The sequence below is a fragment of the Hipposideros armiger genome, unplaced genomic scaffold (assembly GCF_001890085.2).
Source record: "Hipposideros armiger isolate ML-2016 unplaced genomic scaffold, ASM189008v1 scaffold_142, whole genome shotgun sequence".
NCBI lineage: Eukaryota > Metazoa > Chordata > Mammalia > Chiroptera > Hipposideridae > Hipposideros > Hipposideros armiger.
This window is the reverse complement of record NW_017731492.1, coordinates 3,392,478-3,460,523: the sequence shown is the minus strand read 5'-3', so window position 1 is coordinate 3,460,523 and position 68,046 is coordinate 3,392,478. Positions and strand designations below refer to the sequence as shown.

Sequence of the window (68,046 nt, the reverse complement as noted above, 5' to 3'; positions counted from 1 at the left end):
TTTTTTTTTAATTAGCGTCTTGGGTTTCTCTGGATAGATACCTAAGAGTATATATACAAATATATTTTGTATATTCCTGAAAGAGGAATATACAAAATAAAGCATTGAATGTCTGGAATTTCATAGGCAGTCTCCTAAAAATGCAGCAACTATAAAATCAATATCAGATTCTAGAGGAACTGAATTGAAAAAACTCAAATAAACTCAAATAATCACAGTGATATTTTCTAGTGAATGACTATTTCAGTCTCAGACCATGAAAAACAGGTGGAGAATTATGAATAGATTAATGAAGAGACTCGTCTTTTTAAAAAAAACTGTACTTATTAAGAATTCAATTTTCATTAAAACTTCAGCCAAGATGGTGCCCAGATTACTATTCACATGTCCCATAATATTTAGGCTCCTAAAAATGCCATGCCTTCTGGTGGTGTTAGGACTAGACCCAAAAATAATTTGTTTGTTATCACTCAAGAGAAACAGTAGAATGTTTGAATGTGCTGTGTTATCTTCAGGTATAAATTTATTTTGAGTTTACTGTTTAATAGCATTCCCTCAATACATTTTACTTATATCATCACTGACCTTAATATTTTAAATTGAATTGTTTTGGCTATAAATACCACCCATGCCTTTTACTCTATTAAACTGTACACTTAGCCACTTAGGAGTAGGGTGACTTAAGTGAATTCTATTGAGATCCACACTTCCTAAATTTCTTTCACATCTTTTCCTAACATTTTGTTCCTTTATACTTACAAAGAATTCCTCTAGGTTTTCATTTTTAGAACTAATAAACCCAACTCACAAACATGGGAAATACTTGGGTGATTGATGGATTTAATTATACCAGTGGAACAACAACAGCAGCAAAACCCTGAAGCAATAGTAGCTGGTGGCTGGCCTGGAACAGCTAGTCTGAGCACACAGCATCCTGGGACCTGCTGACTTAGTAGTGCAGGAAACAGCAGGTGCTCTAGGCAGGGATCAGGGCGCAGCTGCAAAAAGCGGTGACACTCGGAAAAGATGGCTTCTTCAGAGCCTGTACTGGGAGGAGGAAATGTCACTGGCTGTCCAGGAGACTTGTATTCCCACATGGCGGCAATTTCAATTAGCACTGTTATTGCTACATTAAAACAAACAAACAAATAAAAAAACAAAAACAGTGAATGGGATACATTTCTTACACATTAATGTGCATTGACTGCCTACTCAATAATTTTTTTTTTCCTGAGAAAATCAAAGCTGAGTTGTTGTTTTTCTGTTTCTTTGTTTTTTAAGGAAGTGAGAAAGTGAGCAATGTGTAATTTAGGTGGATTGTTGACTAGAACCACGACCAATCCTTAACACTTTTAGATTCACACTTCATATTTATTGATTTAATCTCGTCATAACCTCTGCTACTCTGTGGAAAGGTATAAATAGAACAATTAATTGGCTTTGCAAATATCGCAGGCCATTCTAAGGCAATTTATCCTACAAATCAATTTCTAGCATTTAACAAAATTAGGAAAAAATATAACCCCCAAAATAAAGTTTCTAAATTTTGACTGCTCCCCTTTTCTATCTGTTCATGTTTTCATATACCTATTCAAATACTCAACTCAAATGGTTCTTCCTCTTGGTAGCCTTTCCTAATTTCCCAAGTCAGTATCATATCTTTCTCGTCAGTGTTCCTGCAACACTTAGTTTACATTTCTATTTTGATATTTATTTAATTCTGTCTTAACTCTACCATATTATGAAAAATCTATTCTTATAAAAGTAACCATGACTTAGCTATGATAACAGCCAAGGCCTTCTTCATGCTCACCTAACTCAAGAATGTTTTCTCAGGGTTTGATCTTATTTATCCCATTTGCTCTATATTTTCATTGTCGTTTTTATGTTCTCCATCTACTTTACCTGATTATATTGGATTGTTGAAACAGTCATGATGCATTTTTGCAATGAAAAAAAGAAAAAATACGTCATGACTTTTCTGACAACCCAATAGTATACAAGAAATAAATGTTTGTAATAAATGGTGCTGGGGACCATTATGTGGTAATCTTATGCATATATATCACATTTGAAATTCAAAATTAGGTGTCTGGAGGTATAAAATTACCCTTGGCTAAAAGAGGAATATACAAAATAAAGCATTGAATGTCTACTGGAATTTCATAGGTAGTCTCCTAAAAATGCAGCAACAATAAAATCAATATCAGATTCTAGAGGAACTGAATTGAAAAAAACTCAAATAATACTGGTCAGCAAACAATTATCTGGTCTGTAAGAGCAAAATACAGAAAAGAAAATGAAGGCTTTATGGGAAGTCAACACTTCCAAATCCTCTCCCCTGTGTGTAATGTTGGTGAAACCATAGAAGACTCTTTTTCATATTACAAGCAAGAGTCTCTAACCCTGAGAGCTGAGAGGCAGCACTGACCAAAAAAGACAAAGGAAGGAAGGGAGAGAAAGAGGGAGGGGTAGGGAGATGGGGAGGGGGAGAGGGAAGAAGGGAGAAAAGAAAGCCCTCTGATATTTGCATAGATATTGACTAAAAGGAATTTTGAAATATGCTTTTATTCTACCTATCACCATGAATGTCATAGGTAATGGTTATATATTTTGACACCAGTAGTATTATCTGGAAATGATGGCACTCTGAACAGTTTATATGTGATACAAGTCAAGTGATTTGCAGAAGTATTATAGTGACAGCTAACATATCCTGTGCATTTTGTTATTCTTTCATCAAATATTTATTACTTCCTTTAGATTTAGGAACTGAGGGCACCAGGTTGCACAAGAAGCAAACAACTACTACACAGGCTCTTAGAAGGAGTAGTAGAAGTGACTGATTTTTGCTTCTTAGGGAAAGACTTGGAAAAATAGGAGCAGTCTGACCTAGATTCAGGAATGATTAGTGTGTCAAGCAGATGGAGATGGGTGAGGAAAGAGATTCTCCAGACAGGTACAAAGGCCCAGAGGTGTGAAAGGATAGGGATGGCCCGAGAGCTCTGAGTAGAAAGATTTTGCTGGAGCACCAAGTTCAATGGAGAGAATTGCAATTAAGGGAAGTTTAAAGTATAAAGTAGTCAGGAGCCAAACATGGAGGGCACTGTGTTTGAAACTAAGAAATTGGACTTCATTTTACTGTCCAGTGCTTCTCTTTAGTGTATATAAAAATCACTTGGAGAGCTTGTAAAATGTCCCAGTCCTAGAAATTCTTATTCGTTAGGTCTAGGGTAAGGCCCAGAAAACCATTTTTAGCAAAAATCCTTAGTGACATTTTTTAACATAGTTTTTGTTGATACCTTGAGAAAACAGTTCTAGTAACTGGGGGATACTGAGGCATTCTAACCAGAAGCACAACATTCTGCAGGATAAATTGGCATGGGGAAAAGAAGGCAATGGACACTTGGTTTGATCTGACAGCCCAATTTTTGGTAAAACTTTTGGTCTGTCATCATAGTCTGGCTCCATCACCGACTAGCTCTATTTCTTCAGAGTAGTAATCGAATTTATCTGACTCTCATTTGCATCTTTTGTTAGAGTGCAATATCATGAAACTTCCTTCTAAATAGATAAATAATAAAGCTAAAAATGCTTTAAAATATTTATGCTTTATGCAACTCAAATGGAAGTTTTATGATTGTAAACTACACAGATGTTATAGACTGGCTAAATCAAGGATGTGACCCAAATTAGAGAATACGCAGTATTAATGGATACCAGCTAACACTTAAGTTTATGTTTTTGAAAAAGTTGTCATTCATTTTTATTCTTAAATATCAGGGTAGCCTTTAAGAAAGAGTACATAATTGCTTGTTCTAGTTAAAAATCAATAGAAGCATTTTTCTCGTTTACTGCATTATTTATGTTTCATTTATAAATATAAACAATATTGATTTTAATTATTTGTAATAATTTTTTAAATGCTTCTGTAGTTTTGGTGCAAAACTACTTAATGATTTGTCAATAATGCATTGGCATACAAAGAATAGCTTCTCACCATAATCAATATTGTTTATTCTTCCTAAACCTTTAGTTCATTTATAGATTGCCTAGTGGTCTGCAGAACAATTTTTGAGTTCAGGCTTTATAAATGCATATTTTTCATATCAGGAGACTGCTGCTTTCTTGCTTGAATAAAAACCTGAAAATTCAGACTTTTCATTTAACACCCCTTTTAACACCCTGGAGTGGCAAAATTGATGACTATATATCTTTTATTTGTTTTTGTTTTTTAAATTTGAAAAAAGTGTTTTAACTCCCAGGGACTCCGTTTCTTTTTTTACCTTTTTTTAAATTTAATAAACTCCTTTAATTTTTTAAGGGGGTTTATTTAGGTTTTTGAATAATTAAATAAATGGGGTTAAAATAATGATTTCTAAATCCATATGAAGGATTTTTTGGTTTTTTTTTTTCATTTTTGTTTCAAGGCCACAAATTGCAACCTGGGTAGCCATCTTGCAAATACATCGATTGTTTTTCAGAAGAATTTACATATATATATGAAAACCCTTTGCCGTTATTTTTGGAACGGCCACTGAGAGTATCCTTAGTAATAAAGCTCGATGCTTAGAATTTGAATATAGGTTCTCAGACCAAAAGAAGAAAGATGTGGTCAGAACTTACTCTTAATATCTGCCTAATAATTTCCTCGCCATTACAAATTCAAATTGCTATTTGCCAGGGACTGTTATAAGCATTTTGAATTTTTTCAGTTGGGGACGCCAATGCATGGAGGCATCAGGCAACTTTGCTAAGGTAAAATAAGTGGTTAGAAAGTAGAACTGGGATTCATCCTGAGGGAGTTGGACTCTAGAGTCAGCACTTGTAACATCTCACTAAACTGGATAAGTCTCGCTTAGTTCAGACATGCACAAACAGACATATTCTATCATTGATCACAAGCACTTACATTTTTACTAACATATTAAGTTCTCAATTTCAATGAGCTCAGTTTCAATTTCAATAATAGTGGGCTGCGAATGATGTAAAATGAAATGATCATCTTTTTATTTTTTGCACAAATAATGAAAACATCTTCAAACCTACATTCATACAGATTGAAACAATTCATTCAGAAGCCCATTTTAAAAGTGGGAGTTTAAGTGGACCCATGTGGAATAAAGACCTGACCACTGTTCTCAGAAAAGTTAATGGGGTTACTGAACTAAAAGTCAGGAATCCTGATTTCTCACCCCAGCTCTGCTGGTAACCACGTGTGTGCTCTGAAGAAAGCAAGTTTTCTTTCTTTTCCTTTGTTTTTTTTTTTTGTTTGTTTGTTTGTTTGTTTTTTTCTCTTCCATTATAATATTAAAGGACTGGACTAGGCAGCCTCTGCTCTGTCTTTCAGCTCTAAAATTTTATGCTTCTGTCATTAAGAATAAAATGTGTTGCCTATCCCTTGAGTTAAGCATGAATAATGGATCACCTCAGATCTGAAAAATATGCCTTTAATCTCATGTAACACCTCAGGCTCACAGTATCACAGGAGACCTATACCTATCACATTTAGCTGCTTTGCTTATATAGTTTATGGCCAGAATTGGTTTGCTTTAGATAACACACTCTTATACTGTGCCACTGTTGCTAAGATACAGTTTTGTAAATAAAAGCTATTTTAAATATACATCCTGGTGTAAGGAGGGGGAAAAAACCATGGAAAGCAGTTGGCCAAAGATTTACACCTTGTTGAGAGGTCTGAGGCAATGCTTTAGATAAATCTTTAAATGGACCACTTTTAAGCACATCCTAAAATTATTTTGCTTCACACTGAAACTGAGGTTAGGGACCCAGAAGGAGCGTGAGCGAGTCTAGGGTTAGTAATGATGATGAGTTGTTTTGCAGCTCAGTGACTTGGCCAGTTGGAAAAGACGCTGATACTGTTGCCACAGGGCTCTGTAAGGATGCTTTGTCTTTGACATTTCAGTCTCAGTCTTTTCACTTAAAAGAAGGGACAGAGTTTGATTGTCATCATCCATAATTGATCAAAAAGTGCCTTTTCTAAGAAACCCCTATTGAAGACTCAAGGGATTCCAACTGGACAGCCCTGTCCCCAAGAGCAGGTGGCATGCGGGTGACCAGCAGAGTTGATTTAGTGGGTCATTCCCCCTGTGCTGGGCATTAACAGGAGGAAAATCCGGTGGCCTCCAGGTGACTCCTTCCTCACACCCTGACACCCCACTGCTGGAAAGCCCTGGTGACTTGCACTCTTCAGAAGCCCCTTGGAAATGGGAAGGAGTGAGGCTGAAGGAGCCTGTGCTTCCGAGGGGCATTTCCAGGCAGCTAGCTGTCAACAGGACAAAAGGGTGGGGACAGAAAAGGAGTCTGGAGGGTACATTGGTTGCCAGGCAAGGGAGGAAAGGAAATGGAAGTGTACTACAGGGTTTCCAAGTCAGATTTTTGCCTGCTTCAGTCATTTCACCAAGGGCCAGCCCAGCTGTCCTAGCTTATGGTTGGCTTCATGAATGAGGACTATTCCATTAGCCTATTGCATTGATATTTATGATTCTAGGCAATATTCTTATTAGTCACATTCAAATTCTCAGGCTTTGCATAATATACCTCCTCCTTCCTTCTTTCCTGGTCTAAGCAGACTTGTCCTGTCTCCCAGCCTGTGTGTATTCAAGAAATGTAACTCGATTTTGTGCTTATTAATCAAAAGGCCTTTAGCCTCTGATAGACTTCTGAGAAGGGATTTAAAGCTTCCCCCCTGCTGTTAAGCACTGTTAGGTCTTTATAACATTGACAAATTCAGAAGTGCCACGCTGAGAAGATGCTGTCACCACGCACTCCCTCACAGCAGTGTACCAGTTAGGATCCCTTCCCCAATCCGGCCACAACAAGCAGCTCTCTTCTTCCACCCTTTTCTTCTACTGCCTTTTATTATCATTATCATTATTACTATTACAATTATTACATGTCCAACTTCTTCACCAGACTCTGAGGTGTCTCTGCTCATAGCCTGGACATCGTAGCCGCAGCTCACTGCCATTCCCACGGCGTGCTTTCTCCCACCCCACCCCCACCACCAGTGTCAGATTCAGTGCTTAGCACAGGGTTAGCTTTCAGTCAGTCTTTCTTAAACAAAGGAAAACGACAAGAGCAGGAGAACATTTCACCATTATTGGAAATACTATCTGAAGGCAATAGACATTCTTAGCATTTCTCTCGGTTTCTTAGAGAGGAAAATAGGGCTGAACACTTCGGCCATGGCTGGGTTGATTTTGTACGTGCTGCTGTGAGTGATGAGCATAGATCCCACTCACAGAGTCGGAGCTCAGAAACGGTAGGTGATGAAAATTATTCAAACCCCTAGGGTTTTACTAACCTTTGCTTCCTGGGTTTTGCCCTATTCTGTCTTTTTTCTTCTTTCCCTTTCATCTGACTCAGAATCACTTACCCTCTTGTCTTCCTGTGCATCTCCCATGTCCAGGCCATAAAAATAAATGAATAAAATAGAACAGTAAACAAGTTACCCTATTAGTACATAAAAGGTTAACTTGGAAATTGCTTATGCTCAGACTGCTTGGCTAATATAAGGACACAAATCATATACTTCTCCAGCATGTACCCCTGGGAAACTCCTGGAAGAAAGTGTTGAACTATGTGCTTCAGACTGTTTCACAGAAATGGAACGAAAGACACAACAGGAGGCTCTCACTGCCAAAGGAAAATGAGAAATATAAATCTTACAAAAAAGGGACACAAAAAAATAGGAGAACATAATAATCACAAACCCAGGAGTTCAAACTTACTGTCTTCAAATAATTCTATGATTCTGAAGATTTGGATATGTTATATATATATATATATATATATATATATATATATATATAGCCATACCTAGAATTTCCACACTTTATGGGTGTGCATATTTAAAATACACGGTATTTGTAGCCAGCCATACCATGGTTGAGATGTTCCACAACTGATTAGTCTTGTGGCCTTGCGTTTCTGAGCTCTCTAACATTTGGTGAACATACAATAAAGGGTAGTCATTTTATGTACAATAGGATTAAATGCTAATTGAGCTTCGTACATTCCAGGCACTGCCCTATTCACCATCCACATATTGCCTCATCTAATCCTCACATAACCTTATGAGGTGAGGACCATCACGGGCACATTTTTCAGAGGAGATAGTTAAGACATACAAGTTGTCATTCGCCCAAGGTGGCACCGATGGTAAGTGGGAAAGCTGGGATTTAAGCCCAGGGTAAAGGCTGAAGAAACCACACTCTTAACTACTATTCTTTAAATCAATATATTCGCAAAATCTTAGACATGGAAGAATTTAGTAGAAGCCATTGTTTCCATGTGAGGAACCTGGGCCTCAGAGTTGGGTCAGAGCCGCCAGAGAGTGACAGACCCAGGAGGAGGAGCCAGCTCCCCTCTCTGTGCATCCACACCTCGAACTTCACTGCAATGAGAGGGCTCTCTCCACGCACACACGAGAGATGCTCATTGGGTTTTCTGAACGCTTTCAGGAGATCAAACAGAAGAACATGTCTTTTGAGAAAAGGTTTTTTGTATGATTTAGATCATTTATATAAACGAATGAAATAAACTAGCCCGCAGGAATTTTATTTCACCTGCAGCATCAAACTAAGAGTCGATAAAGCAGAGGGAACAGAGAAGAGTGGAAATGAACAAAATTAAATGTGATTTTGATTATTTGTGGTATCTCCAAATATGAGACCTATGGGTGGCCATGGGATTTTTTCATCCTCAGTCCATCATTCACTAGGACTTCATCTATATTAAAAATCAAAAGAGAGGCTACAGAAATTTTTAAAAATTTTTCATCCTTTTTGTCTGTGTGCAGGTTGGGGGATTGTATTCATTTTGCCGTGGTTGCCACTGGTTTCCTACTGGATATGTCATGACACTACTAGGGCCTCTTCCTAGAAGAGCTCAGAATCATTTCCACGGTGTAAGTTCTTCCTCACAACCCTCCTGGGAAAGATGCAGTGGATAATGAATCTCATCCTTTTGTTAAAGAGGACAGTGAGGCTCAGAGAAGGTCAATGATACACGCGCCAGGTTCCTGCATCGATCTTTTGATTTTCATGGTCTCTCAGAGGATAGTTTCATTGACCGCAACCTCTTTTTCTTTCTCCCAAGTGTGATGGCTGATGGCTCAGGAATGTCTTGTAATTGACATCTAGGTCTGTCTCATTGTATCATTTCATAGCGTTTTTATTCTTTCTGTTGATAATAAAGATAGAAAAATGATAGAGATGAGAGTCACTCCCTCTAAAAAGGGACTTTGGAAGTGATGGAGTTGGGAATGCATAGTTACTGTGGACCTTGTCACAAGGACTTGTCACAACAAGATCAATGTCTGTATATACCCACAGACTCAAAGGCAAACTCAGAAGCAAGTGGTTAATTACTTAATGACTGTAGAAATATGCATCAGCCCAGAGATAAAGGTTAACAGGAAAGGTTTCAATCCCAAGTTTATTGGGTAGGTGTACATCATAAACTAGACTTAACTCAAACCTAATCTACCCTCAGACCTCTGAGCAGCAAGTTATAAGTTATAAAGGAAAGAAAAGAAAACATAGGTATGAGTGACATCTGTGCAGTCAATCAGACAAATTCCCACATTATCATATCAGAGGGTTGAATTTCAACACAGTCTTCATTTTCCTGACCAGTTTTTGACAGACTTGCCCTAAGCTGCTAGTTACTTCAGCTCAGGTAAATGATTGCTCTCTGACATAGATGTTTAATATTCAGGATCGTGTTGGGCCCTGAAAACGGTCTCATTTTGTTTTGACATAGTAACTATTTTAATAATTTTTGATCTGGCATTTGCACTATTTAGGGTACAGACTAAGTTGCTTTAATAAGGATACCCAGGAATACTTAGAGCACTTTAGTATGCTCACATGTACTATCGGTGAAGAATTGAGATAGGACAGAGCAGAGAGGCCTTGCTTTGTTCCACGATGTCTGATGCCCTAGCTGGGAAGACGTAAAGGCCTGGGTGTGATTCAGATGATGAGAGGCAGGAATGATCTGGAGGCTTCTTTACTGACATGTCTGTACCTGAGCTGGGAGAACGTGAAGGCTGCCCTCAGCTGGGGCCATCAGCCTATGCATGGTCTGTCCTTGGGGCTCGTGCCTGACACAGCAGGGCAGCTGGGTTGCCACAGGCATTCTGAGACTGAGCATTCTCAGAGAACCAGATAAAAAGCAGGTGGCCTCTCTGGCCAAACCTTGGAAGTCACATAGTGTCACCTTTGCCATGTTTCATTGGTCGAAGAAGTTACAAGTCTTTCAAAGGGAGTGACATGGACTTCACTTCTTTCTGCCTTGTTTTAAAACTGTAACAAGATGCTTACGTAAATTCACATTCCAAAGCTGAGCATTCCAGAGCTGAGGATGGCTCTGCTGTCTTCAACCTATGGTTTCCAAGGTTTCTCCAATTTTCACCATTTTCTAGGCAACAGAGAGTAGAACAAGCATCTGTAAAGAGAAGACATGGAAATAGCACACTTCAGACACTCATACTTTAGTCAAATGGCCCCCACACTGACTGTAAGAGAGCCCGCGAGAACAGTGTGTAGATTACAGGTATAAGAGGATACGAGTGCCCAGGTAAAATTTGGGGGTCTCTACTACTACTAAATATAAGAAAAGAGTAGGGTTATTGGGAAACAAAGTACACTCTGCCCTCTGTACTTCCCTCCTCCCCCCAATTCTAACATACACTTTTCTTTCTATTAATACAATTCTTCCTCTTCCCCCCAAAAAGACAACTCAAAATCTTATCCTATGTCTTCAGGCAGCCCAAAGTCAGGATTTCTGGGTGACATTCTGTCTACTCCATCATATCTGGCTGTGGCTTCTCCTGATCTGGCAGACATCAAGCAAGAACCAGCATGTTAATAGCATGAGCCTCACAACTGGCTCTGGACACCTCACCTCTGGCTGTTACATGATAGAGAAATGAACTGTCTTTTTTTTTTTTTTAACTCGCTATTTTTTTGTTTGTTTGTTTCTGTCACATCAGCTTAGCGTTTACCCAAACCAGTACAGCATTTATCACAAAATCACATGAATTTTCTACGTTTATTTCAGTTTTATAATTAAAGAGGACTTCTCAAACAACAAGACTGTGTATTTTACCAATTTAGGATTCAGCAAAGTAGAGTCTATTTTGCTTATTCTCAGTTACCTTGTTCGATGATCTCAACAAACGCTGCAATACAGAGAGAGCACAAAGAGAAGAGCAGATGGTCTGGAAAAAGAATCAAAGCAAATCTGGCACTCGTTGTTACAGTCATTGCCACTTCTTTTGCTTTTAAATGAGAAAAATCATTATAGTTAGTTTTTGGAAATTTCCCCACAGACTCAGTGAAACCCAGGATGCTGAAATAAGGATTAAAAGGAAACCCTCTCACCCTTGCCCACTCCTTGCCACAGTAACTGATGAGGCCACCTGAACATCCTCATGTGGAATAATTAGGTGAGAATTATGTACTCATCAATTGACTTCTAAAGCTCCTACTCAACCCCTGGCTACCTAGGGACAATTCAGACATGGGCTAAATGTGACAAGTGTTAAATAGATTTCTAGGTCAACATGGAGCCTCTCCTGCCCGGGGTGTCATATCAGCAGACTGAATCTTAGAAAACTTTCATGTCCCTGTAAATGCCCCATTTGACCAGGCAGCCAATCCCCAAACACCAAGCCAACTCTGGGCTCTGTACGTAGTTCTTTATCCCTTGTTCATTTTCTATTCCTTATTCTTTTTGCTATAAAAGTGTCCTGCCTTCCACCCTATATTGCAATTCTCTGGACCCCTGGGAACAGAGACTGCCCACTTCACGAAGTATTAAAGTTTGTATCACCTAAACTGTCTTCTTTATCTTTAACACAAGTTATCTTAATTTTTAGTAGTATGTGTGTCTCTTGATTATTTTTAAAATCCTCAAATGTGTATTTTAGAATTCTGAGATCCAAATGATGCAGTAACACCGCAGTTCATCAGATTATTTGGGTAAGAGATAGTCCTATTAAGTAGAGTTTGGTAAAATGAAACATAATTTTCATTTCAAAAAGTGTCACTGAAAGCTATTTAGAAAGGTATTAGTGAATCAGGGTTCCACACAGACCCAGTTCCAGTGACCCTCCCTCTAAACCTTCCTGGAGAGGTAGAGTTTATCCAGAGCCTAGTTATAGAAAGCACTAAGCTTTCCCAGGAGGAAAAGACCAGCAAGATGCAAAGACCAAAGTCTGAAAAGAATGTTTCTGAATACAGTTCTCAGATTGTCCTTTATTATAGTTCAGTCTCCGTGAACTCACATCTGAGTCCTAGAGCAAGGGAGTAAAAATAGAAAAAAAAGAGATAAAGTTCTGGAAAATGTCAAGCAAACAGGGTATAACAATTAAGCTCATGAATTCATCCTAGAAAAAAGTGCTACATACCTCATTGCTGAATATCACTATGATCTCCTTCAAAGTACTCCCCTGCATGTCATCAAAATGCCTTCCTTTCAATATTTCCTTTATTTTTGGGTAAAGAAAGAAGTAATTGGAAGCCAGATCAGGTGAGTAAGGAGGGTATTCCAAAACAGTTATTTATTTACTGGCTAAAAACTCCCTCACAGTCAGTGCCGTGTGAGCTGGTGCATTGTCATGATGCAAGAGCCATGAATTGTTGGTGAAAAGTTCAGGTCATTTTTGTCTTTTTCACACAGCCTTTTCAGCACTTTCAAATAGTAAACTTAGTTAACTCTTGGCCCAATTGGTACAAATTCATAATGAATAATCCCTCTGATATCAAAAAAGTTTAGCAATATCGTTGCAACAAAATTCATGAACTTAATCGTCAAACCTCGTATGTTTGGGCTTCAAACATGGTGCCATCAGCATGGATATTAGAACACCACACACTGGGCACCTCCAGGTGCTATCTGGACGTCAGTGGACATGTTAACGAAGACTGCCTGAAGACTTCTAGATGCCCTGCGACTGAAAAGATAATGATTCTCCCATGTGGATAATCAAATAGTTAAATATAAGAATTATTTTTAATAATGATTTTTCTCTAAAACCTAAATCAATGAATTTTCTTGAATAACAAATTATTTACCAAAGCATTTTGACACCATATTTTGTTAGTGCCGCAAACATCAGCTTGCCCTGCCCTAGGTTATCTAGGCTGGCTTTAATAATGGTTTCTTTAGAGCAGAGAGGGCCGGGCACTAGTCATCTTGACACAGATGCCATCTTGCCCAACTCAAAGCCCCTTATGACACAGGAGGCATCGACAGAGACATAAAGCACAGCCAGGGCAAGCGCAAACAGGAGAGAAGCAAGGCGGGTACCACAGGTAGTCAGGCGCACTGGGAACCTGCCTGGCTTCTGAGACAATTTGGGAAGAATCTGTGAGCAGTCTAGTTTCTGCAGATCAGCTTAGAGAAGAGAGGAAAATGAAATAATAATAATTGTGATTCAGCTTTAATTTTCAGGTGTATGTAATCTGTGTGTGTGTGTGTGTGTGTGTGTGTGTACAATGTGCATGTGATAGAAGATAAAATATATTGCAAATAATTGAATCTTGGTGATTGACAGTCTTGAGGCACCATAATCAGAAATCTTTGACCATTGCTTGTATTATAAATTAACAAAATATATAAAAAATATGGAGGCGAATAAATTTAGTGTGCAAAGTGCTGTAACATGCCCTGAAAATGATTTTCTGTTATATTCAATATTCTTTCATTTTGCTTTTGTTCTTATTGTTCAGGACAGACAACAATAGTTTTGTTTGATTGTTAATCACAATGTTAGGGCATGTATTAAAATTTCAGTCCAATTCAATAAATATGTCAGGCATAACTCAAGATATTGGGATACAGAGATGATGAACACATAACATAGTCTCTGTCTTCATAAGCCTCATACTGAGAAGATACACCAGAAATATGTAACTAAAAACAATGATTAGAGACAGTATGATTAAATTTCATCATATATAAACAGAGTAAATAGAAGTGCAACAGCAAAGGAGCAGCACATAGGAAGATTACTTAATTTAGTTGGGGCATATGGGGTTTCAAAGCGAAAACATTTCTAAACGGAGGTAGTGACTGATCTGTATGGAGGGAGAATGGAAGTAGGCCAGGCAATGAAGTCAAGGTTGGGAGCCATGGGATTATAACAAAGTCATAGAACATTTGGCCTTGTGAGAGGCTGAGTGTGCATTGGTGTGACCGAAGTGAAAGGTGTATGGGCATCTGGGGAGGTAAGTCTGGAAGGGTAGCGGGAGTTTGAACTTAATCTTGAAGGTATGAGGAGCTGTTAAGAAATAAAGCAAATGAGCAGCGTGATAGGATTTGCATGTTAGGAGATTCTCCTGGCAGCTGTTTGGAAGGTAGGCTGGAAATGATAGCTAAGTATTACTAGAAAAGACTAATTGAGAAATGACAAGTACGTTTCCAGTAAGGCTTGGACCCTGAGGTAGAAGGAGAGGAAAGAAAGTGTTTCAGAGGGAATGTTGGGGTAAAAGGGAGAAGGAAATTAAGACAATTCTCATTCTTTCTGGTAATTGGTGGCTCCACTAATAGGGTCAAGGAAAACTAAAGGAAAAAGCATATTTGGATTTGTGTGCAAGGTCATAGCCATCAAGGAAGGTAGATTTGCAATGTTTGTGTGAGATCCGTGTGGAGATGCCAAAGAGGACTTTGAGGTTGAAAGACAAGAAATCTAGGAGGGCGAGAGATATATTGTCATTGATCTTGTTGCATCTCATGCAGATAATCTTGACTCTATATTTAACCATCTGTTATCAAAATATAACATTTCCTTACTCCTTGTTTTATTGAATATGAAATACCTCATCGTGCTTTTCTAATGTGAATAAGAACCCTGTAAATGGGATCATAATGAAAGAGTCAGCTTTAGAAGTCAAAAGTGCAAAGGCAGCGGCTGAGAATGAATCCCTTAATAGCCATATTTAAACACAATATTAAAAGAAATATTTTCAACTATTTATGCATTGCAGTGTGGGATTGAGGTTAAAAGCACATTTTCTGGAATGGGCTGTAGGTTTAACTCCTAGTTCTGCCCCCCTGAGCTGTGTGAGCTTGAACAACTCGCTTATGCTCTCTGTGCTTCAGTGATCTCATGAGTAAAATGAGAAGGGTAACTTGAGGATAACATGCCACACAGGATTTTTGTAAGAATTAAATGAGCTATTACACGTTAAGCCTTTAAAAGAGAGCCGGCATATAGAAAGTATTCCATAAGCATTATCTAATGTAATCTTAAATGAACAGTAGTTTTTATTATTGTTCTGACATAAGTTTACCCAAGATGGTGAAGGTCTCCAATGTATTTTTATATCCATTAATATATCAAGTGAACCCAAAGTACATGACCTAAGTAGAAATTATGTTCATTTCAAAAGGGGTTTGATACCAGGTGAATATGTAGATTTTTTTCTTCTAGGGAAATAGAAATTTTTTTCAGCACTAAGGAAAATGAAAGCACATTCAATATTTAAAATATGTACATTCAGTTGGGGGACAATTGAACTGTTTGGCATTGTCTGCAATAATCAACCAGCTAATAGTTTCAATTTTTCCTAATAAAGCAGATGCAACCCCAGTCTTAGAAAAGCAGCTGTGTGATGGGCAAAAGAGAGAGATTATAAAAGTTGGAAATTAAAACAAATGCAATTAGTAAGCTTTAATTGTGTAAAACTGAGGGCCATATTTGTTCTTGGGCTTTCTTGTGGTGCATTCTAAAGCAGAGCAAATTAGCTTGAAGGGTCAGCTCCCCATGTAGAGAAGAGGGTGTGGGCAGCAACCTGTGGCATCAGAGGGAGGGAAGGGCAATTTCAGAAAATGAGAGGATTAAAAATAAAGGATACCAAATCAAAAGTATCAAATCAAAAGCAGAGAAAGCGTACCCTGGCTTCTCCGCCCCAGCCCCCGCAAAAAAAAAAAAATTCCTATCCATGTATCTTGTGTTACAGGAAAGAAGAAATGAGGGCTGTGAGATCATTTGGAATCAGCATCACCCCCTGCTGTGTGACGCTCAGTTCAGCTTCTGAACTATCAAAGGAACTAATTCTTTCTCTTGACGTCCTTGATTATATGCCTTCCTCTGAATAGTCAGCAATTCTTTTTCAAAGTTTGATTTATGCCTTAGATTATAGTTTTCTTGAAATAAGCACTGTTGAATATTATGTTTATTAAAAGGCAATGAGGCAGCTTCTCACACCATTTTCTTTTCTGCATACTTAGGTAGTAGGCATTTGATAGATCTATTCCTAAATGAAGCTTTACTAAATAAAATATGAAAACTAAAAGTGACAGGGTACAATGAGCCTCCTTCCATATGTTTTTATGGAAGGATAAAAACATAACAGGACACTAAAAGTGTATTTCAACTTATTTAATATAGTTTCCTATGCAATACACAACAGTTAGATACATCTTTTGGAGAAAACAGCATAAAAACAAAGAAAACCCCACCACGTAGTACATTTTGCTCCCAGGAAACCACCCACACTTCTCAATTTGGAAATATATCCTTAGAGTATTTTTGCCAGAAATAATGTATCCTTCTCCAAGTCCACATGTTCAAAGAAATCTTTCTCACTAACCCCTCCCCCCACTTTAGGGACAAATTTATGCTTATGAGACAGACCCCTGGCTTAGCCTATGTCTTCATGCATGTTTCCATTGGAAAGTAAAAACTCAGGATTCATTATCTTTGGTCTCCCAGAAAACTGGTCTAAGTGGATTCCGGGAGTGTTGACTAAAGATGACTTCCACAGAGTGACAGCCGTGGCTGCCAGCTTGCTGTGTCCTCAGGGTGACTACCGTGTTCTAATTCAGATTCCAAAATCCTGGGAGAGGTAATAGATTAGGAAGAGCTAAAGTCAAGCATCCATAGCTAGTCCATCCACCTATGGCCAATCTTGGGGTTGGGAGTAGGAAGAATAGGGCTGCATGTTAGAAACATGGCAGCTTTCAGGGAAATGTGACAATGGGCTGAGAGGAAACCTCCAAAATTATCTACTACAGGCCTAGTCAGGGTTTATTCACCAACAGGATTAAAAAGAATCGGGGAGATATACTGTTTAGAAGAGCTATACTTGGGATATGATTAAAAAAAAAAGGGTTGTCAAATTGCTCTCCAGGGTTGAACACAGTATTGTGGCAATGACAAACAGAAAACCTAGAGGTATCTTATCTCAGCAACAGGCTAGAGATCTTAATTTTTATCCAAGGTCAAGGAAAGTCAGGATAGCTTAGATAGCATCCTTCCTTTCACAAAATAGAAAATAGAAATAGAAAAATGACAGTTTCAGACAGCTATGATATTCTCCTGAGTTTTGCTTTGCTTTTCTAAGTATAATACATGCAAATGTGGCCACAACAAAATACCATAGTTGTTAGCCTTTTCTGCAATCTTTCTAAGACAAGTGACACTGTATATGAGATGCTACTAAAATTTTACATATTTCCAAATGCTTTATTCTTAATGTCAGTTTTATAGAAATAATAGCACAAATTTTGTATTTTTGTTTTTTTTAAAGACTTTTATTGGGGAATTGGGGGGGATGGGAACAGCACTGGGGAATTGGGGGGAAGGGGAACAGACAAGTTGCTGTCATTTTGTTCTTCAGTCTAGTTGTGGAGGACGTTGTTTCACTGGCCCAAGTTGGCACCATCATTGCGCTCTTCGCGGGCGAGGCAGATTAGTTGCCGGCTTCTGGACGGCCGCTCACAGCAGCTACTGGCCGCTCACGCTGGCTGCTGGCCACACACAGTAGCCCATGGCAACCCACTGCCACAGAGGCTGCAGCCTACGCCAACACCGGCGACTCACGGCAGCCCAGCTCCAGGTCGAGCTGTTGTTCAGCATCTTAGCTGTAGAGGGCAGTGTCACTGGCCCTCATATGTGGGATCCGAACCGGGGCCCTCTGGCGTCCCAAGCCAGTTCTTAACCATCGTACCACTTGGCCGGCCCACAAATTTTGTTTTTAATAAAGTCATGTGCTATATTCTTAGTTGAAATATGATCTATTTAGTAAGAGTAACTATAAAAAATAAGAAAGGGAATATTTTGTGCTTAACCATTAACTTTTAAATAAAAATTCTCAGTATGTAAAAATTTATAATATAAACAAGCTTATTCTAAAATTTGTATTGAAAGGTACAGGCCTAGCATTGCTAATTCAATATTGAAAAACAAGAATAAAATAGGAGGAATCTCTCTACCTTATATTAAGGCTTACTATATAGCTACAGTAATCAAGACAGTCTGGTACTGGTAAAGGGATAGACATCTAGATCAACGAAACAGAATAGAGAACCCATAAATGGGCCCACACCAATATGTCCAACTTGTCTTTGAAAAGGTACAAAAGCAATTCAGTGAAGGAAGGATGGTTTTTCTTTAAACAAACAAACAAACAAACAAAAAACAAATATCTACTGAAACCTCACACTTTATGCAAAAACTAACTCAAAATAGATCACAAACATAAATGTAAAACATAAAACTATGAATCTTTTAGAAAAAATAGGAAAAAAATCTTCATATTTTAGGCAAAGTATTCTTAGGGTTGACATCAGAAGCACAATACGTAAAGGGGAAAATTGATATACTGGACCTCATCAGAATTGAAAACTTCTACTCTGCCGAAGACCTTTTTAAGAGGATGAACAAACTACAGACTGAGAAAAAATATTTACAGACCACATATCTGACATAAGACTAATATTCAGAAGAGTATAAAAAGAACTCTCAAAAATCAATAGTAAAAAAACTCCAAATAATCCATTTATAAAATCTGCAAAAGACATAAACAGACATTTCACTGAAGAGGATATACAGATGGCAAATAAGCATGTAACAAGATGCTCAACTTCGTTAGCCAACAGGGACATGCAAATTAAAACCACCATGAGATAATCACTGCACTCTATCAGGATCGCTAAAATAAAAATGGTGACACCACCAAATGCTGGTGAGGATGTAGAGAAACCGGATCTCTCATACAATGCTGCTGTAAATGTAATATGGCACAGCCAATCTGGAAACAATGTATCTATTTCTTAAAAACTAAACATGTAATTACCATGCGATCCGCCAGTTGCACTTTTGTGCGTTTACTCCAGAAAAATGGAAATTTATGTGCACATGAAAAACTTATACTCAAATGTTCATAGCAGCTTTATTTATAATAACCCAAAACAGGAGACAATTAACATCCTAAAACAAATGAGTGATTAAACAAACTGTGATACATCAGACTAGAAACTACTATGTAATAAAAAGAAATGAAGCACTGATACTTAGAACTTTCTGGATGAATCTCTGGGAAATTACACAGAGTCACAAAAACCTCTTCTATAAGATGTACAGAAATTTATGGAAGTGGTATAGGAAGAGGGGCATGGACTCCATGTGGGCATGTCCTATGGCCTGTGGACTTCTTGCTCTAGGGATGGAGAATGGCTGGAAGACTCTGATTATCAAGGGCAAGACCTGCAATCAACCAGTTACCGTCAGCTGAATGGAATGAGTACTTGAGTTCTTCGGGATAGATGGTCTGACTGGCGTACAGGAGCAGGCACTACAAGAACAGATCAATATCAACATTTCTAAATTCCATTTTCAGTGACTGAGAAAACAGGCTTCATGGCTAATATTCACACCTAGGAAAACCATGGCAAGATATCACTATTAACCCAAATCCCCTTAGTGGCAAATAAACAATTCCTGAAAATATACAAGAGTTAGATAGACTTAAGAACAGGAATCTGAGGCACTTTGCTTGTTTGTTTATGAACCTGCTATTTGGACCCATTGATCTAGGTATTAGAAAAATAATCTGGATAAATGGCTTGAGTATTTTTATAGGTCCTTTAGAGGTAATTTGTATTACAGGTATAGAACAAAATATATAAATGTCATAATAAGGTCAAGTGGAGATTAGTTTAAAAAGGTTAGTAGATATATTCAATCCACTGAATATGAACACTTAGCCTTAGATTCAGAAGCTAAGATCAGTGAGAAGAAGAAAAATACACCTTTCTGAATGGAAATGAACAAATATAAATTCTGTAAATTTTCTATGTTATGACTTTGTTTGATGAGTGTTCCTTGTAACCGTAACTAACTTGGACAGAGTGTCTTACTCTACCAAATGATTCAGACAAAGCAGGAAAGAGTTAACACCATGAATAAACATTAAGGAGCCCCAGAAGAGAAAACTAAAGTCAAGTAAGCTAGTCCCTTCACATTTTGAGATTAGAGACTCCATTGACATTTCTGATAAAAGCTGTGGACACTCTCTCAGGAAATGTGCCTGCACTAAAATATTTACATATATGTTCAGAGGGCTTCTGCATCCCTGGAAATATTTCCTTGTCCTCTATTATTCCAAGAAGGCCAAATTGGAACCTCTGATCATCCATTGTTTTCCATTCCCAGTGTCACCATCCTAATTCAAGCCAATCTTATAACACTCCTTGTCTATGTTATTCTCTCCCAATCTTTCTTGTTGAGTTTACATTTGTGTTATGTAGGTCACTATCCAGCTTAAAATTTTAGTTTTTTTTCTCTACTACTGAACAAAGTGCAAAACCCTCAACCCATTATTCGGGTCTATGATTTGATCACAGTTTATTTATCTTTCTACCTGCTTTATTTCTTGGATATACCTAATAGAACTTTTCCATCTCTGCACTTCACTTGTAAAATTGTTTTTGCTTGTAATGTCTTTTTTCCCCCATCTCTGTCTATCGAGTTTAAGGCTCAATTTAAACATTAAATACTCTTTAAAGTTGCCCTCATATCTTTCCACACTCTCTCTATATTCCCATAGCGTTTAGTTTATGTATTTTATATAGCATTTGGTATATATTTATTTATATTGCAATAATTTATACACACGAACTACCTCCTTTTAAGATAGTCAATGTTTTAGGTTTGGAAAGTGCAATATATATATATATATTTTTTTTAATATATATATATATATATTTTTAATATGTATATATTTTTTTACCCACATTTATTTATTTAATAAAATTTTATTGATAACAGTCATGTGCTTGGTACCCAATACAAAGTTGTTAGCAAAACGTATATGGTCTTTTTATCATAGGAAATACAGGTAAGCAAAATGCAGACAATAACTTAACAAAGAAATAAATAATTACAAAATATAAAATTCTACGAAAGAAATAAACAGAGAACTTAGTCAAAATGTAGCAGAAAGTCCTACTTAGAATGCTCAGGAAAGGCCTCCCCATGTAAGAGACAGTGAACTGACACCTCCAGGAGGAGAAGGAAGCTGTTATAAGGAAAGCCTAGGAAAGAACATTTTGGATCAAAGGAACAGCATGAGCAAAACACCTAAGATGAGAAAAAGAAACCCTTAGAATGTCCTTGAAACTGCATTAGGGTCCACGTGACTGAAGCATCATGAATGAGAGAAGGAATTGCATTCAATGTGGTTGTACACAGAAGCAGGGCCAGATTATTTAGGGCTTTACAGTCCATAATAAGCGTTTTGGATTGTATGCTACCTGTGGGGAGCAAAGGGGACACGTAATTTAATTTGTATGTAAAAACTCCTATAAACTCTTCTGTGGAGAATAAACTGAAGGCACAGGAACAACAGAGAATCAGCAAAGCTAGTTAGAAGGCTCACAGTGTTAATAGAGGTGGTAGCAGTGATGGAGAAGTGCATTGTTTTGAGATGCTTTATGAAAGTAAAATGAATGGATCTTAGGGACAGATCTGAAATGTGAAAGAGAAAAAGAGAATAACTGAGGCTGATTTCTAAGCCACTGAATGATTAATGACTAATTCCCATCTTCTGGAGGAGAAATGGGTTTGAGAAATTAGTAATTTGGTTTCTGGATTCTTCAAAAGTCACTAGAAGATTCTAGGGAGATTATGGCTTGGAGGTGCCCCTGCTGACTTTCCCCTCTGCTCCAGAGCAGCTGCTGGGGCCTGCCTACAGGTTTGGCTGGAGCGTGAGAGCCAGGTCCAGGCCCTGGCGGGTCCTGATGGAAAGTGCTGGCACTGACTTCTTTTCTCTGGGCTCATCAAGAACCTTGAGATCGCAAGTTCTTGGAGAAGACCAACATGCTGAAAAAAAGCTACGAACTGCCTCCAAAGCAAGGGCAAGATTGTTTCTGAAAGGACTTGTGTGTCTACCTGACCTCAGCAGAGAGGAGCAAAGTGTTGGCCAGGATCCTCCTTACTTCCAAGACTGGATGAAGAAGAGTGGATGTTAGATATAGAAACAGCTGTGTCTGCTATAGCCATGAATCTTGCAATGCACACTTTCAGCTTTCAAATAATGTGTCATATGATAAATGATGGATCTTAAAATAGAAAAGACACATAAGGAGAATACTAATGAAATGAAGAACATCTAGAATTACAAGTATAAAAATCACCTCAGCTAAAACCTAGCATATCTAGAATTAAAACTGTCAAACCACCTCAGCAAGACCTCAACAACTACACTATCAGTATGCCCTTGTTACAGATATAGAAACTGAGGCACCGAGAAAGTAAATCACTTGCCCAAAGTCACATAGCTACAAAATGGTGGAGGTGATTTTTGAACTCAGGCCAACAAAATCTGGCTACAAATTGTTTATAGTGATCAAGATGCCCCAGGTTTTTCAGTTTTAACTGGCAACCTTAGCAAGCAACTCATTGAGTGAGAACTAAACCTGAGGTCCATCATCTATAAAGCCTGGTGTGTGGATGAGATGACTTTTTGATAGTCTTTTCCAACTCCACCATTCTGTGAGAAGCACATATCAATGTCCTTAAATAACTGAACCTTATGGATGTGACACAGGAATCGTGATCCATTTAGGCTAGACTTAATAAAATTAAAGTTTTCATCAGTCAGGTTTTTGGCCTTCTTAATTAAGAACAAAGTTTTGCTCACAATATGTAGCATTGAAAAGGATCCTGTCAACATTGACAATATAAATGAACCAATACAGAGGCCCTTTTTTCTGTGACTTGAGATTAATATACTTTTTTTGAATGAATAATATCACGCAAAGTGAACTATGAACCAATGTGAAGGTTTAGGTACCTAAAAAATGGTACAAATAACGGCCTTAATTAATAGAAAAATGTGTTCAGCTTTTAGTGAATTGCTTGTGATGCTGATATTGGAAATGAGCCTACTTTGGATTCATGATAGTGCTTCACTTAGACTAAAAAATAGGCATGTAACAGCAGAAGCAAGAGACCAACTGCACACTAACATAGTAACAAGTGATCATGAAAGGGCCGGCCGAGTGGTGCATTGGTTAAGAGCTGGCTTGGGACACCAGAGGGCCCCGGTTTGGATCCCACATAGGAGGGCCAGTGACACTGCCCTCCACAGCTAAGATGCTGAACAACAGCTCAACCTGGAGCTGGGTTGCCGTAAGTCCCCGGTGACGGCATAGGCTGCAGCCCCTGCTACAGTGGGTTGCCATGGACTACTGTGTGTAGCCAGCAGCCACCGTGAGCAGCCATCCAGAAGCCGGTGACTGATCTGCCTCACCTGGGAAGAGCACAATGATGGTGCCAAGTTGGGCTAGTGAAGCGACGTCCTCCACAACTAGACTGAAGAACAAAAGGACAGCAACTTGTCTGTTCCCCTTTCCCCAATTCACCAGCGCTGTTCCCATCCCCAATTCCCCAATAAAAATTAAAAAAAAAATGATAGTAACAGATCACGAACTGATGTGCATTGAGTGTGCATTATTTTTTATTAGTTAACTTCCTCATGAGTTAGTGTTTTGTTTTGTTTTTAACTTTTTATTTGGAAATAATTACAGATTGATAGGAAGTTGCCTTTCACCAAGTTTTCTCCAACAGTTATACTTTATATAACTATCATACTATATCAAAATTGGGAATTTGACATTGGTTCAATGCGTGTATAATTTTAGTCATAAGTGGGTTACAGTGTAAGGAAGTAGTAGAGAGAGGTGGTAGCAGCAATGGAGAAAGTGCATTGTCTTCTCTTTGTAATTAAGACACCTTTCCACCTATGCTGCTGGCTCAAATTGCCACTTTGGGCTGAAATCTTAACAGAACAAAGACAGTTCCTAAATAATGGGCTTACTTCATGCTCTTGTTACTATACTTAGCACTGCTTAAAATATTTTCAGCATTAGCTAAACTATATCCTCATTTGTTCAACAACCGGATTTTATCCTATTTTTATAGGTAAATTTGTTGCAAAGAAGAGAGTATTTGAGAAGTCCCTTAAAGCATTTTTTAAAATAGTACAATTAGTACTTAAGAATGTTCTCACTGAAGTTAGAACAGGCGTTTCAAATTCTATATACAGTTGACCCTTAAACAACACAGGTGTTAGAGGTTCCACCCCCCACCCTGCAGTCAAAAATCATTGTATGATTTTTGACTCCCCCAAAACTTAACTGCTAATAGCCTAATGTTAACCGAAGCCTTACCAGTAACATAAACAATTGATTAACCCATTTTTGTATGTTATGTGTATTATATACAGTATTCTTACACTACAGTAAGCTGCAGAAAAGGAAGTATTATTAAGAAAATTATAAAGAAGAGAAAAATACATTTAGAGTACTACACGTATTTATTGAAATGTTTCTGCATATAAGTAGATCTGCACAGTTCAAACCCAAGTTGTTTAAGGGTCAACTGTACTTTAAGTTTATAACTGTCTTTTCCTCTAGCCACTCTTGATCTTATCTGTTTTAACATTGCGTGGAGCACTTTTCTCAGTACACCTGATCTTGTGACAAGTCAATTATAAGCTTATTTTATTGGTATCATTGGTCTTTGACTTGGGTGGAAAAGGCAGTTCCTGAGTTCCCTTCAGCACACACAGGGGGTTACTCACCCTCGGTTCTCTCCCTGGTGAGTGTGGAAGGACTGTTTTGTACAAAGGACAGGGTGCAGCCCTAAACCCAGCTGTAGCATCAGCTAGATCTGGTGACTTAGACTGTGCTGAGCCTCTGTTTCCCCACCTCTAACAAATAAATTATTAATGGAAGGACTTCCTAGATACTTTCTACATTTAATTCAATAATTCTGTGATTTCCCCAACTTAGCTGGGACACACAAATTCAATCCCATAGCCAGCGTTTCCTAGTGTGGGATGTTATCAGTGGGAACACGGTTTCCTTTCTTAGAAAAGACACCATTGGTACAATTGAAACATTAGTGACAGCCTGGATCATGAGCCGGAGAATCCTTTCAGCCATTACAGTCTAACTGGGCCATGGCCCTGACCTTTGCACACTCTGGGCTAGGCAGCCTTTGCATGCTCTGAGCCAGGCCAGTACACAAGCAGCAGCAGATTGCAATTCCACCGCTCAGCTGCCAAAAATTTAGGATGATGGATGATGGGTGGAGCATTAGGAACATGGGATTTGGAGTCAGACCTTGGTTTGAACCCCAACCCACCTCTCACTAGCTGTGTTTATAGGTAGATAGATGGATCAGGAATGAACGAAGACCAGGTTGGGTAAACTCTGGACAGAGTTCTAACAAGCACAGAGATAGTCTTACTGTCTGCCCCATTTTAAACTGCCTTCTGGATAGAGATGCTCCCGGACATAGAGATGTGGTTTCTAGCCAGGCACAAGTCCAAAGCTCAAGAGTGAACCCTGCCCTTAGAAAGTGAAGTGAAGAGAGGGTGGAATGACCTCACAGCAGGTAAATATAAACCGTGAGCAAAAATGAGCATTAGAATCATTCATCTTCAGATTTGGAAAAAGACTGCAATTAGGACCTAGCCATTCTACTATATCCTGACCAGTGGTTGTTGACTCTCTGCTTCAATACCCCCAATCATGGGTAATTCACTATCTTCCAGAACAAATGGTTTAATAGTATGCCTTCCTAATTCTGTCTTTCCTAATTAAGGACCGTCCGTAATGTTCTTATATTTTCTTGTGTAATGATTTGAGCAGGAAGTAAAAGGAAGAAAGAAAGAAAAAAAAAAAAAAGAAACAAGAGCAGCTCTTGCTGAATCTTAGTTGGACAGTATCACAATTTCATTGGCTTTAGTTACAGGAATAATTTAATCTCAGAATCCATGAATTGGTATGGATAAGCAATTCTTGGTGAGCATTTCCTTTGAACTTTTTTTGAATTTTATCATCTTAGAAGTGTTTTAGAGTTCTCAAAAGTTCACATTATTGTAACCAAGTTTTGGAAAAATTCCAGAACAAGTAGTTTCCTTTTTTTTATATCTATTTCAAATACATGGTTTGATGTTTTCCCCAAGCTCTTGCTTAAAGTGTGAAATTGTTCCCAGGGCTCTGGTAATGCTCCTTAAATTTCTCATCAAAAACAAAGCACAGAAGCATACTGTATGGAAAAAACGTACTTTAATAAAAATGGCTAATCCTAAATGGAACCAAACCTATTATATAATGTCTGTAACCATATTTGCAGCTTTGCAAATGGTTCAAAGGTTTAATTTTCTCTTTCCTTAAACTAAGTGTTCTTTTGCATCATCCACTATTTCTTTAGATAGGGATTATATAGGAGGACAATGAGAACTATTAAAAATGAAGTGACTATATTTCAGAAGAATAATTGGTGTTTTGCATAACTCCATTGCCATTATATTTTAATATCTAATACACTATCAGCAGGAACTTGTTTTCACTACTCAGCTCTTCAGTTTTTGCCATCCAGAAAGAACAAGTATTATTGATTTCTCCACATGGGCAGCTATGGACGAGTGTGACAGTGAGGTTGAAGGCTCTAACTCGTAAGGAATCATCCATCTAGGAAATTAACGATATTTCAAAAGAACTATTTTTATATGTATGCTAGCCTAAATAGTGAAGGCTTGTAAAGTTACATAAAAAGAGAGCCTACTAGTTAAACAGGACTGACTTTTTTCTAGTAAAAGTTAGTAATTTTAAGACAAGAGAACAGGGCAGTGCAGAGTTTATGAGGGGAGGTTCCAGAATCAGACAGTCCCGAATTTGGATCCTGGCTTCATCATTAACACCTGTATGACCCTGAACAAGTTATTTGTGGTTAAACTTGAGCCTATAATTACATCCTTAACGATAAGGCTAATACAGGCATTTTACCACATCAAATTCTTGTGGGGAATAAATGAAATACACAAAAATTATCTCCTATAGCACCTAACACATCGTAGTCATTAATAAATGTAAGCAGTATTACATTATTGCTTAATCCTGGACTCTAGAAATATTTACCGTGTCTGCTATATTCCAGATTCTGTGAGAGGTACTGGAGATATAAGAATTTGAAATTCCTTGCTTTATTGGTTCTCAAAATTTAGGAGAGAGGAGAGAAACCTAAACAAATGGTGTCTAGTATGAAGAATGCAGTGACGAGGGACATGGGAACAGAGCCTCAGGGAGCAAGGGCAGAATCACAGATAAGACATTAAGCTTTTAAATGGCTTTATAATTGAAAGTCTTTTCATTGCTGCAGACTTCTAGAAATGCTTCTGATCCTTTCTCCCCTATGCTAGACTCCATGGATAAGACTTCTGGGAATAAATCATGTGCTTCTAAATTCTTCCAGTTGTTAAGAATGCTATCTAGGCACTATTTTAGTGATTATCATGAAAGCAGAACATTCAATACATTTCCAGAAGTGTCAAGAAGTTCTCTGGGGTCTTTTGGGACCCTTCACTGATAGGAGGGCATATGTCATCTCGTATGCAGTAGCGATTTAACTGCAGCCTCTGGAATCAGACTCGGGATGGACTCCTGATTCTTTCATGAGCACTGGTTTGCCGTGTGCAAAATCCACAGTTTCTCTAAGCCTCAAGTTTCTTCTCCTATAGAATGGGGAGCATAACATTGCTTATTTTATGAAATTTTATGAGGATTAAAGAAATAATATAGGTAAGACACTTGACAGATGTTAAAAAAACCAACAAATGTTGGCTGTTGCACTCGGTTGAAGACCTAAAACATGCTCTTATTTCAGATAAGTCGTCATTTTTTTATATGGTTTGTTAGGACCATGACCCAGTAATCAGAATAAAAAGGAAAAATCAAGAGGTGCTGGAAAGAACACCTCTATTAGTAATTTAGGTATTTTCTATTTCCCTGGATGATGAAGGGTGAAGGATCCTCTAAGTGTCAAATTAGATAAGGGCTGGTTTCCATTTACATTGTTGTGATAGCTCTGTTTTCTGTGTACTTGTTCATAATGCTCTCATTTAATGTGCAAATATGTTCTGACATAGTGTGTGCTCCTGGTTTTATGACCAAATCTGTTGCCATGCTGCCCATAGTTTTATTTTTTCTATTTATTATAATAAGAATCCATTGCTTTATCCTTTTGATCTGGTTTCTTCTTGCAAAAAGATTGATTTGAGATTCAGCCACAGCTAAATAACAACTCTTTCCTAAATGCCCAAGACAATAAAGACAGAAAAGAAGGAAGATAGTCACCCATAGAAATATGAATAATCGGCTCTGGACACAGGAAGTGGTGGGAGTATTATTCATTCTAAAATAAACATGCTGATTAATTAAAATCTCCCTCGCCCATGCCTTCCGTGGGCTCTTCATTGTGAGTTTCACCAGCAGCAAAGCTGTATTGCCTTCCTCTGATTTCTAATGATTATTGCCTGAAAGATTTTATTGTAACTGACAAGGCAGCTCCAGAATCACCAGCCACTCCTCACCCCATGAAAATTTAAAAAAAATCAAAAACGAAAAATCACACACTTGATAGTTTCTAATAATTATACAAATATATGCCATTTCATTTCTAAACCAAACTTATAAGATTGATTCTTTTCAATCCCTAACCCCAAATGCTTAAGTAACAGAGTTATTGAGGTTATCACTTTGTGAGGTATAGAAACCTCCAACCACTATGTTGGGTTGTACACGTGAAACTAAGAATAAATAAAAAAATAAATAAATAAATAAATAAATAAATAAATAAATAAATAAATAATCAAATTAGGTGAAGAGAAGACATATATTTAAAAAACTATTGGTATTTTTGGTAGGTTTTCTCCTTAAGCAGGCTTTTTAATCATTTTCAAAATTGTGAAATGTTACACACATACAGAAAAGTGTATACAGGCTAATTGAAGAGCGTAACGAATAATTATAAGAGGACATTCAGAAGGAGAACTACAATACGCTATACCCTGAGACTTCCTGTTCCTCGCTGTCTCGCCCAGATCCCGCCCCTTTTCTTTCCAGCTTGATGTAACCATTGCCCTGAATTTTAGAATAATCGCTCTCTGTAGTTTCCCTAACTATGTATGCTCTTCTAAAAAATGTAGCTTAATTTTGTGTTCTTTTGAAATTCACGTGAGTGGAATCATGCAAAATGTATTATTATTTTCATTTATTCAATGGAAGATGTGGAATCGAGTCAGAGGTTAGTTTTAGTGCTATAAAATATTCCAGTTTATGGATATACTATGATTATTTATCCAGTCTACCATCTTTGAACGTTCAGATTGTTTCTAGTTTCAGATAATTAAGAACAATGATGCTGTAGACATTCTTTTACATATAATGCATTCTGGTCCACTTGGGCAAGAGATTTTGTTGAGTTCTATTCCTATGGTTGGAATTGTAAAATAATCAGATACGCACATCTTCAACTTTACTAGCTAATTCCAAACTGTTTTCCAAAGTGGTTGTACCCATTTACAGTCTTACCAGCTGTGTATGCAACTCATACCATCCCCATTTAAGCCCGTCTTAAAGGTATGCAATGGTATTTTATTGTAGTTTTAATTGCCTGTTCCTTATTACTGCCAAAAAAATGTACACAAGTGGACACTTTGGACAACGTTGCTCAAGCAGTAGTTCGCCGTAATCAGAAGTGTCTGAACACTGATGGTAACCACTTTGAGCACCTCTTATAATTGCAGAAGTCAAACGTGACTTGTATTCATTTTTTGTTATTGGTATATATTAAGCATTAGAATTTTAATATAGTTTTACTTTCTTAAAATATGTATACATTTTTTGACCCCTCTGTATATGTATGTATCACATCTAATTTATCCATTCATCCACCGATGGACACTTAGGTTGTTTATATACCTCAGTTTTATGAGTAAAGCTGCAATGAACATTGGAGTAGAGGTATCTCTTTGAGATACTGATTTCATTTCCTTTGGATATATACCCAGAAATGGAATTGCTGGATCACATGTTAGTTCTATTTTTAATTTCTTGAGGAAAGAAATACTCCATACTATTTTCTATAGTGGCTATACCAATCAATTGACATTTCCACCAATAGTGTACATGCGTTCTCTTTCCTCCATCGCTTTGCAAGCACTTATCTCTTGCTTTTGAGACATCCTAGTGAGGTGATATGTCACTGTGTTTTTCATTTGCATTTACCTGATGATTAGCGATGTCAAGTACCTTTTCATGTACTGGTTGATAATTTGAATGTCTTCTTTGGAAAAAATGTCTATTTAAGTAAGTCCTTTGCCCATCTTTGAATTGGGTATTTTGTTACCATCCCTTTACTTCTAATCTATGTGGATCTTTATATTTAGAGTTGGTTTCTTTGATATTCTGTTAAAACTTGGTCAATAAACTGTGAAAATTTGGTCAAGCTCCAAAAAATACAGGGGCCTCCCTATAACTGGGTCCCCTTGGAGTTTTTAGCTCTGAAAGTCATCATGCTAAATCTCTACCAATTCATCAATTATAGTTCAAGTTCCCCTGCACCAGCACTGGTTCCTGTGGAGTTTTCAGCTTAGCAGTTTCTGTTACACTGAGCTGTGATTCTCTGTGTCTGCCTGCCTATCCAGTTTGTTCTGTGACCTCATTTTTCCGATAGATTTAAGAGTTTTTGGGTTTCCTTGTTAGGGCAGGTAACAACCTCCAAGCTCCTTACTTGCCAGACTGGAAACCAGAAGTTAGGTTTTCTTTTTGGAGTGATGAAAATACTCTAAAATTTTATAGAGTGATGATGATTGCACAACTCTGTGAATATATTAAAAGCCACTGGGAAACACTTTAAAAAATGAATTGTATGCCATGTCAATTATGTCTCAAAAAAAATACAAGAAAAAGATTGGCCAGAAATCCAAATGAGGTTCACAATTTTCATTCTTGATGCCAAAACAAACAGAACCTTAGGCAAGACTATTTTTGACAAAAGTTGTCTTGTAATAAAATATGGTGTTTTTTTTTAAATATGTCAAAAATCACAACCCATTAACATAACGCTGCTAAGTGAAGGGGCCGTGGTATAATTCCATCAAGAACTTTCCTTCGGTATGGTTTTTGGCTTGAATGAAATATCATTCACCTATAATGAAAATCAGCAATGTTAACTGAGAGTCCTTTGTGTTACCCTCCAAGCAGGATTCAAGATTTAGAAGTCAGGTAAGCAGCTGTCCTTCTTCTAAGACTGTCCAGGTTGGCAGTTCCCCAGCCTGTGGACTAGAGTAGGAGACCATGCAGGGTAATGCTTCACACTGCAAACAGGAAGGTTGACAAACTAGTCAGGTTTTGAAACCTACCCACTTATTGGGAGAATGATCCTAGAAGATGACTCAGGCATTGGCTGGGAAACTAGAAAGACTAGGAATTGTATAAACCAGGAAGGCAGAGGAGATAGAGACCCAGAGAAAAGGAAAAGAGATTTGCACTGATCAACCTCAGGTGGGGCAGATCTGTGTCTCAGCACTGCCACTGTGCCTAAATCACCATGATGAAGAATTGGTGTTAGCTGAAGAAAGAAATAAAAGAAGATGCAAACAAATGGGAAAACCTGTCATGCTCATGGATAGGAAGAACTAATATAATTAAAATGTCCATACTGCCTAAAGCAATATATAGATTCCTATCAAACTATGTAGGGTGTTTTTCACAGAAATAGAAAATATAATCCTAAAATTTATATGGAACCAAAAAAGATCCTGAATAGCCATGGCAATCCTGAGAAACAAAGTCAGGGGCATCACGCTACAAGACATTAAAACGTACTACAAGGGTACAGTAATCAAGACAGTATGGTACTGGCATAAAAACAGGCACATAGATCAATGGGACAGAATAGAGAGCCCAGAATTCAATCCAGGCATATACGGGCAGTTAGTCTATGACAAGGGAAGCAAGAATTTACATTGGGGTAAAGATAGTTTGTTTAATAAATGGTGCTGGGAAAATTAGACTGACACATGCAAAAAAATGAAACTGGACCACCTCCTTATGCCATATATAAGAACAAATTCAAAATGGATTAAAGACTTAAATGTAAGACCTGAAACCATAAAACTCCTAGAAGAAAACATAGGGTCTAAATTTGCAGACATTACCCTGAGCAATATTTTTACTGATACATCCCCGTGGGCAAGGGAAGTAAAAGAAAAATGAACATATGGGACTACATCAAACTTTAAATTTTTCCACAACAAAGGAAACCATCAACAAAACAAAAAGGAAGCCTACTGAATGGTAGAAGATATTTGTCAACAAGATATCTGATGAGGGGCTAATATTCAAAATTTATAAAACACTCATGCACTCAACACCAAAAAAACAAACAACCTAATTAAAAAATGGGCAGAGGATATGAAGAAACATTTTTCTAAAGAGGACATACAGATGGCCTAAAGGCATATGAGAAAATGCTCAACCTCACTAATCATTAGAGAGATGCAAATAAAAACCACAATGAGATGTCACTTCATTTTGGTCAGAATGGCTATCATCAATAAATCAACAAACAACAAATCCTGGCGAGGTTGTGGGGAAAAGGGAACCCTGGTGCACTCTTGGTGGGATTGCAGACTGGTGCAGCCAGTATGGAAATCAGTATGGAGGTATCTCAAAAAACTGGAAATGGAACTACCTTATGACCCAGCAATTCTACTCTTAGGCATTTATCCAGAAAAACCCAAGACATTAATTCAAAAAAACATGTACATCCCTATGTTCATTGCAGCACTATTTACAATAGCCAAGACTTGGAAACAACCAAATGCCCATCAGTAGATGACTGGATTAAGAAACTATGGTACATTTACACAATGGAGTATTACTCAGCTATAAAGAAGGAAATCGTACCATTTGCAACAATATGGATGGAACTAGAGAACATTATGTTAAGTGAAATAAGTCAGTCAGAGAAAGACAAATATCATATGATCTCATTTATACATGGAATCTAAAAAACTGAATAAATGAAAATGTAAACAGAAATAGTCTCAGAGACACAGAGGAAAAACTGAGGGTTGCTAGTTGGGAGGGGGTGGGGATGAAGGAGAAGGGGAAGGGACGAGACAATACAAATTGATAACTACAATATGGCCTCAGGGATAGACAAGACGGTGTGGGGAATATAATCAATAATGTTGTAAATATTTTTTAGGGGGCCAGTTGGACTCATGTCTTGTTAGGGAGACCACTTCATAGACGGTGTAGAGGCCTGACCACCGCACTGTACTTTTTTTTTTTTTAAGATTTTTTTTTTTTAATTAGAGAATTGGGGGATGGGAACAGTGCTGGGGAATTGCGGGAAGGGGAACAGACAAGTTGCTGTCTTTTTGTTCTTCAGTCTAGTTGTGGAGGATGTTGCTTCACTGGCCCAAGTTGGCACCATCATTGCGCTCTTCCCGGGCGAGGCAGATCAGTCGCCGGCTTCTGGACTGCTGCTCACTGCGGCTGCTGGCCACACACGGTAGCCCATGGCAACACACTACAGCAGGGGCTGCAGCCTACGCCATCGCTGCGACTCATGGCAGCCCAGCTCCAGGTTGAGCTGTTGTTCAGCATCTTAGCTGTAGAGGGCAGTGTCACTGGCCCTCATCTGTGGGATCCGAACCAGGGTCCTCTGGCATCCCAAGCTAGCTCTTAACCAATGCACCACTCTGCCATCCCACTGCACTGTATTTCTGAAGCTGATGTTTAGTAACATCGTATGTCCACTATAATTATATATACATATAGTCACAGGATGTGGAGCATAGTGTGGAATGGAGTCAATGGAATTGTAATAGATAAGTATGATATCGGGGGTGGGAGGGCAGTGGATGGGGGGAGGGAGGTTGTTACTTTGTGAGGGGTGAAAAGGATAACTATTGCATTGTTCTGTACACCTGAAACTAATAATAAAAAATAATAAAAAATAAATAAATAAGAAAATGAAATAATGACATCCTTTCTGTTCGAACAGCACTCACCGTTAAGACCTTGGTAACACCAGTAAAAATAAAAAATTGCAGAATATATGAAAAAAAAAAAAAGAATTGGTGTTAGACCTCAGAGGGTGGCTTTGAAAAATAATCTACTCTTTGTTTAGAGTTGGTGCAGGTCTGGACTGCCAATGGAGGTCATGAGTAGATCCAATAATGGAAAGATCAGAGAGGCAGAATTTGGGGGATTCAGGCAGAGCTCAAAATTTTCAACTTGAGCTTGAGTTTCCTCTTACATAAAGTGGCCATATTACACATCCTCACAGGTACTTAAGAGCTTGGCATAGTACTTGGCACATACTAAGTGTTTAAAAATTCTAGCTATTAGCATTTTATTCTAAATTTATATAAGCTACATTATAACTGTGCTCTTATACTAAGCCAATAATTAATTTTTATTCTAGGATTTAAGAAAACCTAGTTGTTCCATAGTTTGTATTTAACATGGACATTTATTTCTTCTTGAATTACAGTGGATGTGTGTTGGCCCTAAACTTTATTATTAGTTCATCAACATCTTTGGGTAAAAGAAAAGAATTCGATAGTCGGTTCATTATTTATGTGAAGCTAAGCAATCAGCAGCCTACATAGCTGAATGAAAATCCTAGAAATGGCCATCTTAGCAAATGTACTGACAAAGAAGCATTCTCAAGTAGCAATTTGTTTCCATAGCACCTAAGTAGGGAACACAAAATTTCCCATTAGTCCCCCTAAGCAGAGAAACATCAAGTAGTTTAAAATTCTAGGTTTTGGTGAGGAAAGATGATAGTAGTTTCCAATACACATTAAAAGTTGGTTTTAGAATTTAACTAAAAGTCATTCTTAGGCTATAATTTGAATTCATATTAGCATTCAATGTAAAATTTTTGACATTTGACTTACAAGACGAATCATGCAAGTTTATAAAATCGACAATGTCCTTTTTTGTTTAATTTAGTAGGGAAAATAACATAATAAAAGAGTGAACACCTTCTTGGTAAAGATGGACTTAAGAGGGGGAGTCCAAGAAGATTTCAGGATGTGACATCCATATGATCATAAATGAGAAGAAAGGAAATTTGGTCATTATGTATTCATTTGTTTGTTTTAGAAATATTTTTTTCAAAGATTTCTAAGTACCTGGCACTCTGCTAAATGCACTGGGGACATAGAGTTATGTAAAACAGTCCCTGCCTTTAAGAAGTTTCAAAAAGCAAAGGTTGGAGATTGGGCCACCAGTGGTTATACTACTGTAGAAAACGTTTCATTAGCAAGCAGATATAGGGTACTGTGAGAACGCCACAGGAGGGAAGACATGGAACCACAAAAGAAAATGAAGCTGACGAGAGACACAAAGGAGACGCCTCAGAAAAAGCAAAAAACAATTTTAATAAAGAAAATGTCTACCTTTCTAAAATCCAACACATTTAATACTTTGTGTGTGTAATACATCAAAGATATGCCTTGTTCTTCAAAATATCTTTTCTCCAAGTGATTCTGAGGCTCAATCATGATTTTGGATACATGAAATTAAAAATATTAACATGACAACTACTCAGTACTCTATACAGTGCATTATTTACAAGACTCCACAAGGCACATAAATTTATAAATATTAACATGTGCTATATGAAGAGTTCCCAGTTTTCAGGTATTGATCCCTGCTAGTCAGGGTGAACATTCTTTTAAAATTGTACCTTGGTGTCCTTTGACAGATGGACATTGAAAATTAAAAATGAGTTACTATGTAGGCACTGATGTATGGAAAATACACTTTGTGTTTTTTATACATTATAAGCTGGAAATGCCTTTTGAATTACATGTATATTTATTTTAGAAAGCTTGACAAACTCTGACAGCCTGTAAAAAATGGAAAATCTCTTGACCATCAATTCAGATATAATTCTATTTGCAGCATTATTAATTTAACGATTAAGCTAATTACTTTAAAACCTTTTGGTTGTTGGGTGCCAAAATAGTTTTGAAGTTATGGAACTGCTTTCCCACTTAATTCCCCATGCTATTCAAAGCTGAGACGTATTTTTTATGCATTTTTATTTTAAGTGATAATCCATTAGGAGCAAAATAAACCCTGTCTTAATTTTTTTTTTAAAAATGCAAATCACTCTTGAATAATGTTAGACTGTTGGAATGCAAGACACGGACTCTCTTTTACCTCCACATCCTGAATGCTGCCTTTTCATGCTGTCACCTCTCTGACAAACTGAAATGATGCTTATCGTTATATCAGGACTGCCCTACCCAGTGACAATTCAATCTAATCTAATCTAATCAGGATGGCCCAATCTAATGAGAGTGTCAGATGTAATGCTTCTAAAGTCAGTTAATAATAATACTTTAAAGAAATTTCATTGCAAGAAATACAGTATAAGAGGCTTTATATTATATGCATAAGTTTACAAAAAGCATTTCAAGGGTGTCTGGTCAAAACTATTGTCAGAAGATTCCAAAGCCCGTAGATTTTGTTCCAAATGTGATTATGACAGCTACCACAAGAGCAGTGAAAAGCAAGACAAGAACATCTTGGTCTTTCTTCAATGATTTCAACCCGCTCCCTCGGCTGAACAGGTAATGAAAGTATGTTGTAGGTTGTGATTGTTTTGAAACAGATGTCAGCTGAGACTATATGCTACAGCAGCTTCAGATTTTTTCAGTATCGTTGTTGTTGATTTTCTTAAATGCAACTGGGCTTGCTTGCTTCAAAGAAGTCTTAGAAACATCTGTGTGCATGGTCGACATGGCTATTGTCTCGTAGTCATCATCCCGAGACCGGAAATCACAAAAGTTAAAGAAGAACTGTAAGTCTCTCTGGAAATTTTTGTTCAGGAATCCATAAAATATGGGGTTGACACAGGTAGATATCATTGCCGTGAGGTGGCAGAGCAGGAATAAGAGATTGTGGTTGCACGTAGCAATGATCTGATGGTTCCAATCAAACACCGTGTTAAAGATGGTCAGAGGCAGCCAGCAGACGGCAAACGCTACCACAATGGACAGCAGCATGACGTTGATTCTTTTGGTTTCGCTGGACCTGTACTTACTGTCTCTCATCTTGTCCATCATGTTGTTTCTCCTTTTCAAGCGTATATATATCTATAGAGAAAAGAAAAAAAAATGAGTTCAACTAGAATCACTCATTTAATGAAGAATTCTGTGGAAAGAAGGTAAAAATGCAAATGGGGTGGGGTGGGGGGAGTTTCCTTACCTTGAAGTAGCAAATAAATATAAAACAGAGTGGGCCAAAATACTGCAGCGCCAGGAGGACAGTGGTGTAAGACAACCTATGAGAGTCCGATGGAAATTTGTCAAAGCATACGTACTTGTCCTTGTATGCATCGAGTGTGACATTTTGGAATGGTTCATCTGTCAAGACTTGGTAGATCAGGAAGGGTAGAGAAGAAGCAACAGCAAGGACCCAAATGACAGCAATACCCACGTAAGCGTGTCTATTATTTGGTCTCCACCCTCGTGGGTTGATTATCAGCTGATGTCGTTCCACAGCAATGAGAACCAGAGAGAAAATGGACACAGTGATTGAAACACATTGCACAAAGGGATTCAACTTGCACATCGCCTCACCAAAAACCCAGTGGTCCATTAATGTGTAGACAAATGTGAAGGGGAGACACATGATGGCAACAAGTAAGTCTGAGAAGGAAAGGTTCACAATCAGGATGTTGGTCACATTTCTCATCTCCTTTTGTTTCAAGATGATTATGATCAAGGCCAGGTTTCCAGTGACCCCAAGAATGATCACAGCTCCATAAGCTAGAGCTAATGTAAATATCATGGCCAAGGGCAGATGACAGTCATCATTTTCAAAAGCCAAAAACTGGGAATTCTTCTTTGAAAAATTATAGTAGATTGAATGATTTTCAACCTGGGAAAAGACTGTTGAATTCATTTTGATTGGTTTGGTGGTTATAGATTACACAAATGGACAGTATGTCTCTTCAAAGCAGGTCAAATGTTCAGCTTATTCTTATTCCCCATATTGGAATCCACTTATCAAAATTATTCTGAATTCTTCATTCCCTGGAACTGAAAAATCTGTAAAGAGAAAATGACCAATTGCATTACTAATTTTATGGAGGGCATTCAAAATGAATTCTGGCTGATAGTACTATTTAATGGGAAGACATGGAAATAAATAAAATGAAATCTGTATAAACATCTTTTTAAAATAGCAGAAACATTTTTAAAAATCTCACAATATTTTTCATTGGACTTGATTACACACTGAGTTTCAGCAAAACATGGTGGTCTGTAAATTAGTAAGGCATGTGTAAATCTCATGCCCAAAGTTGTATATAAACAGTACTATCAGCACATTCTTAAACACTGTAAGAATATGAATGTATAACATAAAATGTAATGCACAGCTTAAAACCTAAGAAATATATATGTGAAACAAGCAAAGCAGAACAACAAAAAATTACCTAATTCTTCCTCTTACTATAGAAATGAAATAATTCATGTGGAGGTCAAGTTGTAGTACTAGTTCCATCATACACTGAACTGCTCTTTAAGGCAGACATATTTAACACAAGTATATTCCAAAGGAGATGACTAATGCAGTGAAACATCAAAAACTTTGTAATCTGAAGGACTGTTGAAGGAACAGATGTTTAACCCAGAAAAGACTTAGTAGGAATGGTACAGACACCTCATATCTGTTTGAGTAGCATGTGGCATAGAGACCTGGGCTTAAAGTAATACATCTACGCAAGTTAGAAGTAGAACCAAAGGAAGTATATTTAAAAAAAAATATTTTCACATTGTTATGAGGAACAAAGGTTTAATCAAATGGAATGAATTGCCCTCAAATCTAGCAAGCATCCTTATACAAAAGTTTATCACTACTACATGTAAGATTTTGAGTATTGTATAAGAGAAATTCTGAAGCTCTAACTGTAAGATTCTATGATTTTATTAATATGTCAGAAGCTTTCAAAGAATTGCTAATTCTTTGTTCTGTTAGTTCTATTCATGTAAATATCCTCCTTCCCTCTAGATACAAGGCAGGGACCTAATTTTAGTCATCATGTTGATCTTTCATAGAATTTTTTGATATGAATACTCTTTTCTTACCAACAAGGCAAATTACAGAGGTAGTTTTATGAAGATTAAAAACTCTTTTAAAAAAATCTCCAATGTACCCTAGATTACTAAGTAAATATATGAGATGAGATTTCTTCTGTTAATTAGCAGGCCATTGTGCCTGTGTTAAGAAAGGAAATTGTGTTTAATTCTTAGGTGAGAACAATCAAGAAAACCATGAAGATTCACTTCCATTGAAAAGGAGGTAAGGCATTTAATGAATCACAATACGTTTGCCTTTTAAGTGGTGCCTCTAATGAACCTTTCCTTGAGTGTTTTTGCTTTCTAGAATATGGAGTATTTTTTATTATAAAACCACAACTTGGATTTATGAAACTGAAGAAGAATAAAAATACAGGTTGCTAATAGTAAGTGAGAATGAAAGTAGTAAGACTAGAAATGGTAGTGGAATAATTAAGTGTAAATGTTATGAGAAATATGGTTCTCCCCTCCTCTATGCAACAACCTATAATTATAATGACTCCTAAACTTATGTGGCAGTCCCACTTTTTTTCTCAAGAATATCAAAGGCAGGGCCGGCTGAGTGGCTCGGTTGGTTAAGAGCTCGCTCAAGAGTTTGAGCTCTGAGCAACAGCGGTTCGAGTCCTGGCCCGAGCTGAGCAGCCACTGAGCTGCCAACAGGTGGCANAAAAAAAAAAAAAAAAAAAAAAAAAAAAAAAAAAAAAAAAAAAAAGAATACCAAAGGCAGAGAGAATGCTATGTGTCTCCTAGTATCTGAGAATAAACCTTGGAGAAGTGAGTAATAATCTAAAAATTCTTTGGAAATTTCTCACTTAAGAATTCAAGAAAACTTTGTATCATACTTCATATTCAGGTTGTTATCCACATATTGAACATTACTATCAGTTCATTGTGAGTTTTCATTGTGTAAAGTAAAAATATCTTGATAGCAAAGTACATCTTCTTTATGCTATGACTTCTCATGGCTCCCTGTCACCAAGTACCACCAGGTAAGTAAGTACCCAGGTATGAGTGACATGAGGTATGGACTACTGAGTCCATCCTCAGCCTGATGCTTGAAGAGCTCTACATTATGCCTGTCTTCTGTCTTTCACTGCTTACTCTAATAATCCCATTGTGATGCTCTGTTCTAGGCAGGCCAGTCTCTTCACAGTCCAAGTGGGCCTGGCCTGTTAACATCTGCATCTTTTCCCCTGCTATTCCTTTTGCTGGGTGTCCGGTCTCATCACACTTCAAAGTCTACCCATTTTTCAAAGCACCATTTAGTCCCTTAAATCCTTAATTGTCTCCTCTCAATTATCATATAACCTCTTTAAGGTATGAACTGTATGTATTTCATAGCACCTTGCAAGTATTAGATTTAGAATAAAAATGTGCTGACATAGTGGATTCATGGTTGAAATAGTAGGTTCTCTCATGAGTTAATCTTAACATCAACAGCTGAATTCTATCCTAGTCCTTTTATATGCAAAATGGATGCTAATTACAATAGTAATTTTATTAGTTCAGGTATATAGAAAAACATGTTCTCCTTTGTGTTACAAAAAGAAACTGTTTCTGAAAGAAAATTCATTCACCCAATAAATATTTATTGAACACTTATTTTGTGTCAGGCATATTTTAGTGGAGACAGCAGTGACATTCTCATTGAGTTTCTCGTTTTGTGCAGAGAAAGACAAAATAATAATAATAATAATAATAATAATAATAATAATAATATAGTATGACAGGTTATAGTAAATGCTATGGAGAAAAATAAAGCAATGCAGAGAAACTGGGATTGTTGGTAGCTGCAGTTTATTACCAGGTGGTGAGGGAAGGCCTCTGCCTGCCTGGGAAGATGATATATGCAGTGCTGAGTGAGGAAGCCACGCAAGATCTCAGGGGCTGTATCCCATACAGAAAGAACATAGCATCCTTAAGGCTGGAGTGTACCTGGTGTGCTAAACAGCAATGCGAAATGGAATAAATAAGGGAGAGACTAGTAGAATATTAATTGGAAAGGGTAAACAGGAGGAACAGGCTGTGTAAGGCCGGATTCCACTGGACTGCCTAACTAACTTTTCCCCTGAGAAAGATGAGGAGTCACTGGAGAGTCTGTGGTAAAGGAGTGAAGTTACATGACTTGTTTTAGAATTATTATTCTAGCTGCTGTTTTCAACAGACTTAAGACAGAAAAGAAAAGAAGTAGGGAGGTTCATTAAGAGTCTAGTGCATTAATCCAGGTGAGAGAGAATGAAGGTGCAGACCAAGATGTTTGCAGTGGAAAGGAAGAAAAATAAAAATTTTACATCCACTGATTAACTTTGACAAAATTCAATGTGTATGAGAATTAATGCAGTCATTTATTAGATTATTACAATGTATGGGCTACAAAGAAAGCTTTCTTGCAGATGAGTTTAGGTAAATAAACCGAAACTCTACTCTGATCCTTTGAAATAATATTTGATAGACATTTTCTGTGAGGAATAGCAGTGTTCCTATTAAGTTAATTTACCTATGGAGAAAAAGTAAACTATATATTTTTTTAATTATTTGCAAGCCTCCTTTGCTCAGTGCATGTTGGGTAGTCAGTCCAGTTGGGTAAAACAGTTCCCTATTTGTATAAAATGTATATTTTCAGCCTACCTTAGTATAATTTCAAGGAAGAGTAATTGTCAGAAAATGATGATACTAACAGAATTTACAAACATTATCTTTGCAAAGGAAAATAATTTGATATTTAGTATTCTAACATATATTTCTAAAATACAGTGTGCAACTACAAATGCTACAAAATTTATTAAATCTCATGATGGCTGTCACGTGCATTTACAGACAAAACAGAGACACTGCATACATCACTAGTTGGCAAATTAGCCCCTTTCCAAACAAAAATTTCTTTGTCCTTTCCAATTAGAACACTGGCTTTCACAGCTCGCTGCTCACTGTTCTCCTGAAAATCCACCTTTCGTGCCATAGCCTGCTGCGGATCATTTTTTGCATGTGTTCAGAATTGGCTGTTCACCTCATTTGTTTTGGAAAAGAAATGCCATCCTTGTTAGATGCAACCTCCCAAAGTTACCGGGAGTTTATTTCCCATGAGTTACATAACTCCCTGTTCTTTCCTCCCCGAGGAGGTCTTGTTCAACAGACAGCTGCCTTAAAACAGTGAGGAAGACTAATAAAGCCACAGTCACCCACCGGAAGGCAAGTGGTCTTTAGTCATGGGTGGGGAGCTGGGCTGGAAAGCTTTCTGCTCCCTCTTGCTTCACCAGGAAAGCAGCCTGGTGTCTTGGGACTGACAGCAATGGTTTTTCTGTTCTGTCCAGGCAGAGAGAGACAGTATGCTCTTACCCTTGACTGTATGCTCCCTAGTGAATGATGCTTTCTCCTATGATCCAGGAGGGCATGGCAAACCTGAGTGCTCCTAATGGGGATGGGGGGGGGAAATCGAAGTACACTCCTCCCTCTCCCCTTTTTTCTGTGCGGCATGCATAGGTGCTTACCTTTATTGTTAACTAGGTGAATTGCCCCCAGCTTTCCTCATTCCTGACCCACCCAACACACACACACACACACACACACACACACACACACACTCACACATTTGCCATCCATCTATCAGGGAACGTGCCTATCTATGATGATGAGACTATCAAAACAGAAAACCCAAACCAACTAAAAACAAGCAAGCAGAGCCCAAACTCAGTTCTCTCTGGCCCAGCATCAGTGTTTAAACTGTGCGCCTTTCTCCAGTCTACCTGGGGACCAACGGAACACTCTTAAGCCACCTCTGCTTCCAGTCCATCCCCAATCTCCCAACCCAGCCGGGCTCCAACATCACTGTTCTAAAAGGAGCTAAAGAGTTCCATGATGAAAACTTGGAAACAGGAGGACGGTGCTCAGGGCGTCCACCAGGGAGTAGCTAGCGACAGACTGGGAGGGCCCAGTACAGCTGGATGGGGCTCGATGCCAGCCCAGTGGTGAGAACCCACCAGCGTCCCAGGTGCTACGTCTGCGCTGGGGTCGGCAGCCCCCGGGTGGAGCCGGGGCCTCCGCGGGCTCCCCGCCGGGCACGCGCCGCCGGAGAGGGACGAAGGCGGACGACCCGCCAAACCCACCCTCCCCAGACCGTCCTAGCTCTGGTTTCTCCGCGAAAACTCCGATGCAGCCGCCCGGGCAGAGGTTCCAGTTACAGAAAAATGCGAAAGATGGGCGAGGTGAGAGCACGACCAACTAGGGCATCCGCCCACCCCTCGGCCTTCTTACGAGAACCCGAGGAGAGAAGAGCTCGGGTCCCGTCCAGACATCCTCCCGGAGGGTGTGTGGGTGCCGCCAGTCCCCGTTACCCAGGTCCCCACGCCCGCAGGCAGGAGTCCTGGAGTTGTCCGATCTTTCGGAGCATCTTGCGACCTGCCCGCAAGGGGACCCGAACCGAAACGGCGGACCCCACGTCCCACCTCAGTTCCCCAGAGCCAATTTCGGGCTCTCGCATGCTTTTTCTTCCTCTCCCATCCTTCACTCCATCAATGAGAGATTTCTCAAAAGTCCCTTCAAAGGGTGTAAACTTGAAACTTACCCGTCAGTTAGATTCGTCCTTTCGCCCCTGTTTATTGAAGCGGGAAGGGTGGCAATGGAAGGGAGCAGAGAAAGGAGGAAAGATCTGCTGGTATTTCTCCTGCTCGCATCCTAAAGATCGATGAAGATAAGCAGGGACGCCCCCTGAAAGCCGGACTCCACCTCATCCCGGGATCACGTGACGCGCCCCACGAGGAGCGCCTAAAAGCTCCCCCCACAAACACCTCACCTTGGATGTGCACCTCGGGGGTGCGTTGCCTAGGAATTCTGGGAAGCCAAGCAATTAAACGAATCCGCACACATTGTTGGGCGCACACGCACGGTGCAGCGGAAAGTAATCGCTCAACCCCACACACTCCTCGACTCCGCGAATCAAGGCAATGATTTCACAAGGCTTTCAAAAGTCGGTGCCGCTGTGTTCTCCTTTGTTTGCAGGTCAGTGCCATCTTGTGGCCGAAGTGACACCCGGCGGGAAAAGCTGGACCGAAAGCCCAACTCAAGGATGAAGGGGGTTGTTATTTACGGGAAGAGGAAACAGGCCATTCGCGGCGGCACATTCCACTGTACGTTTCTTGCTTTGTTTGGTGACGTTCAAGCATCTCTTAACGCCAGTGCCGACTTTTTCCCCCCCTCCTTTTCAAACAGAAGAGAAGACTTTAAAAAAAAACAAAAGTAGCGATCGGGTGAGAGAGTATGACCTCTCAGTCCTCCTTTGCATTGAGTCAGATTTGTTCCCAGCCTCTGGCTGCTTTTTTAGGGGAGCACGACGATCAGAACATTTCCCTGGTGGTCAAAGAGTCAATGCCATTTCGTCGGTACTTCATCTACTACAGCACAGAACATTATGAAGAAAAGAATCGAATGTACAGAGTACACTGATGGTGGCCAAACCATCATGGTGCTTGATGATTCAGGCTAAATAACGACACCGCTCATCTCAGAGGGTTTACATAGTTCCATTCTACTTTGAAAAGTCCAAGTTGTGTAACACACACACACACCACACACACACACACACACACACACACATTATTTACTGATGTAGACGAATAAAACTTCCAAATCAAACTGTCAAAGAATAAAAAGTCTTTCGAATAAAGATATAGGTGACTGCTTAGGATATGCATAAAGGTTTTATTACATAACAGCTATGATTGCATTCTGTCTTCGAACTAAAAACAAAACAAAGCTCCAAAGACAGATGGAATTGCCTGAACTCTACACTGTTAAGAATTGTTTTGTTTTGTTTTTTCCTGATTGTTAGGCTGAATAAACACTGTTTAAAGCTCAATATAGGCCATCATTCATTTATTTATATAGACAGTGATATACACAATCTGTTCTATTTCCTAGGAATGCTTTGTAAAATATTCGTCATTAGACATTTTTATATAATTGGAAAGCAATATGATCAAGTATTAAAAGATCTGATTATGTAATCAATGTACTACAATAATAGATATGAGCATACATTTTAAAAAGTCCACTAATGGTTAATAAACAGAGTAAAATGACATATACATTTGCTTTTGCTTTTTTCTTCTTTGCCTTTCTTTTTTTTTTACCAAGGATGAAAATTAAGACATAATGTAGGAATTTCAGTTATTTGAAAGAGCAATAACTCATTTAGGTTTCTACTCACCCCCTGTCCACTCAATTCACTTAAGTCACATTCTGTTCTTAGAAGCAAGTTTACCCCAAGTTTTTGATCATCAAATTGGCTATTTTTAGCCTGCTGCAAGAATTACAAATGATGTAATTCTCTATGAAGAACACATTTTTATGTAACCATTTTTGCTATATCAACAAATATTTTGTTCTTGAAAATATAATTTGGACTCGTTAGATACTTTTCCTTCCTGTATTTTCCAAGAATGCTAATAAAGGCATATCTGCAAGAACGCCTGAACTGCTGCGGCTATTGTCTTTTGTCATCTTATTAACTTAATTTTTATAAAGCGTTCCCTCTAAGGCAAATGTATAAAGCTGCATTCTTGAGATAATCCTATCAAATACCAATCTTTGAAAGATCATTGGTCTCAAAGACTTTTTCTATGTCAAATTTTGTGGTAAAAAGAGAAGTTTTGCAATGCTCCTCAACAATAGCAAAATGATTTAATTCTCTAAGAGTACCATTTACTAAGTACTCTTTCCAAAGTGTAAAAGAGAAAAAGTAAGAATAGTATAATCACCAAATATAAGATCCTCATATAATATAATCTTGGAAAGTTGGAAATAAAGCACTCTGAGTTCCTCAGAAGATATGTTAAAGAGAAGATAGGTGTTAAATGAAGATCGCTGATTTTTCTACTCTTAAGTGAACAGTCAGTCACATACTTTCCTATTTGGGATTCAAACTAGATAAAACCTTTGCTAGGCAGAGATAATTTTTTGCATTTTGTGTATTTCTTTCAGAAATGTCATAACAGCCTAACCTATAAACCATGACCAGGAGAATTAAATTAATGACCTATTCTCATAATCTCTTGGGCAACAGTCTTGTTCTGAATGGAGGGCTAGGCTCTACTCACTAAATCTCTGCAGATTTTAGGTTTATCATATAAATTTTTAAAAATGGAACATCTTTATGGTCTGACCCTTTAAATTCCATGATTTAATAACCATCTAGATAAAAGTGTGTCAGTATACTTAGTACAGGAATTTATCCATTGCAATTACTTTATTGATCTCCTGATGAATTTCTGCTGCAAGGGTTAAAGCTTCTGAAATGCTACGAGGCCTTACACAGGAAAATTATAATAAATTATCATTCAGAAAAATCTTGATAGGCATTAACACTACATATAACTAGAAATGTAGGTAGAAAACTAGAATGTAGATGGTATTGAAAAGAATGAAATTCCACCGGAGTGCAACTTACTATGCAGCATGTTAGTGAATTAGTTCATAGTCTATAAATTAATTAGGTGCCAGATTTCCTTCTTTCTGTGACTTACCTACTGCATTTTTTTGAATCTATGATACCACAGAATGTAAGTTGCAATGTTATTTTATGGACCACCAAGAAAGAAAAAGATGCTTTCAGTAAAGCAATGACATGAGTAGAATCAATTGTAAATGAATCTCAAAGTTAGAGTATTAAAATGTTAAAGAAACAACCCTCACCTTAGAACCTATGATATATAGTAAGTAAAGAGTTTTAATTGAATTGGTTAGTTCCATCAAATAGTACAATCAGTTTATTCAGTTATCTTTTTGAGAAAATGAGCTAGCAGAAGGAAGTGACAATGAATTTAGTTAAAGTGTTAGTATACAAGTATACAGACAAACAATTAAATTATATTCCTAACGTGGAAGACACCACATATTTATGGATTTGTTCTTGGTTTGAAATAGGAATGCACTCAAGAAACTTCTCATTTGGTTACACAGACTACAAATTTAGAGCATTTGTTTTAAAACTCCATCAGAATAAGACTGTAAAGGACTAGGATCTTAAAATTATTTAGTATATATCTGAACATTTTTTTCTCCAGATCTCATCTTGTCAGATACACTTTCACTGGTCAACAAAAGTGTGGTGCTATTTTACAAAAGCCTAACATTTTGTATTTGTGGCCTGCCTAATGAAAAGAGAGTTGCCATTGTTACTATTGTTTATTATTATAATTATTACTATTCTCTTCATATTTCCTTTGAAAGAGATGGAGTAGGAATCCCTGGTGAGAAGGTCAAGTAAGAATGCTGCCATTGAACCTTCCATCATCTGTGACATACATCTCTGTCTGTTCGTGTTGCCCCACTCCCACCTCCACCTCTGAAATCTCAGGCTTGACATTAGAACTTTGCACAACCCAGCACTTCAGGTGGCCAAGCTAAGTAGATCAGACTTGGCCCCAGGATGTAAAAGTGTTTCACATCCCTGAGATAGGGCAGTTTTCTCCTAAAAACAGGAAAAAGATTCCTATATGCACCTAAATAACATCACAAATGGGCACAGAGGTGGTCTGGTATGAAGTGATTGCTTAGGAACGTATCCTTTCTTCATTCCTTTGTTTAAAGTCTAGCTGTTGCTCTTCTTTCCCCAGATACATACACATCTACAAAGAGGATAAATATCCCAGGATGGCTGTGGTACCATCTGACTCCTCTCAACCCAGAAAACTTCTTAGCTACCACTCTCTGCGAGTATACGATGTAGGTGAAAGTAACTCAACGGCACAGATTATTGTAACTGCAAATTCAAAACCTTAGTTGAGCCTTTAATATTGCCTAGAAATTATCGGGCTTGTGTGACTCCCAATTCCTCTCTTCTTGGAAGATATTTCATACTGTCACCCCTCTCCCCCAACCTCCTACTGCCTACCCTCAGTCTCAACGGATTCCTCCTTCCTTCTGAAGTGGGTGAAAGCCACAGGGTGTTTACTCCCTAACTCTAACACCCCTCATCTTAGCAGTAGATCCTCCAGCCCATCTCTTTCAGTCCCCAGGCTTTGAGTCACCTCAGCCCACTGAGTTTTCCCAGTTGATGCCCCAAACATCACGTAACAGAGATAAGTCATCACTATTGAGCTCTCTCACTGAACCCATGGGCATAAAATTCATGAGCGAGTTGTTGTTTTATTCCACTAAGTTTTGAGAGGTTTATTAAACAACAATAACACCTGTTTATTAATGAATTCAGTTTTATTAGCTTAACATTAAAGTAAAAACAGAAGCAAAATTGCTCACTCTTTCTCATTTTAACTCCCTCAGCCATGTCATATCTTCTCTGGCTTCTCATAGCTCCTCTGGCTGTCTTCTCTTACCTGGTAGCTTCAAGAATGAGGTAAATTTCTATCCTCTTATTTGCTCCTCAGATATGGCCACCTGAAACTGCTTCTGCCCAGAACACCAATGACCAAAGCCAGTGGACACAATTCAGACTTTATTGTACTTATTCTTTATGTTACATTTGACTCTCTTGACCATCCTGTCCTTCTGGAATTATATTTTCCTTTGGTTTCACTAACTCTACATTTCAGGCTTTTCTCTTTCCTTACTGGCAGCTCCTCAGTCCTCTCCCCCAGGATCTGCCATCTCTATCTAACTCTGAGGTGGTTTTCTTCTTAGGATCCTATTACATAAATGGGCCAGAGATGGCACCTGTATATTAGCCTAAAATGGTCTCATATTGTTTACTTCGTCACAGCAGGCTAGGCCTATTAGCCTAAAGCTAGACAGCACCAAACTCTCAAATTCTCACACATCTGATTGCTTTAAAAATAGTCCATATATATACATATATACATAGTCCATATATACATATATATATATATATATATATATATATATATATATATATATATATATATATATACTAGCCAGTTAGAGCTTATCAACTTCATATACCCTGAGAAATTGCACCCATCATCTGTTAGCCATAGATAATACAAACCTTGTAGCCATGAAATACACCAATCTGCAGCTGTCCTTTGGAACTCTCTGCCTCAAGTCTGCCCACCTTGCTGCTGAGTTATATCACCTCGATATGAAAGTTACCCTCCTATTTTTCCCTCCCCCTCTTAAGAGTCCCCTTGTCCTATCCTCCTTCTGGGTAGTTCCACATGTTGTCTCTGGGAGGTCTCTTGCTAGGAGAGACTTCCCCTGTCATGGAATCCTGCCCAAGACCACCCAGATAAAGCTTTTATGTTACCACCTTCTGTGGTTCTGTCTCTTCTGAATTGCCCAAATTTGCTGGAGATTTCATTCTTACTCTTCTTTTTTTCTCCCCCACTCTTAATGCATAACAATACCCTCTGCCATCAATTATATGCTTGTATGCTCCTAACCCTAAATGCCTACCTAAAGTACAGATCTTTCACATTTCCTTGGAAATGTGCTTCTGATAGTGGACTGAATGTCAATCAATGTCATCACTTCTGTCCTGCAAGCCAGAATCTAAGAGTTGTCCCCAGTATTTCCCTGTCTCACACCCTCAAATTCAACTGGGCACAGATCCCCATTCATTTTACTCCTTATGTACCATTCAAATGTGTTCTTTCACATCCATCAAGCTCTCTTATTTCTCTACTCAGTGGTCTGTCTGCCACTAGCTGCTTTCACAGCAATCCAGTTATATCGTTCCACAGTTCAAATTGTCTAGTTTCTCTCAAGAGCCTTTAAGTAAAGTGCAATGTCCCTTGAAACCAACATTTTCAGTGTCGTCCTCCACCACTTCCCACACACTTCAGTCATACTGAACTATTTGCACTTCTCTGAGTGTTATCCTCTCTCACATTCACACGATTTCCCCACTTGTATCTTGCCCACCCCCTCCATCTGCTGGTTTCTCTCTCACCAGTTCCTTCCATTCCAGCACAAGTGTCTTCTCAACTGTGAAGCCCTCTCTTATGTCTCCCCATCTCCCCAAATCCTCCATAAGCTGAGTTTGTCTTGTGTTTATTCCTACAGCTTTCTAAGTTTGTATCACAGAATTTGTCACACTATGTTGCATTTACTCTTTACTTCCACAGACCTACGATTACACTGAGATCACAGGAGGGCAGTGAATACTTTTTTCACCTCTTCAAACTTAGAGCCTAGAATAGCATCTGGCATACCATAAGATACTGAAAAAAGTCGTGTTGAAGGATTAAAGAACAAAAAGTAAGGTACGATTACATCAATTATGAGTATCACAAATCAAGCCCAGTCATTCATCTCAAACATTTAAAAAAATGTCTTTGGCATTTTAGCTATGGTGGATTATTCCTATTTTTCTACTTGCACATAATGCCGGTATCCATGTGTGCATTTTATACATAGATATACACATACTATTATACTAACTGCTTTTGATGATCCTTCTCATATTCTTGGATTTTTTATGTGTTGATTCTGCTTCCCCCATTAGATGTATGCTTGAATAAAGGACCATACTGTCTTTGAAAATGCATACAATGTCTAACAGAGGAAATGTCTCATATCTTTGTCTACCTGCTGAATAATATACTTTTAAAAGCTGAGTAACCTACTAGAACAAGAGGAAGACTATGGAAATAGATGCACTTTTGAAGAGAGTATTTTATTCAACCATCTCAATTTTTGATTCTGGACTTACGCTTTGAACACTTCTCTAAATATTATGTTTAAAGACTATTCAAAACAAAACAATATACCCAAAATAAATAGACTCTTTCATTTTCACTTGAATAGGGTAAAGCTATATTTAGACTTACAACTAGATTTAAAATAATAACCATGAAAAATTAGCTAAGAAATGAAAATTTTATTTTTAAGAAAACAATGTTGGGGAGATACTTATCAACAATATCACTTATTGTAAGGAGTTTTGATCCACAAAAGAGAAGAATATACAGCCTATATGTGGGTTTACATGATATAATGTTATGTCTCCAAAAGAATCCATGTTCTCTTTTTTTTTTTTTAAGAAATTTTATTGGGGAACAGTGTGTTTTTTCCAGGACCCATCAGCTCCAAGTCAAGTAGCCACCCTCAATCTAGTTGTGGAGGGCGCAGCTCCACAGCCCATGTGGGAATCAAACAAGCATCCCTGGTGCTATAAGCCTGCACTCTTAGCACCTGAGCTAACCAGCAGCCCCAATGTTCTCTTTATATATATATATTTTTGTGTGTGTGTGTGCTGAAATTTTAAAAATAATATAATTAAATAAAGAATTGATCTGTAAGACACCTACAACTTTTTAAAAGAATGAATCAAATGTCATTATGTAATTATTATAGCTGCAGGAAAGAGAATGTGCCAGTATTAATGGGAAATTCAATAGTTCTTTTTTTTCTAACATGGAGAGAAAACAAACAATTTCTATGACCATTAAATTTTTCTGAAGATCCAAAAAGGTTATTTTTCTACATGTATGTCTATAATGTGTGCTTGCTGATGGCATAAAGTCATAGGTATTCAGAGCTCAAAGAGGGCTTGAAATTTGCTTGTCAAAACATTTCATTTTTCAAACAAAGAAAGGGAAGACTAAAAAGATGAAGTGCCTTGTGTAAAGCCACACTTTTAATTTGGGATGAAACCTGGCCTGAACCCAGGTGTTCTGACAAGTGTCCCTTATACAAATACGTATGTGATTGTAAAACTATATACATGTGCATCACATATATGTGTGTACGTATTTTTAACATGGAAATTTTACTTTAAAAAAGAACTGCCCATTCTCTCTGGAAATCAGTCACTGCTTTATATTTAATGATTTCATCATTACCGAATCAAAAGGAAAGATATAAAGTTTTGCTTAAGTAGCACAGTACTTGTTAGAAAAAGGCAATGAAATGTTTATAGTACTTGAGGACCTCAAAATTATCATTGAATTGCCTGGGAAAATGACTCTATGCACACAAATACTTCACGCTTACTTTTAAAACCATAGCTTTAAAAAAACAAAAACAGCTTTTGTTCCATAAAAAATGGTATGTGTTTCACAATTATAAACAAATTCCTCGTTTTAAGTCCTAAATATTGATTATTTGACAAACTATCACTATTCCAAAGAAATCACTGATGCAATGGGCATTGTAAAATATTTTTGATAACACTCAGAAATGGCCATTTCCACATCTTTTAAGAATTAAGGATTTAATTTTACCATGATAGACACAGTGGTAAAGAAATGTTCCTCTTAGTAATAATAATAATAATAATAATAATAATAATAATAATAACCTCACAGGGAAAAAATGCGTCAAATAAAGTAATACTATTTTCTCTATTTTCTCTAATATGCCCACTATTCCTGTAACTAATACATCAAGATCACAGATCATTTGAGATTATACCAAAGCATTTTAGTAACTGTCCTCCACAAATGGTAGTTATTAAAATGCAGCAATAACTTTGACAGAAACAACAGACATGTTCCTCAGAGAAATGTTATCCCAGGCATTGTGTGGAGAGCTTTATTATTCAATCATTTGTCTTAGGCGTCCCAAGTGATTTTAACTTTCACCTTTATAAATAAGCTATCTTTCACAACTGATAAAGAACCATGAGCACTGGGAGACAGTCAGTTTAATTTTGTAACACACATAAAATCCTACTTAATTTCCCAAATGAGCATTTTATAAATAGTAGAAAAACTATTGCAGCAGAGGTGGACATTACTATTTCTGTTCCCAGAGGTAGGACTCTTCCTGCTTGACTGTTACTCCATAAAACAGAACAAAATGACTCCATTAGGTTCTACAAAGAGTGATGATGATGAGTCTTGAATCCTCCCTGGGAAATTTGAAGATAAAAATATATGCATCTTCATATCTTCCTCTTTACATAGCATAGTGTTGGGATTTTCAAAATGAAAGTTTCTTCCCCCAAAAAAGTATTCTTAATATATGTTTTTTCACTCTGTGTACATCAAGTATGTATATAAAGAAGAAATTCTGACTCCCTTTTTGAGATTTGCATGTTTTGTGTGTGGTGGGAAAGAACACGTTGAGTTCATCAAAATCTTCATCTCAATGACGTGTTGATGATTTTTAACACCCTAATAACGGTTACTTCAACCTAAAGATTCATGTCATCAAAAGAACAAGCAAATTTGTGGAAAAGAAAAAATAAAATTGATCTTGTATTTTTAATATACAACACTTATAGCATATGTTTTTGGAAGATTGTTACAATGGGATTCCTTTGAAAGTTGTTTTAAAGCCAATGTGTATTTGAAGTTGGTGTGTATTATAACTGTGCAAGAGATGGAAGAATGGGAAGTTATGTGGCAATATAATACACTAACTACACAGGCGTTGGAGTTAACAAAAGTTTAAGAACGAAGCCTTGTTTTCTCACTGATTATTCCTTCTCCACACTTTAATCCCTCCCCTCTCCCACTGCAGAATCCCATGGGCCTGCTCAGGTTACTTACTGTGTTCAAATTTGAGGGAGAATATACTAGTAGTACAGAAACAAAAAACAATGAAATAGGAACTGGATTCACTAGAGGTATTTAAAAGCTATCTCTCTGATATAATGACAATCTATGCAGATCATCTGAATATCAAATGCTAAAATTCAGCAGAAAAATAGCACAGGAATTTTTTCTGACTCCTGGGTTAACAGACATTAGATTTACAAGTCATATGGCTCCCAAAAAGGACAGGGTCCTCTCCAGTTTACAGAATTCCAGCCCCACAGAATTGCACTCATCACCAGAGACACGTGCTATGACTGTCAGTTAATCGTTTTTTCAGTTTTCAAGTATACAATAAATACACCCTTCATCATGCATGCTATGGTCAAAGACATCTCTCTCTCTCTTCCTCTCTCTCTCTCTCTCTCTCTCTCTCACACACACACACACACACACACACACACACACACACACACACACTGATTAAAAATAAGGCAAACCATCATTGGGGATGGAAATCACGTTGAGGAGAAACAGGAGGACAAGTTTTATAGTTTTTTCTTTGTCGTTTTAAATCTATGGCATCACTTTTTTACTCCCTCATCGTCTTTTTGTCATTGAGTATAGTCTTGAGAAGCGTTGATTCCATTTCATCTTCACTCCCCAGCTCTACGCTTGCCCACCCCCACAACTACTACTCCTAAGCAGTGGGAATAAACCCTTTCCCCATTGTGCGTGGCACATCCCCGCCTTTGTGTCCCCTACACATTCAGGTCAACCTTGGTGCCTAGATGTCACCTTTCCTCACTCCAAAAAGGTGTAAGATAGAGCAATGTTCTGTTTTGGTCTTTTTTTTTTTTTTTCCGAGCAAAGTGGAAACCTGGGCCTTACAGCTTTTTCTCGGGGAGCCTAAGCTCTTAGAGATACCCCCGCAACCCCACACCATTTCAATACTCCTCCGAGTTCACTTCACCCAGCTGGGGTCAGAATGGGCAGGTAGCTTCCTGTTCATCAAGTTAACTTGGCTTCGGCCAGGGTGACGGGGTGCCATCCTGGGGGTCTGCAGCTTCTCCCTGGGGCACCCACAGCAAGGTAGGAGCTGGGGTGCCCCGGCCCGGTGTTGGGGAGAGGCCGGCGCGGAGCAGGCGCCCTGGAGCAGGGTCTCGGGGGTCGCTGGAGCAGTCACGTGTTCCCGAGGCACCTCTAAAACCCCCGCGGCTCCCCACTCCCTCCTCCCCACTGCCACCTCCAGGTCTCCTCCTGCAGCCACCGCCGCCCGCGCGTAGGAGCGACCGCGCTCGGCCACGTTCCCGGGAGCCCAGGCGCAGGCAGCGGCCAGGGCACCCCGAGGTACGCGGTTCAGCCTCTCCCCGCTGCCCCTTTCTGCGCGGGGCTGGGCCTGCAGGGAAGGGCGAGTCCACACGGGGCCGCGGGCGTTTTCGGGGCTCCCGAGCAGGCGGGGTGGGGAAGCCGAAGGCAGCTCGGCTGGAAAAGTGGGGATTTGGGTGGCAGAACAGGCGATTATTAGGCGTAAAGGGAGAGCGGGAAGGGACCCGGCGGACTTCTTTGGTGCGGGGCAGGTACTCACCTGGGTGGAGCAGGCACGGGTCGGACCCGGGGGGAGAGCGTGCGGGATCCGCGCTGGAGCCTGGAAGGGAGGGGATGGGTGGGGGATCCGAGAGGACAAAGCGCTCCCTCTCGGCGGGACGAGCCCTGGGAGCAGCCACGCTGGCGTTCGAGGCTGGGGACGGCAGCCCGCGGGCTTTCCCGGGCCAGTGCTCAGCCCCAGCCCGACTCCGGCGAGGCTCAGGGGTTCAGTGCACTGGGCTCCACTCGGGGCGTCCAACTGCCGCGCGGTCCCGCAACTGGCGGGAGACCCGGAGGCAGCTGAGCCCCTGGGCTTGCGCTCCTATTTGCAAGGTGGCCTCATAACAAATGCGAGCAATAACATACATCCACACAGCGAATTCCAGCGATAGGGCAGTTCTGTCCCCAAGTTTACCGACCTTTAGTTTATCTGTTAAAGGAACTGAACCATCGTGTTGGATCGAAGCCCCAAGTCGTTGCCATATAGACCATGGAAATAGCCTCAAGCGCTCTCAGCAGAATTTTGCAGTCCGAATGCAATTTTAAATTTCTGATTTCTCAAGGGAAGACAAACTCGGCTGTTAGAATTGGAGAAGAGAGGGTGGCGCGTGCCTGTGTTTGTCAGTGGAACAGCAGAGCAGTATTTATCTTTCCCATTCAAATTTTGCCAGATTCTGGCTTTAAAAATAAATCATGGGAATATTTGAGAACCTGGAATCTCACCATTGTTCCAGGATCACTGCAAAAGAGGCAATAGTTGATATTTCATCATTGCTAGAGGGAAAAAAATAACATGTATTTTATTCTTTTGTGTGATTGTCATCCTTTGTGAAAAGAAAGATGTGCATTTCCATTAGGCAGGAAATTTTCCTAATAAAGAAACGTCATTTAAATGTATAAGCTCAGTCTCTTAGTATCCTTTGAGTTCCCTGCAGTTTCTCCTATTATCCTAAGAACTATCTACTTAATATACTCCAAGTCTACTCAGATTTCATTTGTCATTGTGTCAGATATAGATCAAGTTTTATTTAAAAATGACAATAAGCACAGTTTGATGAAGAATTTTTTTTTTCACTGTTTACTCAGGGGGTTAAATTTTGATGTTTCAGCCTGGTAATTCAGATGGTGGGAAATAAAACTAGATACAAAAGAGAACAAAACCTCATGTTCAAGCAAAACAAAGGTTTGACACAGTCACTATCAAATTTCTTCTCAAATAATATGTAATTTTAAAACATTCTCTCTTTGGTTATATTTCATAATGTGTCTAGTTATCTGAGATAAAGAAAAGTTCACATATAACATTACTTTTATTATGTATAAAATATGTTGTATAAAATTATACAGCATTCATTCTAACATTTGTTAAAAGACAATTATTAAACTTATTTCCATTTTCATTATAGGTTTGCTTATTGTGCTTTTCAGGAAAAAGGAAGTAAAGGGGTAAGTTTAAGGAAAGAAATCCTTTGGGCTTCTTTTGTCTTTCATTTTAAAGTGATTCCCCTATCTTCAATTTCAAATAAAAAAAAAACCAGAACACTTAAATCTGATTGGATAAAATTTTCCTAATGTGGATGGAAAAGGGGCCACATATTAAACCTGACAAGCTCAGGAGAGGCCAGCATGGCAGGCCCTACAAACTCGGAGACGAAAATTAACTACATAGGATGGTCTGAACATAAAAATTGCTAAAAGCAGTCCTGGTGGGTAGTCAGTCACATCCTTGGCCTGTAGCTTCCTTGACAAAGGTCAATCTTGACCTCAAGTTAGCCTGTCTATTTTCTGTTATCTCCATTGGTGCCTAATAGAGAGGACTGACAACCTACGTTAGAGGCAGTTTGAACTTCAGACTTAAAACCTTGTTGCTTCTATTACCACAAACTTTGCAGCATTTCCTCTTCAAGAAAATTGGATAGTAATATTTTATACGAAATGAGTGTCATCCTACAATTGCATGTCCCCAAACTGCACAAAGTCATTGTAGAATTAACTATATGATGTTTCTCCTCCCTTACCTTGGTAGTAGATAAGGCAGTCAGTAACTAGTGATCACAACAAAAAGGGATCATTTCAAGAAAGTGAGTCAAAAGAATAACTAAGCAGGATCACAATAACAAATAGCGTGTGACTATTATAAATGTATATATAGGATCTTGGACAAGCTAAATGGAGCTAGGGGGCCATCAGACCTCATGAAATTAAGCAGGAAGGGCAATCAAGGCTGCTTTCATTAGCAGCTCCCTGACCTATCCAGGGTATTTGCAGGGAGGCCATTGATTAGTAATGTGATAAGATGATTCAGTAGGCCATGAGAGTCACTTTTGTACCACTTATCCTTTCTAATTTGAGGTAATACCAATGCAAAAAAAATTTTTTTTAAGATTTTTATTGGGGAATTGGGGGGATGGGAACAGTGCTGGGGAATTGGGGGAAAGGGAGCAGACAAGTTGCTGTTGTTTTGTTCTCCAGTCTAGTTGTGGAGGACGTTGCTTCACTGGCTCAAGTTGGCACCATCATTGCGCTCTTCCCTGGCGAGGCACATCAGTCGCCGGCTTCTGGACGGCTGCTCACAGTGGCTGCTGGCCGCTCACGCCGGCTGCTGGCTACACATGGTAGCCCATGGCAACCCACTGCCACAGGGGCTGCAGCCTACGCCGTCGCCAGCGACTCAGGGCAGCCCAGCTCCAGGTTGAGCTGTTGTTCAGCATCTTAGCTGTGGAGGGCAGTGTCACTGGCCCTCATATGTGAGATTCGAACCGGGGCCCTCTGGCATCCCAAGCCAGTTCTTAACCATCACGCCACTCGGCCGGCCCTCAATGCAAATTTTTGGTTGGGTCTAAGAATAAATGAATAAGATCCTGAGTTTCTGAATTTGTTTATCTTTAAAAGGATGTCATTAGCTTTCAGAAAGTAATTCAATCAACCTAGAATTATTTGTGGAAGTTGTGGAAAAAAACTTTCAAATTTTCTCCTAGCACAATGGTGCCATATTGAAACTTGCTGTATATGAAATGGAATTAAAGTTATTTATAATGAATGAATGTATGTACACAACAGGATTTCCAGTTTGGAAATTTATTGAATCAGGACCTATAAGTCCCTTATAAACTGAAGATAGTATTGTTTACTATTAATTTAAATATATAGTGTTTTCATAGTTTTAACTATAGATCCAACTATAGATCTAGAAATAGGTAGATAAATGTATATTGATATGGACTGAAAAAAATGTTTAAACAACATACATATTAGGATCTCTGTAACAACGTGTATTCATCAAAATTAATTAACTATTGCTGTCCTGAGTATACTGTAGGAAAATTTTGTTAAAAAATAAGAGTGCTTACTTTTTAAAAGGGATGAGAGGTTTCTTTTACCTTATTAATATAGGCAGTTTGGTGCTTCATCAGGAAATACTGTCAAATCTCTAGTATACAGCAGTAAGAAGTAATACCATTGTGGTATTAATAGTATTACATTATTCATTTCCTTTGAAATGAAAAACTTATTACAAGGTGTTATATTAGTATCACTTCTACATTTAACTTTAAGATATAATACTTTCCTTAAATAATATGAATTTATGGAGCATTTTTAAAGTTAAAATCTGTTTTCAAGTTTTAAATTAAAAATCAAACAAGTAAATTTTGGTTTTAGAAACACGAGCAGCATTGCTGCTGGTCTGTGGTTGCTTTTATCCACAATAATCTGGCAAATCTCAAAGGCCTGAGGATTGATCATGGAATGACTTTGCCAAGTTCAGCGTTGTGTTCACATAGTCAACAGTACAAGTAGATAAACATTTATTGAGTGCCTACTATACACACCTAGGTCCTGAGATAGTGTTTCTACACTTGAGAACGTTTAATTTGAACATTGCATGAACTAGATAATACTGAGGATGCTAAATTTTTGTTTGAATTTTTTTTCATTTTCCCATAAGTATTTATTTAACATCTGCTATGGTAAACTTACTGTGCCATGTGTTATGGTAGATACCATGAGTAAGGGACAGTTTCTGCTTTTCCCCAGTGCTTATAAATAAATAAAGTAGATGGTATGCATTATAATTGTAATGCAAAACAGACTGACACCTAGCACCAGACAATTTGATAAACACAGTTTCATGGGGGTTCACAAGAGGAGATAACATCCAATTGAGTAGACCAAGGAATACTTTAGGATAGGTGGCTCTTAAGTTTGGCTTCGATTCAAGTAGGAAAGGAAGGAATGTTTAAGGTAAGAGTATATGACTACACCATGTGCCAGGTACGTTGACCAGAGCTATTGTAAAGTAGGTATCTGGAAGTTCTTATGTCCATTTGTCTCTTCCTTCCCTAACATTATTTCCTACATAAATTTAAAAAACAAAATCTGCTATTTTAACACGTTAACACACCATGAAAATGATGATAGACTTAAACTTACTATAATTGTTACTGGCTGATGATATTTGCACTGCCCTTGGAACCAATAAAGAACCTTACAAAACTTAGGAGAATAATAAGGTAATGAGAGCAAATTGTAAAATGTAGTTTCCTTCTCAGTCAATTAATTTACAGTAGTCATGTAATTTTTTTTCAAGTTGTTAACCAATGTCCTTTTATTCTAAGCAGGCTTATACTATGGATTTAGAGCTCACGGATTATTATAACCAGACACTTGCTACAGAGAACAGCACCGCTGCCCCTCGGAATTCCGATTTCCCCGCCTGGGATGACTATAAAAGCAGTGTAGACGACTTGCAGTATTTTCTGATTGGACTCTATACATTTGTAAGTCTTCTTGGTTTTATGGGGAATCTGCTTATTTTAATGGCTCTCATGAGAAAGCGTAATCAGAATACCACAGTAAACTTCCTGATCGGAAATTTGGCCTTCTCCGATATCTTGGTTGTGCTGTTTTGCTCACCTTTCACCCTGACCTCTGTTTTGCTGGATCAGTGGATGTTTGGCAGAGTCATGTGTCACGTGATGCCTTTCCTTCAATGTGTGTCAGTCCTGGTTTCAACTTTAATTTTAATATCAATTGCCATTGTCCGGTATCATATGATTAAGCATCCAATCTCTAATAACCTAACAGCGAACCATGGCTACTTCCTGATAGCTACTGTGTGGACATTAGGTTTTGCGATCTGTTCTCCACTTCCGGTGTTTCACAGTCTTGTGGAACTTCAGGAGACATTTGGCTCAGCATTGCTGAGCAGCAGGTTCTTATGTGTTGAATCATGGCCATCTGATTCATATAGAATTGCTTTTACTATATCTTTATTGCTAGTTCAGTACATTCTGCCCTTAGTTTGTCTAACTGTAAGTCATACCAGTGTCTGCAGGAGTATAAGCTGTGGATTGTCCAACCAAGAAAACAAACTAGAAGAAAATGAGATGATCAACTTAACTCTTCATCCATCCAAAAAGAGCGGGCCTCAGGTAAAACTCTCCAACGGCCATAAATGGAGCTATTCGTTCATCAGGAAACACAGGAGAAGATACAGCAAGAAGTCAGCCTGTGTGTTACCTGCACCAGCAAGACCTCCTCAAGAGAATCATTCAAGAACACTTCCAGAAAACTTCGGTCCTGTGAAAAGTCAGCTCTTTTCTTCCAGTAAGTTCATCCCAGGGGTCCCCACTTGCTTTGAGATGAAACCTGAAGAAAATTCAGATGCTCATGAAATGAGAGTAAACCGTTCTATCATGAGAATAAAAAAGAGATCTCGGAGTGTTTTCTACAGACTGACGGTGTTGATATTAGTGTTTGCCCTGAGTTGGATGCCGCTACACCTTTTCCATGTGGTAACTGATTTTAATGATAATCTTATTTCAAATAGGCATTTCAAGTTGGTGTACTGCATTTGTCATTTGTTAGGCATGATGTCCTGTTGTCTTAATCCAATCCTATATGGATTTCTTAACAATGGGATCAAAGCTGATTTAATGTCCCTTATAAACTGTCTTCGAATGTCATAAATCTCACTGCTTGTTTACCAAGGAAAGAACCAATGCTTGAGTTCACTTTTTAAGGAGTTAAATTTGGTAGTCTACGAAGGCCTCTGTGCTGGTCTGATAGTCACTTCAGGAATGAGTTCTTTTCATTTCTGAAATAAACAAATGTCATATTAAAGAAAATATCCACAAATAGATTTTTTTAATTGACTAAGATTGAAGAAAAAAAGAATACTTGGATCATCAAAAATATATTCATGATAAGTGTGTATGTATAACAAACAAATTTTGTTAATTTATGGAATTTGCATTATGTATAAGGGTTGTAGATTTGAATGTCAGTTCATCATATATGAAAGATAATTTTAATGTTATAGTACAATGAATTCATTTAGTTGTATGAAGTCAGTGTCAATCCAATCTAGTTTCATTTTAAAAAGTAATTACATTACCTTTTGTTTCATCTTGTTTTGTAAACAAATGAGTTGTAATTTTTTAAAAAATAAAAGTTCTATCTACTAACTCAGTATTTTGGTTCAAAATTATAATAAGCAAAAATATTTTTCCTGAGGAATGTTTAATTTCAAATGTGATGAATATGTTTTATCTATTTATCTTCACTTCCACTTCATAAGCTTCTTCATGTTTACTTTGTGAAAATACAGAAAATATTTAGTATGCCCAACAAATCATAACTAAAGGACAGATGTATGCCCAATCCATGATTATAATTGTAAACATTGGATGCAGTTTTGGAAATCCTACAGAAGAATGCATATTTCCTATTATTGATACTTGGTCAAAGTGTCGATTTATCCCCATTGTGTTCATCATACACAATTAATTTTACCAAATAAAAATAGATTTTAAATCTTTTCCAGGCTTATACCACATTAATACTATCAAATAAAGGTTGTTTTCATATACATATTTTATATTCTAAAGTGTAAAGTATAAATGGTGTCTATATTTCCAAGCATTAAATAATTTGAAAGAATACTTAAAGTGTCCACAGGAAAAAATAAGTCAGTTCATTTTTTTTTGGCCAGGATATAGAATGATTAATGTATTTTATGCTATTTCAGTACTCGTATGCTATCATGAGGTCTCATATGCTATCTTATCTAACTGAGGTTAATCTTTTCAAGTGGAACTTTTTGTTCATTTTAGCAAGTTTTTTAAAGAAGCGAGTCCCTGAAAATAATTGAATTTTGCACATGTGGCTCAAAAATGTGCAAAATGATGTTGCTGTCTTTATTCAGTTCCTATAACTGATTTAACCAGAATCCCCTGTGTTGATTTTTGTTCATAAGAGAAAACAACAAAACAAACTTTTTAACTTTGAAAATAATATGTAATCCTGGTAGTTATTTAATCAATTGAAAATCTAAAATCTTGATGGGGGGTTTTTTTGGTCCCCTCCCCTCCTTCCCTAGATGATGTCTGCATGTAGAAGAAACTGAAAATGGCATTGGTCCACAGGGTTCCCTCTGCTGAACTCCAGTTCAGTACAGTCATCTTCCTGCCTGGTCTCCATGTTGCATCAGTCTCTACCTGTGCTGTATAATGTATGGTCTGTTCTCAGCAAGGTCAGGGCCTGAAAGTCTGGCTCCAGAATCCCCCACCCATGCTGACACTGTCAGTTGTAAACTCATTGACTGCGGTTACTCTGAGTCCCAGCTATATCTTCCATTTTGTTCTTAGCCTAGGCTATCTATTCAGTGGGGTGTTTCCCTTGCCAAGTCTGAGGACTAATCAGGAACTTTAAACTCATCTCCAAGAACTCTGCAGAAACTTAGGAAATTCTGTTCCTCATATAGGTTGCCATAAACTGAGACAGGCAACATGGGATTACTCGGGCTTTCTCTACTCAAACACTAAACTGCCACATCTGTGCTGTCATATTTACCTCATGTTACTGCAAAAGCACTCTAATTTTCAGTCCCTTTCTAGATTTTTAAATATGACACTGTGGACAAGCCCCATATGCTTTTAGCTTCCCTCTGATCTTTCTGGTGCTATATGCATGTCCTCCTCAAGTTTTTATATGATAGCAGATAGAAAAAGGGAAGAAACTTTGGTTTCCATTTGCTTTTCTCTTTCTTTCCCTCTCCTTTTAATTCAAAAGGCTTCTGCTTCTTTCTACCTACCAAGAATGTCCCCCTTCTGATAATATCTTCATTTTTCTCTGCACTACGGTTTACAGTAAAACTATGTTGGGAACATCAAAGTTTGCTTTTGGAAAACAAAACTCTTGTGATTTAAAACCTTCTTCCCTTTTCAAGGCTTAGATTCAAGTCTCTTGTCTCACCCTGACCAAAACCAAAAAGGTCAAAGCTGACGAACGACCTCTTATTTCAAAGCAATAAGTATTTTCATTTCCACCAGGGCAATCAATATCAAGGTTTCACTTTAGTGGCTAAACAGGGGGAAAAAAAAACTCACTGATAAGGTCAAATATAGATATAAGGGGAGGTATTTTACCCTGTTTAACTTACATTAGCAAATGTACAATAACTGTCAAACTTCACACATTTTATTGTTGCTGATAGATGAGTTTAGTTAAACTGGATAAACTAATTTGGGGCTCTTAAACTATTGAACTCAAAGGAAGCAATTTGTCTTCTCTAACCAGAAATGACTAAATGTTTTTAATAATTTAAACCTGAGAAGTTTGAATGGGTTGGTGGATAGAGGTCATTAAGAAGGGGATTAATGGGGCCGGCCGAGTGCGCGTTGGTTAAGAACTGGCTTGGGACGCCAGATGTGCCCCAGTTCGGATCCCACATATGAGGGCCAGTGACACTGCCCTCCACAGCTAAGATGCTGAACAACAGCTCAACCTGGAGCTGGGATGCCGTGAGTCGCCAGCGTAGGCTGCAGCCATTGCTGCAGTGAGTTGCCATGGGCTACCGTATGTAGCCAGCAGCCAGAGTGAGCGGCCAGCAGCCGCTGTGAGCAGCCGTCCAAAAGCCAGACTGATCTGCCTCGCCTGGGAAGAGCGCAATGATGGTGCCAACTTGGGCCAGTGAAGCAACATCCTCCACAACTAGACTGAAGAACAAAAGGACAGCAACTTGTCTGTTCCCCTTCCCCCAATTCCCCAGCGCTGTTCCCATCCCCCAATTCCCCAATAAAAATTTTTTAAAAAAAGGGGGTTAATGGTTTTAGAAGATTATTATGAATAATAATTTCTTCCATGGAGACTTGCTTAGTGAGCTAAAATATTTATGTTCAATCAACTCTCCATTGCTCAATTTTACCTAATTTTTTTTTTATCTAACTTTTTTTTCTATTTTCTCTCCTGGTGTCTGACTTGATTACCTGTTACACAGCATCTTCACAAAACAAGGCAAGGGGAAATAACTGGAGATGAAATTATAAACAGCTAACCTCATTACTTTTCACAATTATTTAAAAATATTTAATTCAGGAAGAGATGTTAAATTGAATTTTAGTAGTTAAATTATTCCTGCTAGCTACGTTGCCCATTACTATGCATAATAAAACACTAAATTTAAAAAAAAAATTAAAACTGGGAAATGCACAAAGAGCAACTAAAATGATTAAATGAGGAAGAAATGTATATGAGGATTATTTTATTCAGATAGCTATTGAATACCTACTGTGTACCAGACACTCTTCTAGGTGCTTGGGATATAACGATGAACAAGATCTCTGCTCCTTTGATGCTTGCCTTCCGGTTGGTGACAAGTCAGTGGCAGGAGGTAGACAAGCAATAAGCAATAAGAACAATAAAAAGTGAAATACATAGCAGCTATATAGTATATAGAAAGATGCATTCACTTCCTAGGGCTGCCGTGAGATGACATGACAGAACCATTTGCTCTACATACGTAGTTCGTCCTACATTAATTTGACATTGGTGTGACATTTGTGTTAGCTAATTGTCCTTATCGGATGGAAAATAAAATGTCATATATCTTTCTGACAAGCAGAAGCCAGGCACTGAGGGTCAGCTCCCACAGAGACAGAGAGATTGGGTGCTATCTTGATATTTTTAGTTCAAAGAGAGGGCTTCAAGGCCCTTAGGAAAAACTTTCCTGGGTACTAAAATTGGTAAGAGACTTTTTTTTTTTTAGCTTTTTATTGTGAAAGACTTACAAATTAAAGAATTTACAATGACTTCATAAAGAAAATAATCTAAGAAAAGAAAAATAATCTCCCTTTTGGCACCAGAGAAAATTATTATTATTACTATTATTACTATTATTGTTGTTGTTTTTACCTATACACTGTATCTAGGTTGTTTTTACTCGTACACTGTACCTAGGTTGTTCTCAGAAGAGGTGATTTTGTCCCACGGGGGTCATTTTATAATACCTGGAGGCATTTTTGGTTGTCATAACTGGGGGAAGTGAGGTTTCATGAACTAGAGCGTAGAGGCCAGGGATGCTGCTAAACATCTAACAATACACAGGACAATCCCCACAACAAAGAATTATCCAGCCCAATATATCAATAGTGCTGAGGGCGAGGAAGCCTAAGCTACAAGGAGATTAACCATGTAATTTATCATCTAAACTGGGACACTTTGTAGAATGAAAAGCTCATACTGTTAATATTGTAATTAGGCTGTGACTGCCGATGCATGTATATGATGTATAGTCTCTTTTTCTGTAAATTAATTGCCAATGATTTGACTGTCGAGAATTATACTCAGAGCATTTCATCATTGACAGAGTCTCTCAGGATGTGCTGGTAAACATGCCCACTTTCTGCAGCGGGACGGGCGTGTCCTGATTTGCAGTGTTGGTGATTTACAAAGTGTAAATGCCACCAACATGGTCAATTTCAAACTACCCACGTGAGCTCACCAAATGTGAAGCTGGAAAGAGGTGTGCAACAGCACACTATCATATAGTATTTCCACCGTACAGATATAAAAGATAGAAATAACCTTAGAGCCAAGAAAATAGTAAAATAATCAGGAAGTGATGAACGTAGAATACTTATTACCTTTGTTTTTAACATGATTTATTTAACTGTAAATTTATATCATTTAAAAATTTCTTTTCAGCTTCAGTTGATATTCAATATTAGTTTATATTAATTTCAGGTCTACAGCATAGTAGTTAGATATTTATATAGTTTAAGAAATAATCCCCCTAAAACCCACCTTGCGCTATACATAGTTATTGCCATATCATTGACTGTATTCCCTAGGCCTTACTTTATATCCCCATGACTATTTTGTAACTACCAATTTGTACTTCTTAATCCCTTCACCTTTTTGCACCCTGCCACCTAAACCCTTCCCATCTATCACCCTAACAATCTACTACCCATCTGACACCATACACAGTTATTACAATATTATTGACTATATTCCTTATGCTATAAAACCTACATCCCATAACTACTTTGTAACAACCAATTTGTATTTCTTAGTTTCTTCCCTTTTTTTCTTTCAATTCATATTCCTAATGCCCCTCTTATCTAGCAACCATCAAAATGTTCTCAGTACATAAAGTTTGTTTCTGTTTTGTTTGTTAATTTTGTTCTTTAGATCCCACATATAAGTGAAATCACATTGCATCTTTCTTTCTCTGTCTTAAGCTCCGCTCATCACAATACCCTCCAGGTCTATTGATGTCCCTGCAGATGACAGGAACCCATTCCCTCCTATGGCTGAGCATTAAGAGTATTTCATTGTATATATATGTACCAACTCCTCTTTATCCATTCTCCTACTGAGAGACACCCAGGCTGCCTCCACATCTTGGCCATTATAAAAAAGTGCTGCAGTGAACATATGGATGCACATGTCCCCTCGAAGTAGTGTTTTGGGTTTCTTTGGATAAATACAAGTGGGATTATTGGGTCCTTCTTTCTCTCTTGTTATAGACTTTGTTTTACAGACTATTTTGTCTGATACAAGTATTGCTACTCTAGCTTTTTATTACATCTTCATGAAATATCTTTTTCCATCCCTTTATTTCTCAGTTATGTATGTCTTTTAATCTGCAGTGAGTCTCCTTTAGGCAGCATACGTAAGGGTTTTGTTTTCTTATCCATTCAGCCCCCCTGTGTCTTCTGATTGGAACATTTAATCCATTTACATTGAAAGTAATTGTTGATAGATATGTAGCTATTGCCATTTTATTACTCATAATCTTGATTTTTGTGTGTGTGTGTCATCTTAAAGAGGTTCCTCTAATATTCTTCGTAATAATGGTTTGGTGATGATGAACTCCTTTATCTTTTTCTTGTCTGGGAAGCTCTTTATTAGAAGCTCTTTATTTGTCCTTCAATTTTAAATGGTAGCCTTGCTAGGTAGAGTAATCTTGGTTGTAGGTCCTTGTTTTCATCACTTTGATATTTTGTGCCAATTCCTTCTGGCCTGTAAAGTTTCTGTTCAGAAATCAGCTGACAATCTTATGGGAGCTCCCTTGTGAGTTACTAGTTGCCTTTCTCTTGCTGCTTTTAGGATTCTCTCTGTTTTTTAATCTTTGCCATTCTAATTATAATCTTACTGTGAGCCTATTTGGATTCATCTTGTTTAGGACTCTGCAATTCCTGTACTTGTATGTCTATTTCCTTCAGTTAGGAAAGTTTTCAGTCATTATTTCTTCAACTAGGTTCACAGTCCCTTGCCTTCTCTCTTCTCCTTCTGGTACTCCTATGATGCGAATGTTATGCTTAATGTTGTCCCACAGGTCTCTTAAACTATCCTCATTTTTTTTGGGGGGGGGGTGTTATTTTTTTCTTTTTTCTGTTCCATTTGGGTGTTTCCTGCTACCTTGTTTTCCAAATCACTGATTTGATCCTCTGCTTCATCTAGTCTGCTGGTTATTCTTTCCA

At 38.1% G+C, this 68,046-nt stretch overlaps 2 protein-coding genes across 11 annotated transcripts; one reads left to right on the top strand and one right to left on the bottom strand.

Annotated features, from left to right (window-relative positions):
• Window positions 1-36,760: 36,760 nt before the first annotated feature.
• On the bottom strand, window positions 36,761-55,830 carry NPY1R (neuropeptide Y receptor Y1). Of its 4 annotated transcripts, XM_019650562.1 has the most exons (4): window positions 55,696-55,830; window positions 55,278-55,337; window positions 37,420-38,264; window positions 36,761-37,307 (listed from the first exon to the last, which is right to left on the bottom strand). In XM_019650562.1, the coding sequence occupies exons 3-4, from the start codon at window positions 38,116-38,118 to the stop codon at window positions 36,855-36,857; spliced, it is 1,152 nt and encodes a 383-aa protein (XP_019506107.1). In that variant the 5' UTR covers window positions 38,119-38,264; window positions 55,278-55,337; window positions 55,696-55,830; the 3' UTR covers window positions 36,761-36,854. The 4 variants fall into 4 exon arrangements, with proteins under 4 accessions (XP_019506107.1, XP_019506108.1, XP_019506106.1 ...); XM_019650563.1 differs by lacking the exon at window positions 55,696-55,830 and having other exon boundaries at window positions 55,278-55,423; XM_019650561.1 differs by lacking the exons at window positions 55,278-55,337; window positions 55,696-55,830 and adding an exon at window positions 44,086-44,989.
• On the top strand, window positions 39,471-61,625 carry NPY5R (neuropeptide Y receptor Y5). Of its 7 annotated transcripts, none has more exons than XM_019650559.1 (3): window positions 54,897-55,039; window positions 56,683-56,722; window positions 59,893-61,625. In XM_019650559.1, exon 3 carries the CDS (start codon window positions 59,905-59,907, stop codon window positions 61,243-61,245), a length of 1,341 nt encoding a protein of 446 aa, XP_019506104.1. In that variant the 5' UTR covers window positions 54,897-55,039; window positions 56,683-56,722; window positions 59,893-59,904; the 3' UTR covers window positions 61,246-61,625. The 7 variants fall into 7 exon arrangements, with proteins under 7 accessions (XP_019506100.1, XP_019506101.1, XP_019506104.1 ...); XM_019650552.1 differs by having other exon boundaries at window positions 54,999-55,039; window positions 59,896-61,625; XM_019650558.1 differs by lacking the exon at window positions 54,897-55,039 and adding an exon at window positions 55,070-55,269.
• Window positions 61,626-68,046: the final 6,421 nt, after the last annotated feature.

Bases quoted from the DNA above. Each gene is read 5' to 3' on its own strand.
- NPY5R (XM_019650555.1), top strand. From the start codon at position 59,905: ATGGATTTAGAGCTCACGGATTATTATAACCAGACACTTGCTACAGAG.
- NPY1R (XM_019650562.1), bottom strand. From the start codon at position 38,118: ATGAATTCAACAGTCTTTTCCCAGGTTGAAAATCATTCAATCTACTAT. The intron at 37,308-37,419 runs GTAAGGAAACTC...TTTTCTCTATAG, and splicing joins TATTTATTTGCTACTTCAAG to ATATATATACGCTTGAAAAG.